At 35.1% G+C, this 72,089-nt stretch overlaps 2 protein-coding genes and 1 long non-coding RNA gene across 6 annotated transcripts; all 3 read right to left on the bottom strand.

Annotated features, from left to right (window-relative positions):
* Nucleotides 1-5,358: 5,358 nt before the first annotated feature.
* Nucleotides 5,359-8,024, bottom strand: LOC148867197 (uncharacterized). Its single transcript, XR_016110352.1, has 2 exons — nt 7,569-8,024; nt 5,359-5,882 (listed from the first exon to the last, which is right to left on the bottom strand). It is a non-coding gene; the product is annotated as an uncharacterized LOC148867197 (long non-coding RNA).
* Nucleotides 8,025-9,087: 1,063 nt separating this feature from the next.
* Nucleotides 9,088-11,593, bottom strand: LOC148867198 (putative WRKY transcription factor 65). Of its 2 annotated transcripts, none has more exons than XM_088975586.1 (3): nt 10,930-11,593; nt 10,620-10,766; nt 9,088-10,010 (listed from the first exon to the last, which is right to left on the bottom strand). In XM_088975586.1, the coding sequence occupies exons 1-3, from the start codon at nt 11,064-11,066 to the stop codon at nt 9,401-9,403; spliced, it is 894 nt and encodes a 297-aa protein (XP_088831712.1). In that variant the 5' UTR covers nt 11,067-11,593; the 3' UTR covers nt 9,088-9,400. The 2 variants fall into 2 exon arrangements, with proteins under 2 accessions (XP_088831712.1, XP_088831713.1); XM_088975587.1 differs by having other exon boundaries at nt 10,620-10,763; nt 10,930-11,300.
* A 10,980-nt stretch (nt 11,594-22,573) lies between these two features.
* LOC148867199 (uncharacterized) lies at nt 22,574-25,798 on the bottom strand. Of its 3 annotated transcripts, none has more exons than XR_016108956.1 (3): nt 25,584-25,798; nt 25,326-25,442; nt 22,574-22,825 (listed from the first exon to the last, which is right to left on the bottom strand). XR_016108956.1 is itself a non-coding variant. In XM_088974414.1 (3 exons), the coding sequence occupies exons 1-3, from the start codon at nt 25,659-25,661 to the stop codon at nt 24,485-24,487; spliced, it is 465 nt and encodes a 154-aa protein (XP_088830540.1). In that variant the 5' UTR covers nt 25,662-25,735; the 3' UTR covers nt 24,332-24,484. The 3 variants fall into 3 exon arrangements, 2 of the variants coding, with proteins under 2 accessions (XP_088830540.1, XP_088830539.1); XM_088974414.1 differs by lacking the exon at nt 22,574-22,825 and adding an exon at nt 24,332-24,754 and having other exon boundaries at nt 25,584-25,735; XM_088974413.1 differs by lacking the exon at nt 22,574-22,825 and adding an exon at nt 24,332-24,895 and having other exon boundaries at nt 25,584-25,734.
* Between the last annotated feature and the right edge of the window lie 46,291 nt (nt 25,799-72,089).

Raw genomic sequence — 72,089 nt, forward strand, 5'->3', positions numbered from 1 at the left:
ACCAAAATTTAAGAAGAAGAAGAAGGGATAAGTAGATTGTATTGCGTCTCAGAAATCTAAAATTACAGTTAACTCCTAATCTATTAATAGCCCCTCTATAAACTGGATCCTGCCATGAATTTTATCTCAGTCTACGGTTAAGATTCATTCCACCTATAAATTTTTAGGGATAAACTGAACAGTTAAAATCCCGAAAAAGAAAATCTATGCTGACGGAAGGTAGGGACCACCTGAATGAATGAAGATGCCAATGGATGAGACAAAGACAAAGGAGTGATGGGTGGCTGGTGGACCAATGGTGATGTCAGTTCATTTAGTGATTTGAGAGGGGCCACTGTGTTAGGGTGAGCCCACCTCCATCTTTTTCAAAATTGTCAGCTGAACGTCAACGTGGCTGCTACGGGATAAGCACGTGTAAATCGTGGGTTGCAGAAGCACATAATTTCTGGGGCCCTCTTGAGTCTTGGCTAATCATGTAGTGGAGGATTGGGACCCTTGCGTCGATTGATGCCAAGCCACTGATTGGTAGTTAGGAGTGGATTTGAGCTAAATTGAGTTGAATATTTTGTTATTTCAGTTTGATTTGATAAAAAAAAAAATTAAATAATATTTAAGTTAGAAAATTAAGCTTACAATTGACTTAACGCAAAAGCTTATATATTCAAGTTCATGAATCGAATTTTATTAGACTCAAGCTTAGCACAATTAGCAAATGAACATATATCAAGCTTAAACAGAACTGAATAACTCGTGAAAAACTCGATTCATGTGCAATCCTATTGTTTGATAACGTTGAAATATCTTGCCTTCTAGCTTTTAAGTGCTGCTTGAGAGAGGGATTCTACTTTGAGTGGTCCACTTCAGAGTAAGCCACCTGAGAAAGCTTTACTGGAAAGTCAATTATACAGCTCATCTAAACCTACGTTTGGGCTTTTGGATTTTTACCAAATGTGGTTTCGTGACGTTTCGGGTTTCTCATTTCATGTAACGCCATAAGCCGATACCCAAAAACCCTCCCAAATAGGCACTAATTTCAGTAGCTTCTTCTAAGTGCCGCTCAATCAAAGCTGAAGCCCAGAGAAATTACCTTTTCCTTCCTTTCCTTGTCTTTTCTTTCAAACCAAACATAACTTAGGATTTTCCAGAGAAATTACCTTTTCTTTCCTTTCCTTGCCTTTTCTTTCAAACCAAACATAGCCTAGGATTTTTTTTGTTCAAAGTTTAAATAAGGAGACGTATTTATAGTTTTTAATAACACTGAATTATTGTAACTAATTGAATATTTGGCAAATAAAATATATGGAAAAGCATGGTTTTTAAAAACGAACCGGTCAGGGGTCCGGTTACTGATTTGAACGGTCTGACCATTCGATCTGAACGGCCTGTCCGCTTTGACAAAAAAAAAATGAAAAACGGTCAAAACCATTTAAACAGTTAACTAGCCGGTTCAGCGGTTTGCTGACCAAAATCAATGATTTGGGGGGAAAAAACGGGTTTGGGGGAAAACAGAACCGATCAGGTGACCAGTTCCCGATTTTTCGGTCTAACCATCCAGTCCAATCCGATTTTGAAAACTATACGGAAAAGTAGAGACACACTCAATACAAATTTCTGATTTTCACTGCAGAAATATAAACATTCAAATTATCAAAAACCCCCACTCCAATGCCTACCTATACGGAAAACTATACGGAAAAGTAGAGAATGACGGTCCCTAAAATATATCCTCTCAAGTCTCAATTACTCAATTGTCCAAACAACTTGTGATCTTTAAAAGTTGTGCTATAAACAATGAAACAAATAAAGATTCTCCTTATCCTTAACCGTCACAACATGAATGTTTCGGTTTTCAATTTCATTTATTTTTAAAAATTCCATATGAGCAAAGTAGGAAGACAGAATGTGTTGATTTTGTTTAAGTATTTTTAAAACCATCAAAATGATGCTTATTCATCTAATAACAGATGCAACAAACAGGTCTAAATGGAGTACAGAGACTCTCAGATAATGGTGAGAGCTCTGAAAAATGTTGTATACATGAGTACGTGTTATAATTAGTTACATAACGTACAGACGTCTAACAGATAAATGGAACAAGTAGAGACATCTTATCCTTATGATCAGTTAGTATAGTTAACACAATTATGTGCCTTGGTCTTCACTATTCAAGAGGAGACACCATCAACTTGCCACGTAGAACCAATTGTAATATTATGTCAGCCAATTTATCTTCGCTAGAGATGAACTGAATGAGTACTCTTTTCCTTGCAATCTGCTCCATACAAATGAAAATCAATTTGTATGTGCTTGGCATGGGAATGGGGAATAGGGTTTGCAATGATATATGTGGCTCTCAAATCAATGACAATTCTGAGAGATTTCAATTAGACCTCTTCATAGGCTGAGTTTTTTCTCTTTATAAATAAAAAAAAAAAAAAAAAAATTATCAGGCCCGAACCTAAGCCTTAACTAATATAAAACCCAAAGCCTGATTAGACGAATATTGTATTTTTTATTATATATTCTATAGTCAAATCGGGTTCAGGCTCAGGCTGGACTAGTCTGTCAGGCAGGCTATTCGGTTCATGAACAGGTTTAATTTGGAAGTCATGAAGAAGAGACATAAGCCATACTCTTGAGGTGTGGCACAAGCAATGCTTCTATATTCAGATTCAGTGTCAGATCTAGAAACTATAGCTTGTTTCTTAGAGGACCATGATATAAGATTCTTTCCTAAGAAAATGCAAAAATCCCTATGAAAAATGTCAATCCATTGGGTAGCTAGTTTGATCGGCATTTGAATATGCATGAAGAGTTGGAGAAGAACATGAAATGAAGAAATTGCCATGGGAAATGGTTCCATTCAGATATCTATCTCAATATACCTTTAATAGATCATATTGACGGCAAATGCAATGTCAGGTCTAGACATGGTGAGATATTACGATACACCAACAATACATCTATACTCAATTACATTAGAAAGGGGTTCGCTGGACTGTAGTGTCAATTTGCAATTGAAGACATTGTGTATATCAATCTGATGCAAGGGCTAGTTGGAAGAGATAGCCATGTTGATGACAACTCGTATAGTGGTAGGATTAACCCTAGGGATAAATGTGTCAACATAATCTAACCAGGGGTGTTAACTGAAGCCATGAGCTACAAGCCAAGACTTAGGCCCCGTTTGATTCACAGGAATAGGGGTTTGGAATCGGAATCGGAATCATTCCGATTCCAATTGTTTGGTTGGGAGGAATCGGACTCCCATTCCCATTCCTGCTAGAATGTCATTCTCCCATTTGAGGGAATGGCCATTCCCTGCCCCTCCCTTGGGAATGAAATGGCCATTTCTGCTGATTTCAATTCGCATTCCCATTCATGTTTGAACCAAAAAGATTATGGGAATGGACCATTCCGATTCCGGAGGATTTCGATTCTGATTCCGATTCCGATTCTGACTGTAAACCAAACGGACCCTTATATCCTTAGAAAGTGCAATATGGATTTTTCTTGAGGTCAAAGAGCCATTTGTAATCAACAAGGTTCATAGAGGGAGAATAGTGAACAAGTTTCCATGTTCTATTTTTTAGTGAGGCATCAATTTCAACAATCATTGTTACCTTCTTTTCAGGATGTTTTAGGCCATGTTTGGTTCACTGCTCTAGGCCTCATTTTTTTTTTTTTAATTCTTGCTCATTTTGGGAAAGAATGGGCAAGAATGAATTATATTAGAGCGTTTGGTTGCAAACTTCTTGTCATTGGATTCATTCTTTTCAGAATGAAAAATCAGCCTATTATAGTATAAAAATTGAGGTAACCTGCAGCATGAAAAATAATCATGCCCCATTTTGCTCATTTCATTCTTTAAAAAAACTCTATGCCAGTGGTCATAAACGGCTGGCCTAAGTCTACAAAACCACCACCATGAATGTCCATTGGCAGATTGTCATGGAAACTTATGCTAGTGGGCCCACCAGTAAACATCTATGCCAATAATTTTGGAGACCTAGGCCCATTTCAGAATTTCATATTGGATTCTTGGGTAAGAATGAGAAAGAATGAGAGTTGAACCAACATGGCCTAATCAAAGGATGCTTGGTGGCTGAATTTAGGATTGAAAACTCCACTTAGTCCCTTATTGCATGTTTGCATAGGATGAGTTTGGATGGATTGGGTCCCGTCCTATCCAAAATCAATTTGGACGGACCAACAGGGCATATTGGATCAGATCAATCCAGTCCAAAATATTTATTAGATTGGATTGGACTTGGTCCGTCCATAATAAAATTTTATATTGGATTGGATTAGATTAAGCCAATATTTGGTACATAGATATAGGATAAGAATATAGGTGCCGATGAATTAGGTTTGGGTTGAAACTAATCTATATCAAAACGAATTTGAACAGATTGGATGGTCCAGACATTGAATTGGACTGGTCCAAAGTGGTCCAAAATATTTAATGGATTGGATTGGACCTGGTCCATTTATAATGGACTCGCATTGGACTTGATCGGATTAGACCAAATCTAGTCTAATTGACACCCCTATATACAACATTCAATGGCAAATATATGTCATGGAATCATGTGGGCCCCACATCAATAACTCAATATGAAAAAATGACAAAAATACTTGACAAGCTTTTGCAGTTTATTACATTAAAAAAATAAAAAAAAATGAAAAGAAACAATGTATAACATCAAAATAAATAACATGAAAAATATAAAATGTCCATTAGTGTTAGTAAAATCAGGAGTGTTGATCTCCAAATGAGCTATACAATGGGAGGTGGTCCAAAGTATACTATAGGATGATATAGGTGATGTTGAAGATGTAGTTGCAAAGGGAAATATTTTGTTCATTGAATGTGACATGGCAATATATGTTAAAAAGGTTACCACTGGTAGTTTGTGGGCGACAAGTGACTTTGCTAGTAGAGTTAAACTAGTTTCAACAATTTGCCAATGTTTTTGAACATAAACCATTCTGCTCAGAGGTGTGAAGACATGATGTGAGGTGTTGAATACGACATTTGATTGAGAATGGCTTGAATTCATAAATTCACCTCCGCCATCCGTTTGGAGCATGATTTTGAAAATCGGACCGGATTGGACCGTCAGACCGATTGACCCAGAAATCGGTCATGAATTCGGGTCTAATCTCAGACCAAAATCGTCTAATTGGGATTCAAACTAAATGGTCAGACCATTTGACCCGAGAACCAGTGGTCAGACCAAAACGGTTCCATTTTCGATTTGGTTTTCAAAACCATGGTTTGGAGGCATTTAATTTTGTAGTAAGAAGCTTTTCAACATAAGGTTTGCATCTAATGAAAACTTGCAAGGAATCAGATTTAAGTATTGGAGGATAAATCCATTGAAAGCGGTTGAAAGCATCAACAAATACTAAAATATTTAAAACCATGTGATGAAGCTATAGGTGATGGACCCCATACATCACAATTAATCAATTCTAATGGTGATTCATAGAATGTAGTACTAGGAAGTTTATGTGCCTTGCCTAATGGGTATGAAGAACAAAATGACATTCTTTCTCTCTAATATAGGATAACTGAAGATTGTGAGCATTAGGCTCAGTTTGGAAGGAGTATATAATTTGTATTATTTTATATATATTCGTATTCTTTCCAAACTGAACCTTAACAACATGTCTAGCTATATTGTAGCTAGGGGCTGGATGATGCCCCAAGCGATCATGCCACCTGGCTATCAATAGACACTTTCACACCAACCAGGGGCAATGGTTGAGTCGTTGAGAAGCATGTGAAGCTTTATTACCATCCACCTATACAAGATAACTTGTAAAGGCCAATCTCAAGAACTGTCCTGAAGGAGAACCATCATCTTGTGTACATCCTTCACCATAAATTTGTAAAAAAACAATTATTATATATCCTTAGAAAATTTTGCAAAGTAATATTAAGAACATGCAACACATCCCCTAGCTGCTGGAATAAAATGAAAATAATATAATTTGGAACATCCAGTGTGAACAATAGGAAGACCATTACCATCACCAATAGTATGCCCAATATAATCCGAACCCAAATGCAAATTCTCAAAGATCAACTTTAATATGGTGACTGGCGCCGGAATCTGGATATCAATTCTTGAGAATGTTTGATGTTCTTAGTTTTTCAGGTTTTCCCTTTCTTTTATAGAACGGAAGAAGCTACACAAGACGGGGTGTTGAAATGATTCAAACAAAGCTTTTGTATGCTCTGTACAAATCTCATGATTCAAGAGCAAATTGAATTATAGTTACCAGCCATATTCAGGGCCCAATTTGCCCAGAACAAATTGAATTAACTCAACATTTGATATATGTTCACCTATTGCCACCAGGTGATCGGCTTGCTCACTGTGTAGCAGGGGGATTGAGAACTCTAAAAAGATGTTATATAATATAAATATGTCTAGAGAGAGAGATAAATGCTACAGTTACAGACTATCTTATCCTTTTCGGTTAGTACAGTTAATACAGTTATGTGCCTTGGTTTCACTATCCTCAACATTTCAAACCGTAAACTTAAGAAGGGTTACAACCAAACCAAGAACGTATTGGAAGCGTTTTTTATTGGGACTAAGGGTGTCAATGGACCAGTTTTGGATTGGACTCCGTCTAGTCCATAATCAATTTAGACGGATTTATGGATTAACAAGACATTGTCTTGGACCAATCCGATCCAAAATATTTATTAGATTGGTTTTTTTTTTGAAACCATTATTACGCATTATATTTCTGTCAATCAAGAAATTGATACAAAAAAATGCCGATAAAGCCAATCAGAAAACACAGAAAACAATTTCTCAAGAGAACAAAATATACAAATGGATGAAGGAGAACATAAGGAAATTCTGCAACCATTTAAAGGTGAATAAAAATCACCAATAGAAGTAGAGATGCACATCTCCAATCCACCACAAATGGCGAATGAATTTGACGGTAGAGAGCTCTAAAAGACTGCCTTCGCCGAAGAATTGCAAACGGAATTCACCATGAATAGCATCTGTTAAAGAACCGTGAAATGACTCAATCATAGACGGCAATCGTGAAACTACATCCATCAGTAACGATCGTCTAATAAAGAGTTGAAGGGAAGAACCCCATGTCAAAATGCAAATGGGAGAAAATAGGGGGGAAAGGAGAACCTAGATGGGAGAAACCAGAGAACAAAGCCTCAAGAAAAACTCAAGAGAAAGCCTCTCTCGAAGCAGAGAGAGAGAGAGAGAGAGAGAGAGAGAAGGGGAAATGAGAACCTAAATGGGTGGCTCTCTTCGAGACTCCCTAAAGGGAGCCACCCCAAAGAAAACCCTAAGGATCACCTTCTTTTGAAAATCTTGTGGAAAGATAAAGAATATTAGATTGGATTGGACTTGGTCTATCCATAACAAATTTATATTGAATTGGGTTGGATTAAACCAATATCTGCTTTATTGATATAAAATAATAATATATGTATCAATGCATTAGATTTGGGTTGACACCAATCTAAATCAAAATAAAATTAAATAGATTGAAATCATTTATAATGTACTTACATTAGACCGGATGGATTGGGCTAAATCCAATCCAATTAACACCCCTAATTGGGACGTTTCATAGAAGCACATTTTCAATGAAATGGGGAGTGATTTGATTTGATTTGATGAGGGGTGCACTCACGTGCGGTGTCGTTTCTCATAATCTCATTCATATTGTCGGCTTGGCGTGAGGTGCATGAAGACAACACAAAGTCAAAAGTGTGACATCTTTGAGTTCATATTCCTTTCTGCGGAATGCGGAATGCGGAATGCTAACCGTCACATCTATCCATATATATTAAAGTGGGAAGGTGTTGGTTTATGGCCTATTATATTGGCTATTGGGCTACCTTCACTTCATTCTTCACATTTCAACTCAATTCATATCGGCGTATTCTAATTTCTAAGTCATGATTCCGCAAAATCAACAACACAATACCATTGCATCTAATTGATGGTTTTAAGAAAAAGTCCTGATCCGATGTGTAAGGGTGGGTGTTCACGGTTTGGTTCGTTGTAATTTAGAATTGATTTTAGATAAATTCAGTAAAATACAGTTTAATAACCAGTGGTTTTAGGTTTTTAACACGGTTTGGACTATTTTATTGGGTTTAATCTAATTAGAAAGTTAACGGGAATAGGGCTCTGAAATCGTTGAATCGTTGTAGTTGGTAATTTAATTTGGTTAGAATGAGAGTGTTTAGGAATAGGGTTTTGGAATTGGAATTGGAATTGGTTATTCCAATTCTAACTGTTTTGTTGGATGAATTTGGAATTCCATTTCTGTTTTTGCTAGAATGACATTCCTCCCTTTGAGGGAATAGCCATACCTTGCCTCTTTCTTTGGGAATGAAATCTTATTTCTGCTGATTTTAATTTTCATTTTCATTCTCATTTGTATTTGAAACAAACATAAGGAATGGACTATTCGGATTCCAATTCTGATTCCAACTGCAAACCAAACGAACCCTTGTTATATATTATATATATGTTATATCAGCTTACGGTTTATGTATTTATGATTTAATCTGATTTCTAAATTAAACTGCAAATTACGATATGATTTGGTACAGTTTGAACCATATAACAAACATCCCTTGTGGCAAGTGACAAAACGTTTTCTGAAAACATAAAACTAAGTATATATTTGGCATGACGCTAAAGATGCAAGTTGGAAGCCTTTATTTTGTTTGAAATCATTACTGACAAGTAAGACGTTTCTTGGAGCAACAACTTTTTATGTTTACTACCAATGCTTTAAGAAATGTTTTTTTGCACTTTTAACTATTATCCATTGCCACATCACTGCCCAATTTGGTTTGGAACACCATTTTCTATGAAAAAATTAATTCCAAACACATAGTTGTTTCCTGAAATACCGTTGTTTCCTACATGAAAAAACGGTTCCAAACAGATGCACCACGCCACCACATGCTCTTCATAGTTGCACCTTCTTCAGTGTTGGACTTGCATATGCACCTCTTCTGAGTTCTGATCTGTCAATCCGGACGTGATTCATTAAAGATGCGTAGAAGAGTTGTATCAGATAACATCTCAAAGCAGAAACCCAAATTAAAGTGGAAGGGGAGCCGTTGGGAACGGACGACTCTGATATTAATTACAAGGAGATCAAGACAGGTCCCGGAGCATCCCCGCCATTAAATATTCCCCCTCCTTTTTTTTATTTTGATTTCACTATTTTACACCAAAATCGAGGCAAGAAAAAATAAAGAAAACGGAAAAATTCTGTATCTTGTGGCGCACGATACGCACTCCGTTGATTATAATATTATCATATGGATTCTGGGGAGGCTACGCAATCGCAAGTGGTGATGGCGCAGGGCCTCATCTCATCCCGTGCTCCCGCACATCGGACTGCAACGCCGGCTCTCCTCATCTTGCTCAAAAATCCCTCGACGAAAAACCAACGAACACTCCGGCAACTCGCCGAGATCGGCAAACAGAGACTCGTCTTCTTCTCTCATCTGGAATATCATCGCCACGTCAGCGCTCCCGCTGCTGCTCCCCGGATAAGTCGTGCTCTCGAGTACGGCGGGTGAGGTGGATGGCACGTCGGAGAACCAGCTAAAGTCGTCGCTGGTGATCATTGATTCCTCTCCCAGATCACCGAACTTACTATCATCCGGTTCTATAGCTGGTCGATCTGAGAAGACAACCGGTTCTTCTGGCGGGAATTTTGGGGAAATATCATTTTCGGTGGTAGTGGAGGGGGGACTGCTGCTACCGTTGGCGGGGGAAACAACGGCGGGTGGAGTGGCGGAGGTGGTGGTGGCGGTGGTGTTAGAATGAGAAGCGGTAGAATTAGAATTTCTGGAGGCCGGCCAAGGGTGGTTGTGTTCACACGCATACGTTATGACAAGCATTGTGGGGTCCACGTGGCTCCTCTCCACTTGTTTTCTCGCCGGACAACCCTTTGAACTACTGCATCGATAATATCCCCTGCGAAGGAGGTTTAAACAAACGAAAACGACAATTAATGAGTTAATCCAATCTTAACTTAATCACGAACTAAACCCCTGGCCCATTTTAGCGTGACCAGGTTCGTGCTAACATGTACCGTTCGTGAATTACGTCATCCCATTCCCAGCCCAGCTGCTTCTCTTGCTCAGTGACTCGGTCCTTCTCTTCTGTCACAGTCTCACGGCGGCGAAACTAAACAGCCCCGAGAGTCTGTCACTGAGACAGAGGACAATAATCCGTGGGCTCAGTTTAGGACACGACCCTTAAAAATACTGCGCATGTTAGTTATTAGGCCCACGGTTTCCTTATAATGCACCGAAATTCTGGCCTCTGGGTCGACTGGTTCGACTCGAGTACCGTGCATCAGTGATCACCATTTGTAACGGTTTTTTGTGCATTTTCTGTTAACATGTGCAGTGTTCTACAAAATTGTGATGTTACTGAAAATCATGCGGCTCTGATGAACTCGTCGAGAACCAATCAGATCCGACTGAAGAAAGAACAAGAATTCTGAAGGTTGAAGGCTGAAAGGCTGAGCTCATGTTAGAGATGAAGCAGCTGATCAGAATCAGATTATAGCTAGCTTACCTGGGATAGGGAGAACCTTTGATGGGCTTTTGTCCGTACTTCCTCCAGGCCCACGAATCGGAAGGCGGAGCTCCCTCCCCCTTGAGCCGAGAACCATCGACGTCCCCGATCGGCACGGACACCACCCTCTTCTGTACAGAGCGCCTACTGAAGCAAGTAAAAGAAAGAAGCAACCAGACAAAGTGGTCTCTCTTCAATTAATCACATAAAATTCAGAGCAACAAGCACAGAGACTGTTGGAGCTAACCGGAATCCTACACAATTCCGGCGAAAGAAGACACCATTTTATTAATTCCGAACCTAAACTAACCTTCTCTTCGGGGACGACGTAGAAGTAACCTTTCCTTCGCTGATCACGCCGGAGAAGGGTGATTCTCCTCCACTTTTTGGCGTAATTCGTACACCCACTTGCTCGCCAACAAAAGGGTTGCTGAATCTACCCTCCATGATCACAGCTGAATAATGCAACTAATGATCTCCCGAGCCGGTGTCAGTTGATACAAAGTTATAAACTCCTTGAAGATCGATGCCTACTGCAATAATTCATCCATGGTGAAGGGTCGTCGGGGGAAGGAGATAATCAGAGTGGCCGGAGAGAGAGAGAAGAGAGGGGATTTGGTGGGAAGAAGAAATTGGGAGAGGGTGGTGGAATGAGGGTTAGGCTTTAACATGAGCCGTCATGTTGACAGATGGGCAGTTGTATAGTTTATAGAGGACGTGCAGGCAAATACGAAATAATCTGGATTAAATATATCGCAAGTGAAAGCGACCACAAATTTGATTTTGATCAAGGAAGCTGATAAAGAAATATAAAATAATGTGGGAATGGGATCACATGGTCTCTCCCTCCATGAAAGGGGAGTTTGAGTTCTTTGAAAATTTCTCATTTCTTTTTTTCTTGATGATCTCATCACCTTTTGGCTTCTTCTCCTCCTGGTTTTCATACTTGGTGGCAGCTTCCTACTTGGAAATACAAAACACCCTCTTAGTACACCTTGCAATTATGTAGTATCTTCAATTGATTTTTTAAACAGTTGTTAACTTTTTTTATCTCTGAATTCTAATTTGGTTTCTTAATTCTTAAGACATGGATTGTTGATCATTTCCATCTCTTGCTTGGTTTTGGGTGGATAATGGAAGTTAGAAAATGGGTTCCTTGGCATTAATAATATGGAGTGTATTCAAATTTTAAATTGGTTTCTTCAACTTGTAATTTTATATTTAGGCAGAGTAGTTTAGATTATAGACTGTGCTTTTGTAGTTGGTAAATCTATCTTCTATTCTAGGTTCAAACAACTGAAACAGTGCCTGATAATGGCACATGGCATATGCAGATAGTTTAGTTGGATTTGCAGTAATCATCTCAAAAACCAGGAATTAATAGGAATTGGGCCGAGCCAGGCTCATCAAGCAAGCCACAATTTAAATAATTCCTTTTGTTGTGATGTTTATACTATTGGCCTTCTTGATAACCTCTTGTTGTTAATTGAGAAGAGTTGGAACTATCATTAATTGGTTGTAGTGTATTTCTTTCATAATAATTAATTAATTCTAAGTTATTATATTTCCAGAAATTGTCAATGCATGGTATGTAAGTTATTAGAACATATTAATAGTATCTTTTTCTATTAATATATATGGCTATGCAACATAAAAAGATAAATGCAGATCAATTATTATTTATTTATTCCAACTTTCCAAGAACAACAATTTAAAACTATGAAAAGTTTGCCATTTTTCTTCACTTAAAAGGGGTTCATTTTAAGGAAAAACCAAGCACTAAAACCTAAATGATCAACCAAAAGCCACTACAAGAGGAAGGAAGAGGGAAAATTAAAGGCAATGGAAATATGTGATTTTTAATTAAGGGTTTTCTTCTCTTGTTCACATGCTTGAGCAGTGTTTTAGAAACCGGATAAATACAACCAAGCTCACATGGTGAGGCCAAGATTGGATTGGTCAAACATATTTGCATTACAATTGTAATATGGTTGCAATTAAAAGTTTGTAAAATATGACAATATAAACAAAAAAAATGCAGCAATGAAATAGAATTTAATATGGATTGGATAGAAACTCCTACTGTGCAGTGTGCACTCATCAAAAGGAACTATTGTATAGTTAAATATTATGGTTAGTTGTGGAAATTAATTCTCTATTTATTGCAGATCAAGCTCAGTTGGTGTACTTGGGTTTGATTTCAAGCCCTCTATTTTTACTATAAAATTTCCATGCTAAGAATTTAATTAATAGGACGGTTGGTTCATGTCCTATCAAAAGTTACAATTCTCTTAAAATTAATGGTTCAGAATGGACCCATCAAACATTCAACAAAAACCTGGTTCAAACCGGTCCAACCCATGGTTTATACTAGTAGTAAAAGACATTTTAACTAAGATACACCCACACCCATTTGCTTCATTTGAACTGTAGCAAACCCAATTGTCCGGGTTCAATTTGAAAGGTGAAGCTGGCCAACCCAAGACCAAACCAATCTATTCACTAATCAGGTTGGCCCTTGTGGTCCAGGAAAAGATAAGGGAGGAGGCAGTGGGTCAAGGATTGCTGCCACCAATTTCAGTATATCCACTAAGCTGCAGATAATCTATGTACGACCAATTTAGTCGAGTTTTTAGACCATTGGGAGTCCTTATATAATTACTACAGGTACAAGTCTATCCTTTCTATCTTACAGACTTGGAAGTTTATTATTTGTAGGGGTAGTGCCTTGTAGGGGACCTCCTTCACCCTTGGAAAAGCAAGGAAAAGTTCTACAGTAGAACTTTATCAATAGATAAACACGCTTTGTACTTTGATAATTCATAAATAATACAAAGGGATTTACGTCAGGTTCTTCATCAGATGAAGCTAAATTTTAGTTCAAAAAATTCTTCTTCTTCTAGATTGGGGCACGGAGGATTTTTTTTTTCGTAGAGGGCGCAGAGGATTGACACTTCCCATTGACAAGCCTTATTTCGCCGCGTAGAATAGTAGATCTACCTGCTCAGAACCAGAGACAGAGAGAGAGAGCCTTGGTGCTTAGATTGGTTGGTTGGTTGGTAGACTGAAAAGCAGACTCAGTAGGAGCCTTCTCAAGCTTTGAATCTAAATCAGGAACAGGCTGATGAATATAGGAGATTCGTGGTTAATTATTATAAGAAAAGAAATTCTGAGTCTGGTGGTTTCTCTTTTAAAGGACAAAGAGAGTGAACAAAAGGTTATATTCTTATTGAATTTCGAATAATTGATGAGTGCAGTTGGACAATTTATAATTTCTTAATTTATCATCTGTCAATGTTGATATGGATAAAAGAAATAGTAAAAATGGAAGGACCGTTTCCTGCTCCGGATTCTCCGTGAAGAGATGAGTGTTATTGGCCCATTTGTAAGTTGTAACATCAAAATATCGAAATATCTATTCCTACTTACTCCTAACAACTCTTATGATGTACTGTGGCCATCTGAAAATGATCTGTTTTACACAACTCTCTCTCCCTTCTCAACACTTTCTTAATTTGTTTATTGCCTCTATCCTCCTCAATTCTTGACTTGTCTCACTCTACAGCTTCTTTAATACATCTCTCTCAAGAGGATAGGTCACCTTCCTGCATTGAAGAGACAAAATACTACTATTTCTTCTTCTTCTTCTTTTTTTTTTTTTTTTTTTATTTATCACTTGGGGTGGGGATCATTCAATAAATATTTGAAAATTTAAACTAATATAATTGTAGAGTTCTTTGAAATTTAAATTTTAGGTAGGAGATACCCCATTAAAGAGATAACTTACCAGAAGGGAACAGAATGGTTTTAATTAATTTGTGAATTATCTCACAGTTATAATCCCAATGAATGGAAACTTCTGCACTCTCTCCTCCTGGTAGCAACTCATCTCTTGCAACTTGGAACTCCATCCACACCTAAGACAATGAAAAAAATTCCTATCTTCTGGGGGCATTAAATTCACAATACAAGACGGAAACAGGGTGTAAGGATATAGATTGGGCTTATAAATTTATCAAACTAGTATCTATAGTTATTATATGAATCTCCAAATACACACTTGAATTCTAAATAAGGAAGCACCTCCCCAAGTAAAAGTGAAAGGTCCCTCACTCCCACTATTTTTCTTTTTTTCTTTTTTTTTTTATTGAATTTCTCTACATATCCTTCTGTTTATCTCTGACCTTTAAACCAAAATCCTTATAAACAGTTGCTTGATCTTGAGGTGAGGTAAAGGCCAAGCTGGAAACCTATTTCGTATGAGGAACAAATGGGAAGATGAAGAGAACCACTGATGGATTTTGAAATGAGAGAACATAAAGTAGAGGAAATAAATGAACCATGATTATGTTTTATCATAAAATTAAAAACTAGTTAATGATGAATGTGGAAAACTTCTGTTAGTCACCTCACACAATTACCGACATGTGGACGCTATTGACAATACAGCTCCCAAGTCAGCAAGACAGCTTGACAAGTCAACACGTGTTAACCAACATCAGGTGTGTGGCCGAGCTGGGGCAAGCTCGGCCCGCCAACAACACAAGCTCGTCTAAACCGTTCCATACACCGCGCCTTCACGAGACCCATGAGCGACTTGTAACAGCCGCACGAATCTAGCAACTGAGTTCCAGCACACTTCAAATTGCAGAAACAGCTCCGCAAAAGACTCAGAGACATTGCCTGATGGCACCTAAACCTCAGATAGCTATAAAAAGACTCCAAAACCACCCTAAAAGGTATGCGCACTAAAGTTCTTGAACTCTCTCACATATTCTCACAGAAACCCCTATTATGACTTAAGCATCGGAGTGCTCTCTTGGGTAAAAACTACCCAGACACTCTAACCTTTCTTTCTTCACAGCTCTTTCCAGCTCGGACAGCTTAGCACTGCCAAATCAAATCCTGGTTCGAGCCCAGTCATTGGACACGAGGGATTGAGCAAATCGCGCATCACCACTAGGTATCTTAGAGGTATTAAAAAACTCAAGATAAATTTAAGATAAGACCAAAAAAGTGAGGAAGAAATTTAGATAAATTCCCCAAAAGGTTCATGGAGATGTTTGGCATTGATGCCTGCGTCACGTAGGTATCACATCAGAGAAAGTGGTGCTTCAAACAACGACCTCTTCTTTGGTATTGTTTTCCAAAAAAGAAATTGATGCTCCATGCAACGCCTTGGAAATCAGGAAAGTGTGGTATGGAAAAATGCCAAATTCAATGTTTTTTGAGAAAACAATGAAGCCAATGGTGCAACGATGTGGTATCATCTTTGACGTTGGAAACTATAGATCAATTGCTCCAGATTCAATGTTTTCTGAGAAAACAAAAACGCATTACTGCCAGTGGTGCAATGATGTGGCATCATCTTGGATGTTGGATAATATAGATCAATGTTGAAAATGTTGCTGCTAGCACTGGTACCAAATAAAACCAATGCTATTTTCTCAAAAAATGCCTATGTAACAATACCGGTTCCAAACAAAAGAAATATTACAATTTTACATGCCCAGTACCATTTTTATGAGATAACAGTGCGATATTCCCAACACCAATGTCAAACACCATTTTTATGAGTCAAAAAGCTAAGGGGAGGAGTGGTGTCGGGGTGGGGGTTCTCTACAACCACAACCTCTTCTAGGGCTAGTTTCTACTTGGTTTGCAAGAATGGGAGATTTGGAATTAAAATGGGAATGGCCCACTTGATGAATTTCAGCAATTTGGTGGAATAGCATTCTCTCATTTGAGGCCTCATTTGGTTTACAGGAGTTAATAGGGGTACCAAATCGAAATGATCTGATTTCAACTATTTGGTTGGGTGGAATTGAAATTTTCATTTCCATTCATAGTGAAATAGTATTCACCCATTTGAGGGGAATGACCTATCCTCCCCTTCCCCTAAAAATGAAACCCTATTTCAACCAATTCCTATTCTCATTCCTATTTCTGTCTGAACCAAAAGATTTCGATTCCTATATCGATCGACGGCAAATCAAACCGACCCTCATCCTCCCTTTCCCCCAATTTACCCATTTAATTCTGATTGGTTGTTTAATAATTCTGATTAATTGTTGAAAGGTAGTTTTAAAATGACAAAGTACACATGGACATTATATCAATTTTGTTTATATCTAGGGCAGCCTTTGTCCCTTCATGTCAGCCTTCTCTAATAAATTTATTGAAGGACGTCCTATGAGATGTCGCTTGTCTGACATCAGATTGGTATTTACTTAACGCCAGACCGCACCTTGTAATGGCATTGTGTTCAATCTGATACTAATCTATTGGCTAAATGCACCCTAATAAGGGGGCCCACCTATGATCACGGCCCCTTGTTACATTTTAAATGAATCATCACCATCATTATCTCCCATTTGTAAAATATCAATTTCACTTTAACTATTAATACCACTAAAATCACATACACCAATGTGCCCCAAACAGTTCTTATATAAGAAAATCGAAAATTTTGTCATTTTCCACATTTTGATATTACACAGGTGAAATATGATAGTTGCTTGACATATGGGCTGTAAGCTTGCATGCCCAATAAGAAATCAAATAAATTCAATCTAACAGGATTTAGTTGTAAAATAAATCCTAAATTTTTAAAATTTTGATATAATACATTCCTAAACCAGTTGTATCAGGTATATCGTATCGCATCTTTAGTTTATTGATATACTTATTTTAAAACATTTTTAAGAAACATTTTTAAATAATTAAAGAATATTAAAATATCCCCCAGCCCCAATGAAATTTTGAAAAAAGAAACTAAAAAAAGAAGTGCAAGGTTATTATATATCGATATACCCCTTCCAACGTATCAGGGGCCATAGAATCCCCTCCAATGGCACACCCATATTTATATTTACACTGAACATATTTGTATTTACACTCTTCGCAAATGAAGTCTTCATCACAAATAAATTAGGTAAAAAAAAGGATAAAATGAAATATCGGTCTTTGTATTTAATTTTGAGTTAATATTAAATAGATAGTACAAAGTTTGCACCGATATGAGCTTGTCTTACACTGCCGCTCCAAGCCGGCCTTAATAAAGGCATTAGATTGGCAGCTGATACTAAAACTTTTGCTAAACCCTCATGAATATTAATGATGATTAAATAGATATTACAACAAATTAAAAGTAAGGTGCATGAAACTTGCCATTTTTCATAGATATCTATTGTTTTTACCTATCAAATTTGTTTGTTATTATATATTTACATTAAAAAATGAATAAAAGCATAGACAAAGAAAAAAAAAAGAAACAAGAAATTGCTTAGAAGTTTTAATTATTTGATTGGGAAGGTTGGTGACAAATTAACAATAGGGTGGCGAATGGGGCCTCATACCTCGTAAAGAATACGTCAACGAAAGAAAAACAGGCATTTCGTCATCTGAATGGGGTCCCATTTATATTTAAAGCTTTAAAGGGTTAGAGATGGTGAAGATGACTGAGTCACCTTAATCTTGTAGACTTTTTCTCTCTCTTCATTACATCCAGATCCAGTGTCTAGCTATATAGAAGGTGATTGAGAGTAGACCCCACTTGATGATTATCTATTCCCTTTGTTTTTCTGTTGTTTGACAAGTAGAAGGGGAGTTTTCTCCATTGTTTTGTCCATACCTCAGGCCCGCGTTACTGTGTGTGTTTTGAAAATTTGGACGTGCCAGTAGGTTTCTTCGACGTTTACGATGGTTCGGCCGGCGTAAAGGGTGGGCTGTGGGCAAGGATTTTGTTTTTCTTGGAAGGATTACAGACATCGTCATCAATTTAAACACTCCGAAAATTTTTTCTCAAGACTCCGGATCTACTGCCCATGAGAATTCTGTCCACCTCTATCTACAACACATTACTCCCTCAAATTGAGAGTATATCTTTTGCATAATACTATGTAGAATTTGTATGGACAGGAGATCCAAACTCAAAATAAAACCCAAATTTCTTATTTATTTTTTCTACCCACACTCTATCAATTGCAGCCACACATCTCACAATTCAATATGGCGATGTGTGGCTGCAATTAATAGTGGGCAGGAAATCCGATTTATCATGAATGAATAAATTGGTAAAATATATATATTTTGTCTAGTTAGGGTGCAATCTGGGTCCAGTGTTTGTTAAATTTTCTAATGGGCTTGGTCCGAACCCGAGTCCAACATCCTCTAATTCTTGTAAATGAAAAACCCATTTGCACTCCTAAATAGGGGATGGGAAAATATTTATAAATATTAATGGGTCCTTCTCAACCCACTAAACTAATTAAACCAAGCTTAATACTGATGAATGGGGTTTGGAAGGGCCTGTTTCAGATTGAACCTCACCTAAAACCTGATTAAGGCCCCAACCCTAACATAACATTGTTGGATTGCGGCGGGTTTACCGCTTAACCCGACCCGTTAACATCCCACTTCATAGAGACGTTATCCAACGTTTGTCAGCTCTATATATGGGGTCTTTAATTATAAGAAAAGTGGACATCTTTGACATCTTTTCCATTAAGGCTATGTTTGGTTTGAGAGAAAATATAGGGAAAGGAAATGCAAGATAGAGAAACCTTTACAACCCTTGTATTGATTTCTTTGTCTTTCCCTTTCTTTTTCTACCTTTTCTTTCAAACCAAACATAGCCTAAATGGTGACTTTCAGTCTGAACAAGGGAAGGTATTTTGGCACTTGGTTTTGGTTGCATGTAAATAAAAAAAAAAAAAAAAAAAGCTTTATTAACACATATAAGGACTATCATTAAAATGAATCATTTATTTTTTATTTTTTTCCCTTTATCTTTTTCGCTTAATTTGAAAAGCAGGAATAGTCGAGAAACATATGGGTATTGCTAGATAAAAATGAAGAGAAATAACCTATATTTCCAAAACCACAACTATGTCAAAAATAGAAGGAAGTATCATTTTCCTCAACACTTTACGTGTAACCAACCAAACACGCTACTACAAGTCAGAGATGAAATTGAACTTTATCCATGCAGACCTGACCATCGCTCTCCCTATTCCTACGCACAGTAGTGGATTTTTTTACTTTCCAGATTTGTGTCGTTTTAGAGCTATAGGCATCTTGTTTCTACAGTGTGTGAAATATTTTTTCTAACTTGTTCCATCTACTAATTAAGTTTCTAAGAAACTTTCTATCTAGACTTAAATAGGAAAATGCATTTTTTTAACGTATATCCGTAATATAATATAAAGTCTAGCATATGGTACACTTAATAAGTTAAAATGATAGCAAAGGAATTTCCTGAGAAGTACCTTCTGGTTGGTCCTTAATTACTATGTACAAATTCCACTTTAATATTTATTTTTCTTAAAGGTGACGTTACGAAAGAATTAGAATAGTTGAAGAATAAGCATATTTTTCTCATTCAAAATGGACTACACGAAGAAAATAATAAATATACAAAAATATAAAAAGGGGAAGGCTTTTCTACTTCTTAATTACTTAAAAAAAGTTCAGTTCCATAATTTCATCACTTTCTAACTGTATCTTTGATTTAGAATATCATAACCTTAATTACATAATTTATCAATGAGTCATAAGTTTCAAAAATACACATTTTGGGAGGGGGAAACGAGGCCAGCTAAAATGTATTTTGTTAAGGGTTATCTGATACCTAACATCGAAAGCAAAAGTGAGGATCCATTGGGTTGGAAGTTAGAATCAGAATTAGAAATGAAATCAAAATGATTTGTTTCGATAGTTTGTTTGGTTCACATAAAAATGGGAGTGAGAATTGGGATCGGTAGGAATGGGATTTCATTCCCAAGGGAGGGGGAAGGAAAAACCATTCTCTCAAATGGAAGAATATCATTCCACTAGTAATAGGAATGGAATTTCAATTCCACCCAACCGAATAATTGAAATCAAAATGGCCCATTCAGATTCTAATTCCAAACCCCTATTCCCACAAACTAATCGAACCCAAAGTTTTTCTGGGAATATTGTAAATATTCTTCTTTTAAAAGTTTACTTGTAGCAATCAATCTCCAAGTACTAATAGCTACCAATAAATCTCCAACTACTAATAAGTCTCCTTCCACATAATTATGAAAGAGACTGCTATATTTGGTATATTTCAGGCATTTCCCTCTTAATCTCATTCTCATAGTTTCTCAAATTTTCTTTTCATCCTTCTTCTTCTTTTCCAACAGCATTGGAACATTCATCCATCGTCATATATAACGATATAAATTTCAACATTTTCCAAATAACTGATGAAGATGCCGACTACTTACTGCTTAGGTCTCTGATGACTGGGGTTTGGGGTAGGTTGCAACTTGCAAGTTGGGTCGTAGTGTTGAAAATTTTACATTATATCGGCTCCGGACTTTTGGGTCGGGCCCATTCAAATCCAATCTGGGACTCTGCTAGTTTGGGCCTTTGGGGCCAGGTGGGCTACCCTAGCTATTGTGTGTAGCCAATTTGCCTACCCAAATGATTTATATCCCATATTCTGAGCTCTAAATTTTGAAGGGTCAACGGCCAACCCAAGATTTGAATAAATGGAATTAATGATCATGTGCTCTAAGCATGTGCCACAAGGGGATTCTCCACGTTACAATTGGCAAGTTGATTGCTTTGAATAGGTTTTTTGTTTATTATTTTTTTTTCTGGACCACTAAAGTGGGATAGGTTAAATGAAATAATTGGGTCTCAGGGTACCATGCGTCTCAACTCAAAGCTTATCTAATTAATGTCCCTATGGTCAAATACAAGTAGGTTCAGAATTAACAAAGTTTGGTCGCACAAGTCAGCCACGGCCAGCCTAACTTTTGTGGGGCAAGCCGCAAGGGTTTGCTTTTCACCAGTTTCCACGATTAATAAACAAACAACTCGATATCTCTGGCTGGCTTCTTCTATTTGTTAATGATTGAGTCCTATAGTCTGAGAAAATGTGGGTCTGCTATCAATATCGTCAACTGGCCTGGGTGGCAAGAAGCAGCTGGGCCTAGGCTAACCTAAGGGACAGGCTGGGTTGAGACTTTCTCTTAAACCAATGCATGCAACTTATTGCCACCTGGCAAAAAAAAGTTTTTCTTATCATCCATCTTGTGCTTTCTTAATCTTAACCCAAAGCATCAAACCATCATCACTTGGGAAAGGTTAACGTGGGTTGTAGATTGTATTTGTGGGGCCCATAAAGAAGTGGTTAGTTTCTACGAGCTCATCCTCCATTCCTAGTCCAGGTAACTTCCCAAAGATATCTAATCCTCCGTGAATCCTAGAGCTGCAGCACAGTTGAGGGCTTGGGGAGACATGCAGCAGCTCTATGTATTTTGCTTTCCAGTCTTTTGGGCATTTTCTTTTAATGTTTTAAATAATAAAGCCTTTTCTTTTGATGGATAATAAAAATAATTAAGAGGGTGTTCGGTTCCGTCTATGTTTATTTAGCAAATATTTATTGATGGTGCCACATCGGTGCTATTTTAGTATTTTTTCTCTTATACTTCTTCATATATCCAAAATGTAAAAAGTAAACTTTTGTTTATGTGCATATCATCCGTTTCTAGAAGTTATTTTTTGAAACTTTCACAAACCACCAGGCACTTATTCACTGTTATGCTGAAGTGGCGCATATTTGTGATAAACGGTTGTAATTATTGTATTTTTCAGTTTTACCAGCAAATAAAATACAAACGTTTATTCAATAAATATAAATGGAACCAAACATATATCAAAGCTATATGTTGAACAATTATCTTCAAATCTCTACTCACTTGCGGAATATGTAAATACTCAATAGTTTTATTTTCTACGTTAGAAGAGTTATTTGCACTGGTGTAAATGCATCCGAGTGAAGATAAGAGGAATGGTCCCCAGACTCCCCACTTCTATATGAAAAAAAATGAAGATAAGAGGAGAGTTTTTTGGTTGGGGAGTTTGATAGGGAGGGAAATGATGTGGGTCTCATTTTATATTGAGAAAATTGAGGTATAGGGAAGGTGGTGTAAATTTTGTATCAGCCTTTTGGGATGCAAATTTTACACTGCTATAAGTGTAACTGTGACAAAAATACGAATTTTGCCTCAAATAGGTGTGCAAGTCATAGTTATAAAAAAAAAAAAGGCATCAAATTTATCTTGATTGTGGTGGAATGGCCAAGAAACATCTATGTCGCCGTGACAGTCTTTGCTTTCTTCCTAGTTCCTACTATCATGTATCCATTACATTCCAAACTCGGTTGTGCTCTGCAAATACAAATGTAAGTCATATCTGATCCAAATTTGGAAAGAATATACAAATATAAATACATACAAAATATAAAGTTTTACACTCTATATTAAATTGCAATTTGTAAAGCACGATAGGTACAATCGAATTCCGGTTCCGTAAGATTTTATTGAATCCAATCGGATCACTCCCTTACCGAATTCGATTCGATTCATTTGCACCCCTAGGCTAATTCCACAGATTTGGCTGATTTAGGGTGAAGAAACTAATCATCAATTCAGCATCAACCTAATAATCTATTTTATCCGCTGCTTCTTGGCAAATATGTCCACAAATGTCTGAATAGATTTTTACATATGAAGTCCATATCTATACCCAATCCAAGCCCATCTTTAAGTAAGTCAGGCTGGGCCATGTACACTCGATGATGCTCTCTTGTTGTTAGGGGTGTTCATAGGTTGGGTTCGGTCAGTTTGAGTCATTTTTTTCAATTGATTCGACCTAATCGATTTACTTATTGACTAAACCGAAACCAACTGACCCTGAAGCAAAACCGACCCAAACATGAAGGGTCAGTTTATCGGTTTAGTCATTTTTATATATATTTTAAACTAAAGTATATATATCTAAATATCTATTTATATTTAAGTTTATTCATTTTTAGTTGTTATGCAAAACCAAAATATATATTTAAATCGATTAGCTTTTTATGCAAAACTGAAATTTTTGCCAATATATATTTAAATTTATATAAAACTGAATTAAAAATTGTACTATTGTATTATATTTGTATTGATTTAACGTTTTTAGTTTTTATCATAAATAACCAATTTTTTTTTTCAAAGTTCAAACAAGACACAATTAAGATATATCAATATTTAACATATAGGGTAGGGACTAATTAATAACTACTTAAAAATATAGGATCGGTTTGATTCGTTTCGGTTTGGGTTTTGGATTGGGTCGGGCCAATTTGATCGGTTTGACATTTAATGTAAACAGTGAGCACCCCTATTTCTTGTCACAACTATAAATTTATTAAATGATCATTGTTAATAAAAAATAAAAGAAATTCGGATGACGTTGGTGATGTGGATGTACCAAGATCCATGTTCAATCGGGTTGAGATTTAGATCGGAAATGAATCTAACTACTGAATGCCTTTTTTTGGTTACTTGAATCAACTAACATAACATTAGCCATTAGGATACTTGAACCGTTTTTATGTGAAATTTACATGCTCATACTAAAGTAATTGTACTGTTGCATTATTGGATCTTTAATCGGATTTAACCGAACCGGGTGGATCATAGGATACTTGAACCTTTTTTATGTCAAATTTACATGTTCATACCATAGTAAGTAATCATACCGTTGCATCATTGGATCTTTAAAGGGATTTAACCGAACCGGGTGGATCAAGATAATCCAATTAATTATTTAAGTACCCAATATTTGAGATCCACATCATGCTCCGATGACTCCATCAATTCATAGGGCAACCAGCTACCAGACATGCCACGTGTCAAATTGGGCTTTCTTTTACATTTTTAGATTGAAAATCGAAACTTTCTACAGCTAATATCACTGAGAAACTTGTACACATGGAATCTATAACGAGAGCACAATGTTGGATAACTAAAGTTAAAACCGCAATTCTTGTTTTGGATAACTACTTACACGAAACCCGTATACCCGAACCCCTCCGCACGTTGTTTTCCAATTGCTTTCAAAACAGCTTGAGTCACTTGACGAGCATCCAGTGTTTGTTGTTGAGCTTCTACGATGGTTTCCATAGAGAAGCAATGGTTGGATGAGACCCTAGCGTGGAGAACGTTAAGACGAGTCTCCTCAAAGGCCTCCAGGATCGAAACCAGCAAATCCGGCCCCTTTTCGCAGGTCACATTGACTAGAAACCCATTCTCAATCCTCTCCACTTTCACTTCCTGTTGATTCATTGATACGGAGAGAAAGTCACAGTTTGCTAACTTATCGCAATCCGATTTAAGCTCGAAACTTTGCAAGAACGAGAATTCATGATCTTGTTTTCTGGTTTTTTCTTTCCTACAGCTTACACTCCATTGCTCCTGTACAAGTAAACTGAGAAATCTATTTGAATTCAAGAACTAATGGATTTTTACTAACCACTGGATTAAGCGTTCAGGACTGAAACCCAATAATTCTTTCTCTCTCTCTACGTCCATTGAGGTGTCTTGGTTTGAGTGTTTCAAGTTGGGTTGAAGGGAGTAGGATTCCTAGTCATAGCAGATGGTGTGTTTGATTCATTTTCGTACTAGAAAAACTTCCTTGCAAACTTTTCATTTCTCAGAACTCGAAGGATCCCGGTGATCGATTCCCTGTTGCACTCAACACTCTACAGGACTACAGGTACCGAGGCAGTGTAGGATTAATTTTGGGGACTGTAGGCATCATTTGTTTTTTTAGTTTTCATATTTCAGAGTGCAACCTCGTAAATGAAAACTTGTAATAAACTGGAGAAAGAGAGAGAGAGATGACCGTGGGAATTCGAATCTGCTTCAGTAGGTCTCCATATGCTTGGTGGATTGCCTCCAATTTGAGCTTCAAATGGTTGATGTAGTTAAAAGCGTCGATGATAATGGAGTTCTTCCTCATCTGCAGAGAGCAACATCAACATGATGAACAAATTACAGCAGAATGTCTAGCTAAAACGAGCTTCTTATGGCCATCCTACTACATAGCATCATAAACCCATCAAAGAAACAAGAGAAACGAAGAATATTTTGCATTCCTTACAGATTTGGAACTGGTGAGCGACCGGAGTATTTGAAGCTTCCGGCGTAGTGCCATTCTCTTTTGCTGCCTAGATACCATTCTCTCTGTCTCTGCTTCTCTCTCTCTCTCTCTCTCTCTCTCTCTGTCTCTCTCTCCACTGTGTATTTCGTTCTGATTCTTATGTGATTCAATGTCCCGGCTTTTATAGAGTTGGTAAAAAGTGTTGGTGTTTGGATCTTGATGATGGCAAGTTACTAAGATGCCCTTTTTCATGGCAAAGTATCAATGTAGCCCAGCTATCTCCCATGTCGTTTTCCATATAACAAGATAAGAGTCTATAAAAGACAAGCTCCGTATCGTTTTCCATGAAAACTCCATTAGATGCACCATTTTTCATGGTAAAAAATGGTGCTTATTCTCTCTTCAAATCAAAATCCATCAACTGGGTTAATTATTTGCTTACTTTTAACCATTGGATAAGCAAACTAATTCGACCTTTTTCTCCCTTATAGGTTAATATAATTTAATAGATCAGCTGGATTATTTGTTTGTTGTTTGTGTTTCATTTATATAGTTGTAAGATGATCCAGCAATTCCTGATTCTAGCAAAACCCATTTTGTTTGAATGGGCCAATTTATCAAGTTCAGGCCCAGACAATATGGTAGAGTGATGCAAGCATGACAAAGCAGTTACGTGGTATATCTCAAATACCAATAATTAAATTAAGGCTCTGATCATGTTCCTTTGGCTCACTGAAGATGGTAGTACATTCAAAAGAAAGTGGTGAGAGAGTACATACAGACATAAGCCTTACAATCAAAGAAAAAAAAATGAATCAGGGCTGGAACAGCATCTTTTGTATTGTCTGGTTCAAAAAAAATGCATTATCATTTTCTGAACCTTACCACTTTATTTTTTTAGAGCCATGAATATAATTGAACACCACTAGTTTGTCTGATGCAGTCTAGTGGCCTGTTGCTCGATAATTTGAATCGTATGGCCCGACCCACCAACACAAAGAAGCAACAAGAAGAATTATTGTTTCGTCCTTAGAGACAGCTCAGACCCACTTCTCTTATGTATTCTGGAATAGTTTCAAAGTTCCATCTGATTTTAATGGGGTTGAACCGGCCGCTATGCATGCAGTGTCGTCCGGCCCATGTAGACAACATCAATTTCAACAAAGTATCGAAGCTCTCAGACAATTCCCTACAAAACGTACATGGTGCTGTGAGAGGAAAGGATGCAGCTTTAATCAGAATTGGGAGTCTCGGCGCGGTTGGAGGTCTATAGTTGTAGCAGTATAGCATAGGTTGCTGCATGGGAGAGGGGACTCAGAGAGAGAGAGAAGAATAGAATCAGGTCATGTAGGCTGGGTCAAATCATCACGAGGCTCCCATTGGGTTTATTTTTGTCTCGAGCCCCAACTGGTCGAGGGTGTCACATGCTGTAACAAGAAATTTCTGAACTTGTTTCTGGTTTTGTTTTCCACTTTTAGATGACCTAATGATCCCCCTTCACGGCTTCACCTTACAAAAGTGACCCTCTTTTGTCTTTATGAAAAGCATTTAGTTAAAACTACAAACACCTCCCTGATAACAAAATCTCTTGGTAATCCCTCGTCTTTGTGGGTTTTCTTTCTTTCTTTTTTTTTTTTTTGATAAAGTTGTCTTTGTGGGTTCTGTAATCCCACTTAAAATCCCATTTTGATGTGTTAATTCTTCCCTTTTGGGGGGGTTTTGGGCTTTGTTGGGCCATGATGGGCTTAGGGAGAGAGAGAGAGAGAGAGGAAGCAATTCATGTATATTCCATAGGGTAGTTGAGCCAATTGATATAGAAGTAGATTCTTGTGGGTTCTTTTCTGTTTTTTTTCTTTGTTTTTTGATAAGTTGTCTTTGTGGGTTCTGTAATCCCACTTAAAATCCCATTTTGATGATGTGATCCCATGGTAATTCTTCTTTTCTTGGTGGGTTTTGGGCTTTGGGGCCTGGTTTGGCCATGATTGGCTTAGAGAGAGAACTGAGAAACAGAGAGAGAGAGAGAAATCCATGTATATTCATATGGGTAATTGAGCCAATTGACATTAGAAATGCCGTTGGATGTAAACAGTAGATTTGATTTCATTCTCCCAAGGAGGAAAACGCCAAGGAGATGAAACCGTACGCCTTCATGTCAAGACTCATGAGGGTGATTACATGACCTGTCCACTTCTTATTCTCCGACGCCTAGAGAATCAAACACCCAAACCAACAGAAGGAACGTTGGATTCCAGTAATCGCCCGCCGTACTCAATAGACCCTCTTGGATACTCACGGCTGTGTTTTCTGTTTTTGTGCGCTCTCTCTCTCTCTCTGCAATCTCATGTCCATGGCCATGGGGTAGTCTTTTTCCTTGTCAACCCGTGCTTTCAGTTTCAGATTTCAATCAACTCTTATCATCCTCATCTGTTACTTTGTCCCCTTCTCCTTGACATGTCTCTCTTTATGGAGTGGGGTGGGTCGAGCCCTTCTTTCCATTTTTTTGTCTACACATTCCGCCTATTTGATTCCTTCCCCTCTCGTCCAAGGTATCGGGATTCCACACTATCTATCTCATCATAACCATCCAACTCTGCCGTTTCTACCTCCCAAAACCACACTCGAAAAAAAATTCGTGTAGGGTCCAAAACTGGCATATAAGGGTGTCCTGATACCAAGAACTATAAGGCTGTTAAACCCTTGAAGGGAAAAAAACAAGTCTACTGTTCAGAACAGTTTAAAAGGAAGTCTACTGCTCAGAACAGTTTAGAACAGTTTGGTTGGCTGCGGAACTCCTCAATCAACAGTTTGGACTTTGGATATACTTGGCTCTAAATTTAATCTGTTTGACATTTGGATCTGAATCAAATCTTACAAGTTCGATTCAGATTGGACTTGGGTGAGTTTTGGATATTAAAAGGCGATTAACCAGTGTCACTGGTTCCAGATATTCGGATAGTGGCTGCCCTCAAACTCAAACCTGCATTCTCAAACTTTTGACAGCCCCAACAAAATGGCTTGTTGTATGTTATGTTATGAACAGAACAACTTGAAAATAACTTCTATAAAGATTGAAAATATGACCAAACAGCCAATAAACCAACTTTACTAATAGATGCATATTAATTCTATATGGTTATAAGCACGTATTTACATATTATTAAATTGGATCAGATTGGGATCGAGGGTGAGCCTTAGCATAACAATTGGGTTGCTCCATTGGGCGATTGGTGATTAGGGTTCAAATATTGGAAACAACCTCTATGTAAATGGGTATGGGTAGGTTTGAGTACATCTGTCCCTTCCCAAACACAGCATTTACAGGAGCCTTCTACACCAGAAGAGTTGGGATTTGGGAATTGATAAAAAGTAATCGGGTGAAAGTAATAGGAAATGACTCAAGTGCCCATAATTTAACGAAGAATAATATATGCAGCCATACTCCGTTCTGTCAACTTGCTCAGTCCTTCATCCCACATCAAGACTTCAGTTCTTACAATTTACACGACGGTGCTCACACCATTTACACAGCCTTTTATGTAGTGCTTTCAATTATTTCCATACTTGTATGCTTTTTGTTTATGGAAAGATATTTCCAATGCAAGACTGCAAGGGGCTGTGGGAAAGTTGCAACCAAGGTCTTGTGAGTACTGAAGAGGATTTTCCATGTTCCACCTTGATGAAGGAAGATTTGGCCTGACCTCATAGTTACATAACACGTGGCAAAGGCAACAGCTCGGCACAAAAGCACGCCTAAGGCGCGAGCACCAAGGGGAGAAACTAGCGGACCGAACTCCCCTACCAGTGGTCCAAACTCCCTACTAGGAGCCCGAACTCTCCCTTCGGCCCCAAGCCAGACAGTAACCCGAACTGGCCTGCATGTAACAGTTCGGGACACACCTCGCCGAACTGGCCTACCTTATAGCAGTTCGGGACACACCTCGCCGAACTGGCCTGCCTTATAGCAATTCGAGACACACCTCGCCGAATTGGCATGCCCTATAGCAATATAGGACATACCTCCGAACTCAAGACTTCGCCTCGCTCACCACTCCACCACATCGCCCCCAGGACGCCAAAACCAAACAAACCGTACCATGCTTGACACCGAGGAAGTCCGTACACAAGGGCGGCGCACCTGATTGACTTGGGATCTGACGCTTGACGGCCACACTCCAAACGGCCACCTGCCACTGTCTCCTGACACCGCCATCTCCAGTTACAGAGATGGCTCTGACAAAGAGCAGTGGTGGTTCTGTCCCAGCAGAAAGGACGACACCCGAACTGACAGAAGCAAGGATAATCATACCCGACCTGACAGGGGCTTCGGAGTGAGTGCGCGGAGTGGTTATAAACAGTCCCCTACCCCCAACAACAAGGTATGTGAACTTTGCGCCATATGGTCTTTACTTTGCCTTTGAGAGAATACTAACTTGAGCTTCGGAGCTATCTCACCGGGTTCCCCCCCCCCCCGGAGTTTCTTCATCTTCTCCATTTCAGGCTCCCCGTCGCTCCAGTCAAAGATGAAATCGTTGACAGGTAAGACCGATCGGATTACGCTCCATCACACCTCATATTGATGTTTATGTGAATGTTAAAATAATAGGAGATGTTCAGGTTTTCAATACTTAATTAAAAATGCCCCTTTCTCTTGCAAGTTGGAAGACTAGAAAGGTAGGGATAGGATAAAAAAAAGAACAATGGATATCACATTAAACACAGTATAATGGAGAAAGAGGAATCATATAACCAACCCCGTATAGTTGAAATAATGCTTAAAAGTTAAAATGCCCCTCGATCCGAAAGGGTTTTCTTCTCTTTCGTACATAAGAACTAATTTTTTTTCCCAATAAGAAGGCCCGGTGGTTAGTAAGGCTGGAATGGGATTTGATCCCAGCCCCAGGTGTTTCAACTCACAGAGTTTACTAGCAAAGCCAACCGACGACCCCAAACCAGGACTTAATTTGGACATGTCCCAACTTCCAAGAGGCTCGAATCTGGTAGAAAACCTTTGGGCCCCTAAGCATCTTGCCGCGTGGCAAGTTTCTGGATCGATTCTCAATGCTATTAGGTTCTGCAGTTATATATGCTGAAATATACCATGTATTAGATTTCCATTTATATCACTATAAATACCAAAATCACACGAGTATCAGTGGGACCAAGTAAATGCCTTCCAATGAGCTCATTCAGTAATTTCGTTTATTCTTTTCAGAAATGAAACAAGGAAAAAAATGGGTCCTGCAATTGTACGAGGCTACAATCAATGATGACTTCTGGCTTTCAGTGGCTTGTCTCATAGCTACCGCACTATCAGGTTCTAGCTTCTAAGCTTTTCTATCTCTAAGCCATTATCTTTAAATTTCATATATATAACTTCTCTACCGATCTCGGACGGGATCTGCTCCTCACACCTGTCTCTCACATGCACATCCTATTATCATTATAATATAGTGCATGTATTTTTAAGATAAAATTATTTATAATTTATTAATAGTTTTTGAACAGTTATAAATAGATAGTTTCTTAACTGTTATAAATGGATAATTTTTTAATAGTTATAAGCGGATAATTTCTTAACTATTATAAGTGGACAGTTATTAGAGTGAGAGTAAAGGACATATATGCCCTTTTTTATACCCATTGTATGTTGCTTAAATAAGAGGTAAGAATGTTTAATGAAAAATTCAGAAAATGAGGTTATTCATTCTTTTATTAGTAGTATAGATTATTCTTGGGAGATGTTTCCAATGCACAGCAGATATGCCTGTAAGGCGCCCATTTGCGAGGAGTAGATCCCAACACCCTCTCAGCCAACTGAATTACACAATGAAATTCAATCAATAATATGCATCAACATTATTAAGGGGGTTGTTTTATGACAATTGCAAAGATAACAAACAACAAGATCATGATTAATTAAAATTAGCATTTCAATGTGAATTCCTTGAGGGGAGATCTAAAAACCGAACTAATCATTCTGAGAACTCACAGCAGAGATTGTGAAGGCAATGCCAAAAACCTCAGATTCGAAGTACGTTGAAAGAAAACTTGGAGTGGAAAAACATTTGCATAGGAAGATTTGCATGTTATTCTTAGGTCCCATTCGCTTTTCGGTAAGTTATTTACCTGGGATAAGTGTAATTATCTCCGTAAGTTTTTCTTGGGAAACACTTACCCAAGTAAGTGTATTAGCCCATGTTCTTTTATTTTCCAAGTAAAAAAAGTAAATGATCATTTTAACCATAAAATTTATTATTAAGGCCCCGTTCGCTTTTCAATAAGTTACTTACCTTGGTAAATGCAGTTACCTGGGTAAGTTTTTCCTGTGAAACACTTACCCAAGTAAGTGCATGTACCCATGTTCTTTTATTTTTCACGTAAATAAGGCAATGACCATTTTAGTCATAAAATTTCATTATTAAAAATGGCATTTTTGTCTCATTCAAGTGTTGACAACTTTCTCCCTAGGTGAGAAAGTTATTTACCCACCTAGGAGATGGATACCCAAGAAAATAAACTTTCCCTAATCCCCACATAAATCTGAAAAAAGAACATGGGGTTCTTGGTCAATGGGAACCAAAATCCCATTGACCAACTTTCCCCGCTCTCACTATCAGAAAAAAGAACACCCCTTAAGAGGGTATTTTTATCTCATTCAAGTATTGGAAACTTTCCCCACCCACCTAGAAATACCTAGGAAAATAAAATTTCTCTGGTCCTCACATTAACCTGAAAAAAAAAAAAAAAAAAACATAGGATTCTTGACCAATGAAAACTAAAATCCCATTAACCAATTCACCCCCTCCCCCCCTCAAAATCCAAAAAAAGAATGCTCCCTCAGTTCATACCCATATAAGAGAAAATAGGGAAATCAATATAGAAGGAATGGTAATATGGTATATTAATGCTGCCCCTATCCATACAAATACAACTAGAAGACAACCAACAATGCTTCTAGTGTTTCCATGTCTGAAATGATATAATACCCTCAAAAAGTCTCTAAAAAATTTGCAGTTTAACAAAGTTGCATGAAGACATCGTGCATATTACTGAAATATATGCCGACAGATATCTGTACAAATCCTACCCCAACAATGCTAGAAAGAAAACTACTTTCACTGAGTAGTGTTGGACTTGTGTCCGGGTGAACGAGTTTTGATAGGTGACTGAGAATCTAGTTTATCATGAAGTAACGATGCTTGCTTGAAGATGCATTTACTCTCAGGTACATAAGGTTTGATCAAGTATTTATACAAATATCCATCTTTTCTTATTCATTTCATCTATTCCATGATTGGAATGTACATTACACCATGAATTAAATAAAAGGAGAGATTTTAAAAAATGGCAAATCTATTCACTTTATCAATATTCATTTGGGATTTGATAGCCGTTTCTATAGTTCCATATGTGAGAAAACTATTTGGGTCTGCGAGGGGGACCAAATCTAATAGGCACAACTAGGGGTGTCCATGAAAAACTAAAAAACATCGAAAAACTGAATTGAATCGAACCGAGAAAACCAAATTGGAAAATGTGGTTAACCAAATTGATTGGTTCGGTATTTTTGAAAAACTAAAGGATTGGTTTGGTTTTCGGTTAACCTACAAAAAACCAGTTATTAACCGAACCAACCAGTATATATATTTATATGTATATTTTATATATATTATATATAAATATACATATATTATATTTATAATAATCTTTTTATAAATATATTTTATATATTATATATTTTTATAATATATTATATATCATTTACTATTTATAATATAATATTATACATATATTTATGTAATATATATTATAAATATAAAAAACCAAAAAATCGAAGAATCGGTCAGAAACCAAAACCGATGGACCGGTTAACCGGTGGTACCGGTTCAGTTTACAAGAACTGCCCATGGTTCAGTTAACTGAACCGTGAATACCCCTAGGTACAACAAAATTAGCATGTTAAGTAAGCACTTGATAAATATTTTGGCAACTGTCAAAAGTGGGTATTAATTTTTTTAAGGGTAGGCTGGGGTTATTTTAAGGGACTGGTATCAAAGAAACATTAAATGCTCATTTAAGATGCTTACTTTGTTGTGCCTACTAAATCGGATCCACTTGGACGGGCCTGGACATTGTTTGGTAAAGCGAGTATATCTTTAAATTAAAAATTTAGATGAGAGAGAGAGAGAGAGGTGGGGTAAAGCAAGGTTTGGGTTCGGCCACGCCTGATGTGAGACCAAACTCAAAAATCTTAATGGGTAAATGGTTTAATGGTTTCACTGTTGAGAGTAAACTAACTGGATCACCGGTTCAACCATTTCAGGTCTGATGCTGTTATACAAAACATCCCACAATATATCCCAATCATGTATTTGGAATATCTCCCAATAATGACATGTAAGAAAGATGTTCTCAGTGCACACTAAAATGTGCATGTGGGGGCGTTTTTGGGGTGCATTCCGTGGGAGGGCAGATGTGAAATCGTCCCTGTGGGTTGATCAGCAATCCACCCACTTTCCATCAATACCCATTAATGCAACATAAATAGGTTCAACCCAAGCCAGCCCAACCCTAACTTTTTGACCGTTAAAATTTAAAAACTTCTTATTCACAGATTGTTTATCCACATGTTATGCAATGTGTCATTGAATGATTGATAGTATTTAAAGTGGAAACCATGTCAGCTGGCTCAGCGGCATGTAAACGTGATTTTACTGCATCTGAATCTGAATTGGAAGGATGTCGTGTCAAAATCTTTATGTATGGTTAGGGAATCAAACGGGGCGGATCCGGGAAGTGGGTTAGATTTTGAGAATCCAAAATCGGAAATGGGTTGGATTTTGAGAATTCAAACCCTCTCCATATATGAAAAAGCAAAACTCTCCTCTATCTTACCTTCCTCGCATTTAAGGGTAGGGCAAGTTGGATTTAAAATGTCTATATAATTTCTTATTAATTCGTATTATATAAGCAATAATTAAGTAAAATAATATTAACCAACAACAAAATTTCAAATTATTTGATTAAAATATGTTAAAAACACATAAAATATCAACTATTCTTCACATAAAATTTAAATTATTATTAAATTCAACATCTAATACATAAAGATTGTATGCTTTTCAACAAAATGTGAATCGGGTTTAGCCTAAATCGTACCTACCCGTACCTGTATGGATTGTAGAATCCTAAAACCCTTCCCTACCCCAAAACTCATCCTTTCAACTCAATGGGGCAGGTATCCACCGGATAGGATAGTATCAATTGACTCATTGATGGTGGGGCCAAAGGGTTCCTGAGCATAAACTTAATGGGCCCCACACTCTATTTAACCTAATTGAATCGATGATCCAACCTAACTCAATCCAACGGTGATACTTACATTCAATAATCAAAACAAAAAAACAAAGAAATCCAATTGTGATCCAACCCATTGGGTTTGGGTGGATGGATTATGACTGAGTAGGCTGGCTGGATGACATACTGTGTTGTGTTGCAGTCTGAGTCTGTGATCACTTTAAAACGTATACGAGTCTCTGTGAAAAATTAGATCATAATGTGGTATGGGCATAGGGCCCATTAGGTATGGGTCCAACGCTGCCCACCTCTTCTAGTCCCTCTTTTCTCTAGGCTTTAGGCAATATGTTGTGTGGACAGATTTCCCAACTCACTTTCTCTACCCGCACCTTAGCCATGGCACACTGCAGCTGCCACATACAAGATGGCGATGTGTAGCTTCAATTCAAGATGGGTAGAGTGTGGGTAGGGAGTAATGGGCCAGAACATGGTATTTTTATCGGTTGAGCAAACAAGTACAAGTTGAGCAATTTATCATGGGTAAACATGTCAATGCTCTATATGCTTAAGGTGTGGGTGCTACATAGATCCCATGTGTATGAATCATTGGCGTGTTTACATGCACAAAGCTATGTATAATACAATTTTAAAAATAATAAAAAAAATGGTCCAAAAATTATTGTCCCAATCAAATGGGTCAATGGTTTGACCATCTGGGTCAGTGGATCAACGACATATTCAACAGTTATTTTTTGTCAAAAAAATGGTTTGGGGTGGAACAGAATGGTTTGGGTCAGAAATGGTTCAAAAACGAAGCTATAATGAGTTATGTAACCAATTACAAGTGAACACATCACTACTCTTGACAATATGGGGCCTGAGATACATAGGCCAAGTTTGGGAGTGCTTATACAAATAAGCAGTAATTTTGGGCCAGGACCACACCAATAAACACTTATTGGTGTTTGGTAAGCACTTGTTTCCTTTTTGCCACATCATTTTTTTTTTTTGCTTCAGTTTTGCCACATCATTTTGAAAATACATGATGTATTAAAGTGTTTTTTCACCAAACGTTCATGAATTCTTATTAGAATAAACACTTATTTTTCAAATAAGTACTTCCAAATTAAGCCCTAAACCTCTGCGAGCAACAGATCCGGGCTCCAGCGTCTGCTTTGTGGATACGAGACTTATGCAAGCACAATGTGCTCAGATATATAGCGCAAGCATTTTTATATACCAAAGTTGTGTAAATGTCCCGAAATGATACGTATCGACCGAAAGTTGAGTGTAACTAGTCTTTATATCAAACCAGCAAGATCTTTTTTCTCGTAAAAAACTGTTATAATTAAAACCGAATAAACAAGAATTTAAACACAATACAAGAAAGAGAAAGAAACAAACAACACGAACACACAAAACCACACTAACTTGTATCACTACAACTAGAACAATTAAAATACTTAGATACACATTATCAGTTTCTAAGCAACACGACAATCAATTTGAAGGATCAACATTCATTATTTCCAAAATAGAAATTCGTGTTAAAATATGATTTATTGTATCACATAATCAAAAATTTTTGAGTTGATCAATACAAAATACAAATTGTTGATGTTACATAAAACATTAAATTTGGTGTTTCAATTGGAAACATCAATTGTGACAATTTATCAATTTCAGGAAGAAACTGCAATAATACCAAACACAACCTTAATTAACATCAATAAACTGACGGTCCGATTCCAAAAAAAAAAAAAAGATTTTCTAGATCCAATTTTAATTTAATTAGATAGGGCAGCGAGGGCTTTGACAGCATGGGAAAAGAAGCAGAATTAGAGCGACAGAAAAAGGAAACTGAAACAAAACAAAGTAGTCTGAAAGAGCCGATCCATGAAAGTATGGAGGAATGTGATCGATCGAACCAGAAGAGAGAGAGAGAGAGATTGGATGTAGGGGAAATAGCAGGGCAATTCTCCTTTGGCAAACTGAGGAGAGCTCCTTCTATCTCTCTCTCTCTCTGCCAAAGGAGGACTGCACTGTTATTCCTCTACACTGAGGTCAGGTAGTGCACATTGTAGACACTTCCTATTGCCTTCATCTTATACACAAATTAATAATTCGGAGATTGTAAATTAAGGGATATATGCCTGCGAGAAGTAGAGAGCAGCAGCATATGCTCTCAACAATTCCCCCCTCCCATGCACCCTTCTTTCTCTACCTTTTCTGATTGCAATCTCTCTTTTCCGATTCCACCTTTTACTTTCTCTCTCTGCTGCTTCTGGATTCTCTCTCTCTTTCTCTCTCGAGCGCTCATTGGATTATAAGTTTTCAAGCTTTTCGTTTTCTTCCAGAAGTCGAACAATAATTAAACCTTGTTAATTAAGTGATTTGGGCATTTAATTCGATGGGAAGTTTATTAGTTTGACTTTTGCTTATTCCCTATAATTAATCATCCATATCCCACCCATATCCATTTTTTTTTTCATTTCTTCTTACTTTTAATAAACAACACCATCTTTTAATTTTGTTCCCATTTGATTAATTAATTATGTACTAGTGATTTTGCTGAGCATCATTAGAAATATATTTCATGAGTTCTTATGGTTTTCAAATTAGAAATATTTCATTAAAGGTAGGACCTATAATTTAATTCCAGATTATTTGAGTAATTGAAATCACATAAAAATTAAAAATTCCAGGTTTCAAGATAATTTGGGAACCCAAGAAGTTTTTGAAAGTTTTAGCAAAATTAACCATGCTAGCAAACACACCCTCAAAATTGTTAAAGAATAAAAACCTATTCAGGACCTCACCTAACATATTAAGCTTTCAGGTTAAGATGGTATCAAAGCTTATTTGACCAAGTTATATATCCATTTAGTGTTTGAACCACATTGCCCCTATTATAATTATTTAAATTTAGGAATGAGTGAACCTGCGCCTTTTTAAATCTATTCAGTATGTCTAACAACTTAAGCTTTTAGGTTAAATGGTTCTTTAGAGTTTAGAAACTCAAAAAAATTACCGATTTTGAACTTGTGATATTTTAATTGCTTAAAAGATGAAGCAGGAAGGAAGATTGGGGGGTTTACCAATTACCACACACCTCAAGGTTTCTCCCTATCTAGATGCCCCCCAAACCCCCATTTTTATCTACAGAATAATAACTTTTTCACTTTCCATTAATTAATCAACAGCCCACTTGATTGAAGAAACTAGAGATTCACCAACTGTGTCTTGTTCCCCATGTGTGCTTTTGGTGTTGCAGCTCTCGCAGAAGACATTTTAAAATGAGCCCATATTGGGATTGAAATGCAAACCCGAGCTTCCGCATATATATATATATATATTTTTTTTTTAATTGGGGGTCCAGACTCCAGAGTCCAGAGTGCTTGAGCTTTGACATCCATTAATGAAATGATGGAGACCAGAGGCAGATGATATGGATAAGAATATGCAAAGCTTGATTGCACACTAGAGAACATGCTTCAGAATCTTCTTCCCATATCAAAAGGGTTCCATTCTTAGCTTATAGCTTTGTATTTTAATCTCTCCCTTAATTAAGTATATTTTGCCCCTATCTTCCTAAGTTTAATTAGTTTTTAATTAGTAGTCAACTAATGGGCAACTCACTTGATGCTCTATGGACATGAGTCCATGTGACCATGGTCGCAGCAAAATCTTGCAACCGCCCAATAAAGCATCGAAGCGTCATCACCACCTTTCACATTAGAACTTGCTGTACAACATATATGTGTCCAGAAACATAACTTTATTCTTCTATCACCATTACTGTCTAATGGGAATATGGACCAAAACATTCTTAGAAATAACTGGATTTCCTCTTTGAATGCTGAATCTGCACTATTGATAAACCATATTACCAATCTCCATTTACGAGTTAAAGCCAAAATGATCTTCAAATTAAGACGGTGCATTCAATCACATTTCACAAAAGATATGGAATCTTTGCACGTTGGCTTTTCTGGTAGAAAGGGGTTAATTCTCAGAAACACCATTTTAATTTCTAAGTGGCCGGTTGGGAGGGTTGGCTTCTGGCTCTGTAAGGTGGGCCCCATACATACAGAGCTACAGCCCATTTGGTACTGAGAACCCAAAAATGGGCTGTCAAGTCATTTGAGAGGCTCTCACTTCACTCTCTTTGGGCTTCATTCAAATTAAAGCACCTGATCGAACCAGCTTTTAGCTGAATTGAATCTTTCAGCTGCCTCGGTCTTTTTCCATGTGGCTTTTAGCTTTGCAAGGTGGATCCCAACGAGACAGAGGCTTTCCACTGAAGCTTCTTTAGCTCAGGCCCCTTCTTAAATCAAGAAGGTTTTATTCCAATGAATATACGTATGGATGAAAGGGCATATCCAATTCTCCGAAGCTTATAAGTTGGAAATATAAGAGTCATCAGCTCCAGCCAAGACCATCCAAGGGAAATTAAGGGTACAGCTGCATTACAGGGCTTTCCTCCTTTGGCAGTCGTCCGCTCCATCACCAACTCTTCTTTGCTTTGTAGCGTGTCCACTGCCAAAGGAGATATGCCCCGCAATTCTTCTCTATCACCATCATCCATTTACTCAGAAAAATCATTCAGGAATCGGAAGTTCATGGTGTTGCATTTATCAAGCATAGAATTGCCCTTCACTTCCTGATAGAAAGTCCTTTTATTTTTGTAGTTTAACCTTGGCTTCTGGAAGAACGTGGAGAGGACCTCAAATATATTTTATTCTTAAATCAGCACATACACTCATTACTAGGTAATTTTGCTTCTCTAGTAGTTTAATTTTACTTGCATGTGTTAGAGAATAAAAACTTATTCACGAACTTCACCTAATTGCTTAAGCTTTTATGTTGAATAGTTCTTTGACATGGTATTAGAGCCTATTTGACCAAGTGGTGCTCTGTGATCGATCATAGCTGCTTTCATTCTGCAACCTCACCTAACAACTTCAACTTTTAGGTTGAATGGTTTCTTGACATCTATCTCCTATTAATCAACTAGTGGGGACCTGTGCAATGCATGGGATTTGTTAAGGAAAGCTAAATAATAAAACACATAAGAGTATACAATTGTTTTATATTTCTAACTTTTTAAATAATGATTAATTATTTACATTTTATAATACTTTTAATAACCTTTTACAATACAAAACTAACAATAATTTATTTCAGTTGTGCTTGTTCATCGAACTGTTGAAACTAGCCAACTCGACCCGAATTGCTCAGTTTCTAATATTTTCAGTTGAAATAAGAATCAGTTTCACTGTGGCCATTTGTAAATTGACCAAAACCGAATGACCCAATTATATATAATTTTTTAATATAGGAAAGGAGAAATTCCCATATTTCTTAGTCTTAAATATTTTATATTATAAATTTATTTTTTAATAATGTTAATGCAATTTTCAAAATTTAAAATTAAGTTTTCAATGTAATCTTTTAAACCAATTGAGCAAAGTGAAAATCAACCCAAACCAATACAACCCGATTTAGTTGGTTTTCAGTAATGGTCAGTAGATTTCGAATAATCAACTCCCCAACCTAACCACGTCGATTTGGTTCACCAAATAGCTTACAACTAAACTAAACCAGGTTGTGTTAATACTCCTAATTTCATCCAAATTAATATCTTTATCTCTAATAAACAAAAGTAGTTTATCTCCAATAATTATTAAAATTTTATAGCGAAAATGCACAATAATTGAAAACAAACTAATAATGAAAATGAAATAAATAGCTAATAAAAATAAAATAATTACAATAATTACAAAAATACTAAAACTACTAATAAAATATATTAAGTAAGTCAATAAATATTGTAATCTCAAAAGTACAATAAATTCAATAAGTATAATAAATTAAATTTAAAAAGTTCAATAACAATAGTTTAATATCTAATAATTATTAAATTTTTTCTGCTAAATAACAAAACAAATATAGATTTGTACATAATTATTGAAGATATATTTATAAAAAACTATAAATAATTGCTGAAAATACAATAAAATTTATTTTTAGTATATTAAATATATAATAAATATAGATTAAGATTTTAAAATCATTATTAATGAATATTATTTTTTTCAAAATTTATTTTTCTAGAATTATAAATTGATATAAGTGAAATTGGTTATTTAAATATTATTTAGTTATTTAAATAATATCCTTATTTAAATTTCATTATTTTAATTATTAATATCATTTAATAATCTACAAAATTAGAATTTAATCTATTATTACAGAATTTCATTATTAATTTTATAAAAATTTTAAATTATTATTAATTTTAATATTAGGGTCAGGGTTAGGGTCAGGGTGGGGCAGGAACTTCATTCCTCATACTCGACTGCATCAAGTCAGGGAAGTAAGGTAGCCCATGGGGATGGAGAAAATTTCCATCCCTATTCTAGACTAGGAAACATGCATGGTTTTCTGATGTAAATATGGCAACCATGGTGTCTCTCATAAATCAATATGGATCTAGTCATAATATGTTTTTGTTTAATGATGATCATAAAAAAGTAGATAACAAAATTCCATTTACACATGAATAGGGGTGGCCACAAGTCGAGCTCTTCATGAGCTACTCGAGCTCAACTCATGAAAAGCTTAGCTCGGCTCGTGAGCTGAGCTCTAATAGCAACATGCAGACACACATATAATAAAAATAAAATAATAGAAAATAATATATATAATAAAAATATTATAGATTAATATTTTTATTTGTATATATAATAATAAATAATTATTATAATTCTTAATTTTTTAAATGTCAAATAAAAAATATTATATATATATATATATATATTTTTTTTTTTTCTTTTTATAAAACATTTTTCTCAAGTCGAGCTCGAGCCGAGCTGAGCTTGAGCTTACGAGCTTTTGACTCGAGTCGAGCTCGAACTCAAGGTTCTAGCTCGAATTGAGCTCGAGCTCGAGCCTTGTACTACCTTGGCGAGTCGAGCTCAAATAACTAACTATTCGGCTAGACTTGGTTCAAATCTACCCCTACACATGAACCATGCAATTAACACTTATCCATTATGGCTCAAAAAATGAATCATGAAGAGAATATCCCCTTTGCACTATGTAGTTCAAAAAAATGTCATTATTTCTGAAGAAAGATTGGTATGGTTACCTTTCTAGAACCATGAACCATTGAACAGAACACCATATAAATCTGTTTATATATTCTTTGTTGATATATATTGCTTTTTTTTATGTTTTCTTGATTTCTATAACAATACAGATCGAATGGCCAAATTGAGAAAATATAAGAGTTGGATGGAAGCAAAACAATACCCAAACCTTGGATTGCCAATTTTGGATGACACCAAGGCAATGATGATGCTGGAGCCGGGAGTGTCAATGGGTTTGGGTTATGGTTGGGTCCATATACATCCACAATTGGACATTTCGAGCTTTTTGAGTCAAATTTGAGCTCGAATTTGAGTTTAATAGTATTTTAGTTGAACAGAGCCAAGACATATACAAGTTAGACTTGGCTCGACTTGATTACACCCCCACCATATACCCACTTTGGAGTGAGGTTAGTTTCTACGAAAAATACATTATTTGAATTCATAAAAAATATACTACTTTCAATTTGTGAAGGGGTGCTTGGATAAAATTCTCAACATGAATAGTCACTCACTCAAAATGTCCAAAGAATTTGCAAATTACATGGGTTACATATAAAAAACACATAACAAAAAGCTGTGAGGATATTGTGTAATCTATATCTAAAATCTCTCTCTCTCTCTCTCCCCCCCTCTAAAAGCATTTCCATTGAGACATCCCCTTACTAAAAACATTCCTAAAATCTTTATCCCTTCTCTCCTAAAATCTCTCCACACTTCTAATTTATTGCTCTTAAAACTCTCGTTTCCCCACTCTTATTCTTTCTCCCTTTCTAAACCAACTTTCCAATTATTTAAGAAACATTTCTATCTCCTAATTCCTAAAAACTCTTCTCATTCCTAAAATATTGCTCATAATTAAGAATTATAAAATTTATTAATTCATAATTAAGAGTTATTAACTATAATTATAAATTTATTAATATTTTTTATATATTAATTATAAAATTCAAAAACAATTATTAACCATTTTCATAAATAGTTAAAAATACCATAAAATATTATTGTTTTTAGTAATTAATATTATTATTAATAAATAATAACTATAAATTATTTAACTTTTTTTTTGTTATTTGAGCTTTATTTATTTAAATCTATTACATATTATATATATAATTTATATATATAATTTTGTTAGAATATTTAAATAATTCTTAATTTTTTTAATCCAAACTTTTTTTAGATACATATAGATAAAATGTAGGGGAGAGGATAAATAGGAATTAGAGATGATTTAGAAGATAAATTGGAATTAGAGATGATTCTGGAGAAAGTGGGGGAGGTAGTGTAGGATAAATTTTAGGAAAAGAGATTATTTAGGTTTTTGGAAAAGTGCATCTCATTGGTTGTTTCAAAAATGCCAAGGAATAAAAAAACAAAAAATTCAAAAAAAGGAGAAAATTTCAAAAATGGATATCATATATATATATATATATATATATATGTGTGTGTGTGTGTGTGTGTGTGTGTGTGTTTCTTTTGTTAAATATACTTCAATATAATTTAATTGTTTGGTAAATCATATTCAAACACTTAAAAACGTTTTTTTATGGGCACCAATTGAAATTTTCAAAGAGCATTCTTACCCACAATACATTGCAAAATTGATTTCTTTCTCATTTATTGTTAGGTTTATTTATGCATTTATTTTTAATGTGGAATTACAATCTAAGATTATTATGCGCTGAATGATTCTTATTTCATTATTACAGGAACTACTTACAATCATAAATGGATATCTTACATTCCAATGGACTTGTTACAAGCAAAATGGGTAATGTCTTTGAAAAAATAAAGGTATTTTTGGTGTTTGATTCATTACATATATAATTCTCATTTGTATTGAAATTGAGAAAGCATAAAGAAACCAACTTCATTGTTAAAGAATTAGTTCATCCTCTACGGCTGTAATCTTTGATAAAGAATAGTGATATTTTGCATGGAGTCATCTTTGAACATAAGAACAACTCACTTGAGCCACATTAAGGGGTCTTCAAATCGTTTCATCTGAACAACTCACTGGTTCTTGACTAGAAATGGTGACGGGGCAGGGATCATATTCCTCATCCCCGACCCCAATTTTGAAATAAATTCTTCATCCTCAACCCTGATTTTGAAATAAATTTCTGTCCCTGACCCCAAACTTCATCAAGGATAAATGTTGTCCTCCATCTCTGATCTCCGATGGAGATGGGTTCTTCGTAGGGACCCAAACCCCCAAAATATTTTAATTAATTTTTTTCAAAAAATAAATATACTTAAAATAAAATATAAATAAGAATTTAAATACACTTTGATATATGTATATATATAAATAATATAAACAATATCATATGCATATAAATATTTGAAATAATATATATTTAATACGAATAATATTTAATATATATAATTAGGGTCAGGGTTAGGGTCAGGGTGGGGCAGGAACTTCATTCCTCATACTCGACTGCATCAAGTCAGGGAAGTAAGGTAGCCCATGGGGATGGAGAAAATTTCCATCCCTATTCTAGACTAGGAAACATGCATGGTTTTCTGATGTAAATATGGCAACCATGGTGTCTCTCATAAATCAATATGGATCTAGTCATAATATGTTTTTGTTTAATGATGATCATAAAAAAGTAGATAACAAAATTCCATTTACACATGAATAGGGGTGGCCACAAGTCGAGCTCTTCATGAGCTACTCGAGCTCAACTCATGAAAAGCTTAGCTCGGCTCGTGAGCTGAGCTCTAATAGCAACATGCAGACACACATATAATAAAAATAAAATAATAGAAAATAATATATATAATAAAAATATTATAGATTAATATTTTTATTTGTATATATAATAATAAATAATTATTATAATTCTTAATTTTTTAAATGTCAAATAAAAAATATTATATATATATATATATATATATTTTTTTTTTCTTTTTATAAAACATTTTTCTCAAGTCGAGCTCGAGCCGAGCTGAGCTTGAGCTTACGAGCTTTTGACTCGAGTCGAGCTCGAACTCAAGGTTCTAGCTCGAATTGAGCTCGAGCTCGAGCCTTGTACTACCTTGGCGAGTCGAGCTCAAATAACTAACTATTCGGCTAGACTTGGTTCAAATCTACCCCTACACATGAACCATGCAATTAACACTTATCCATTATGGCTCAAAAAATGAATCATGAAGAGAATATCCCCTTTGCACTATGTAGTTCAAAAAAATGTCATTATTTCTGAAGAAAGATTGGTATGGTTACCTTTCTAGAACCATGAACCATTGAACAGAACACCATATAAATCTGTTTATATATTCTTTGTTGATATATATTGCTTTTTTTTATGTTTTCTTGATTTCTATAACAATACAGATCGAATGGCCAAATTGAGAAAATATAAGAGTTGGATGGAAGCAAAACAATACCCAAACCTTGGATTGCCAATTTTGGATGACACCAAGGCAATGATGATGCTGGAGCCGGGAGTGTCAATGGGTTTGGGTTATGGTTGGGTCCATATACATCCACAATTGGACATTTCGAGCTTTTTGAGTCAAATTTGAGCTCGAATTTGAGTTTAATAGTATTTTAGTTGAACAGAGCCAAGACATATACAAGTTAGACTTGGCTCGACTTGATTACACCCCCACCATATACCCACTTTGGAGTGAGGTTAGTTTCTACGAAAAATACATTATTTGAATTCATAAAAAATATACTACTTTCAATTTGTGAAGGGGTGCTTGGATAAAATTCTCAACATGAATAGTCACTCACTCAAAATGTCCAAAGAATTTGCAAATTACATGGGTTACATATAAAAAACACATAACAAAAAGCTGTGAGGATATTGTGTAATCTATATCTAAAATCTCTCTCTCTCTCTCTCCCCCCCTCTAAAAGCATTTCCATTGAGACATCCCCTTACTAAAAACATTCCTAAAATCTTTATCCCTTCTCTCCTAAAATCTCTCCACACTTCTAATTTATTGCTCTTAAAACTCTCGTTTCCCCACTCTTATTCTTTCTCCCTTTCTAAACCAACTTTCCAATTATTTAAGAAACATTTCTATCTCCTAATTCCTAAAAACTCTTCTCATTCCTAAAATATTGCTCATAATTAAGAATTATAAAATTTATTAATTCATAATTAAGAGTTATTAACTATAATTATAAATTTATTAATATTTTTTATATATTAATTATAAAATTCAAAAACAATTATTAACCATTTTCATAAATAGTTAAAAATACCATAAAATATTATTGTTTTTAGTAATTAATATTATTATTAATAAATAATAACTATAAATTATTTAACTTTTTTTTTGTTATTTGAGCTTTATTTATTTAAATCTATTACATATTATATATATAATTTATATATATAATTTTGTTAGAATATTTAAATAATTCTTAATTTTTTTAATCCAAACTTTTTTTAGATACATATAGATAAAATGTAGGGGAGAGGATAAATAGGAATTAGAGATGATTTAGAAGATAAATTGGAATTAGAGATGATTCTGGAGAAAGTGGGGGAGGTAGTGTAGGATAAATTTTAGGAAAAGAGATTATTTAGGTTTTTGGAAAAGTGCATCTCATTGGTTGTTTCAAAAATGCCAAGGAATAAAAAAACAAAAAATTCAAAAAAAGGAGAAAATTTCAAAAATGGATATCATATATATATATATATATATGTGTGTGTGTGTGTGTGTGTGTGTGTGTGTGTGTTTCTTTTGTTAAATATACTTCAATATAATTTAATTGTTTGGTAAATCATATTCAAACACTTAAAAACGTTTTTTTATGGGCACCAATTGAAATTTTCAAAGAGCATTCTTACCCACAATACATTGCAAAATTGATTTCTTTCTCATTTATTGTTAGGTTTATTTATGCATTTATTTTTAATGTGGAATTACAATCTAAGATTATTATGCGCTGAATGATTCTTATTTCATTATTACAGGAACTACTTACAATCATAAATGGATATCTTACATTCCAATGGACTTGTTACAAGCAAAATGGGTAATGTCTTTGAAAAAATAAAGGTATTTTTGGTGTTTGATTCATTACATATATAATTCTCATTTGTATTGAAATTGAGAAAGCATAAAGAAACCAACTTCATTGTTAAAGAATTAGTTCATCCTCTACGGCTGTAATCTTTGATAAAGAATAGTGATATTTTGCATGGAGTCATCTTTGAACATAAGAACAACTCACTTGAGCCACATTAAGGGGTCTTCAAATCGTTTCATCTGAACAACTCACTGGTTCTTGACTAGAAATGGTGACGGGGCAGGGATTATATTCCTCATCCCCGACCCCAATTTTGAAATAAATTCTTCATCCTCAACCCTGATTTTGAAATAAATTTCTGTCCCTGACCCCAAACTTCATCAAGGATAAAAGTTGTCCTCCATCTCTGATCTCCGATGGAGATGGGTTCTTCGTAGGGACCCAAACCCCCAAAATATTTTAATTAATTTTTTTCAAAAAATAAATATACTTAAAATAAAATATAAATAAGAATTTAAATACACTTTGATATATGTATATATATAAATAATATAAACAATATCATATGCATATAAATATTTGAAATAATATATATTTAATACGAATAATATTTAATATATATAATTAGGGTCAGGGTTAGGGTCAGGGTGGGGCAGGAACTTCATTCCTCATACTCGACTGCATCAAGTCAGGGAAGTAAGGTAGCCCATGGGGATGGAGAAAATTTCCATCCCTATTCTAGACTAGGAAACATGCATGGTTTTCTGATGTAAATATGGCAACCATGGTGTCTCTCATAAATCAATATGGATCTAGTCATAATATGTTTTTGTTTAATGATGATCATAAAAAAGTAGATAACAAAATTCCATTTACACATGAATAGGGGTGGCCACAAGTCGAGCTCTTCATGAGCTACTCGAGCTCAACTCATGAAAAGCTTAGCTCGGCTCGTGAGCTGAGCTCTAATAGCAACATGCAGACACACATATAATAAAAATAAAATAATAGAAAATAATATATATAATAAAAATATTATAGATTAATATTTTTATTTGTATATATAATAATAAATAATTATTATAATTCTTAATTTTTTAAATGTCAAATAAAAAATATTATATATATATATATATATATATTTTTTTTTTCTTCTTATAAAACATTTTTCTCAAGTCGAGCTCGAGCCGAGCTGAGCTTGAGCTTACGAGCTTTTGACTCGAGTCGAGCTCGAACTCAAGGTTCTAGCTCGAATTGAGCTCGAGCTCGAGCCTTGTACTACCTTGGCGAGTCGAGCTCAAATAACTAACTATTCGGCTAGACTTGGTTCAAATCTACCCCTACACATGAACCATGCAATTAACACTTATCCATTATGGCTCAAAAAATGAATCATGAAGAGAATATCCCCTTTGCACTATGTAGTTCAAAAAAATGTCATTATTTCTGAAGAAAGATTGGTATGGTTACCTTTCTAGAACCATGAACCATTGAACAGAACACCATATAAATCTGTTTATATATTCTTTGTTGATATATATTGCTTTTTTTTATGTTTTCTTGATTTCTATAACAATACAGATCGAATGGCCAAATTGAGAAAATATAAGAGTTGGATGGAAGCAAAACAATACCCAAACCTTGGATTGCCAATTTTGGATGACACCAAGGCAATGATGATGCTGGAGCCGGGAGTGTCAATGGGTTTGGGTTATGGTTGGGTCCATATACATCCACAATTGGACATTTCGAGCTTTTTGAGTCAAATTTGAGCTCGAATTTGAGTTTAATAGTATTTTAGTTGAACAGAGCCAAGACATATACAAGTTAGACTTGGCTCGACTTGATTACACCCCCACCATATACCCACTTTGGAGTGAGGTTAGTTTCTACGAAAAATACATTATTTGAATTCATAAAAAATATACTACTTTCAATTTGTGAAGGGGTGCTTGGATAAAATTCTCAACATGAATAGTCACTCACTCAAAATGTCCAAAGAATTTGCAAATTACATGGGTTACATATAAAAAACACATAACAAAAAGCTGTGAGGATATTGTGTAATCTATATCTAAAATCTCTCTCTCTCTCTCTCCCCCCCTCTAAAAGCATTTCCATTGAGACATCCCCTTACTAAAAACATTCCTAAAATCTTTATCCCTTCTCTCCTAAAATCTCTCCACACTTCTAATTTATTGCTCTTAAAACTCTCGTTTCCCCACTCTTATTCTTTCTCCCTTTCTAAACCAACTTTCCAATTATTTAAGAAACATTTCTATCTCCTAATTCCTAAAAACTCTTCTCATTCCTAAAATATTGCTCATAATTAAGAATTATAAAATTTATTAATTCATAATTAAGAGTTATTAACTATAATTATAAATTTATTAATATTTTTTATATATTAATTATAAAATTCAAAAACAATTATTAACCATTTTCATAAATAGTTAAAAATACCATAAAATATTATTGTTTTTAGTAATTAATATTATTATTAATAAATAATAACTATAAATTATTTAACTTTTTTTTTGTTATTTGAGCTTTATTTATTTAAATCTATTACATATTATATATATAATTTATATATATAATTTTGTTAGAATATTTAAATAATTCTTAATTTTTTTAATCCAAACTTTTTTTAGATACATATAGATAAAATGTAGGGGAGAGGATAAATAGGAATTAGAGATGATTTAGAAGATAAATTGGAATTAGAGATGATTCTGGAGAAAGTGGGGGAGGTAGTGTAGGATAAATTTTAGGAAAAGAGATTATTTAGGTTTTTGGAAAAGTGCATCTCATTGGTTGTTTCAAAAATGCCAAGGAATAAAAAAACAAAAAATTCAAAAAAAGGAGAAAATTTCAAAAATGGATATCATATATATATATATATATATATATGTGTGTGTGTGTGTGTGTGTGTGTGTGTGTGTTTCTTTTGTTAAATATACTTCAATATAATTTAATTGTTTGGTAAATCATATTCAAACACTTAAAAACGTTTTTTTATGGGCACCAATTGAAATTTTCAAAGAGCATTCTTACCCACAATACATTGCAAAATTGATTTCTTTCTCATTTATTGTTAGGTTTATTTATGCATTTATTTTTAATGTGGAATTACAATCTAAGATTATTATGCGCTGAATGATTCTTATTTCATTATTACAGGAACTACTTACAATCATAAATGGATATCTTACATTCCAATGGACTTGTTACAAGCAAAATGGGTAATGTCTTTGAAAAAATAAAGGTATTTTTGGTGTTTGATTCATTACATATATAATTCTCATTTGTATTGAAATTGAGAAAGCATAAAGAAACCAACTTCATTGTTAAAGAATTAGTTCATCCTCTACGGCTGTAATCTTTGATAAAGAATAGTGATATTTTGCATGGAGTCATCTTTGAACATAAGAACAACTCACTTGAGCCACATTAAGGGGTCTTCAAATCGTTTCATCTGAACAACTCACTGGTTCTTGACTAGAAATGGTGACGGGGCAGGGATTATATTCCTCATCCCCGACCCCAATTTTGAAATAAATTCTTCATCCTCAACCCTGATTTTGAAATAAATTTCTGTCCCTGACCCCAAACTTCATCAAGGATAAAAGTTGTCCTCCATCTCTGATCTCCGATGGAGATGGGTTCTTCGTAGGGACCCAAACCCCCAAAATATTTTAATTAATTTTTTTCAAAAAATAAATATACTTAAAATAAAATATAAATAAGAATTTAAATACACTTTGATATATGTATATATATAAATAATATAAACAATATCATATGCATATAAATATTTGAAATAATATATATTTAATACGAATAATATTTAATATATATAATTAGGGTCAGGGTTAGGGTCAGGGTGGGGCAGGAACTTCATTCCTCATACTCGACTGCATCAAGTCAGGGAAGTAAGGTAGCCCATGGGGATGGAGAAAATTTCCATCCCTATTCTAGACTAGGAAACATGCATGGTTTTCTGATGTAAATATGGCAACCATGGTGTCTCTCATAAATCAATATGGATCTAGTCATAATATGTTTTTGTTTAATGATGATCATAAAAAAGTAGATAACAAAATTCCATTTACACATGAATAGGGGTGGCCACAAGTCGAGCTCTTCATGAGCTACTCGAGCTCAACTCATGAAAAGCTTAGCTCGGCTCGTGAGCTGAGCTCTAATAGCAACATGCAGACACACATATAATAAAAATAAAATAATAGAAAATAATATATATAATAAAAATATTATAGATTAATATTTTTATTTGTATATATAATAATAAATAATTATTATAATTCTTAATTTTTTAAATGTCAAATAAAAAATATTATATATATATATATATATATATTTTTTTTTTCTTCTTATAAAACATTTTTCTCAAGTCGAGCTCGAGCCGAGCTGAGCTTGAGCTTACGAGCTTTTGACTCGAGTCGAGCTCGAACTCAAGGTTCTAGCTCGAATTGAGCTCGAGCTCGAGCCTTGTACTACCTTGGCGAGTCGAGCTCAAATAACTAACTATTCGGCTAGACTTGGTTCAAATCTACCCCTACACATGAACCATGCAATTAACACTTATCCATTATGGCTCAAAAAATGAATCATGAAGAGAATATCCCCTTTGCACTATGTAGTTCAAAAAAATGTCATTATTTCTGAAGAAAGATTGGTATGGTTACCTTTCTAGAACCATGAACCATTGAACAGAACACCATATAAATCTGTTTATATATTCTTTGTTGATATATATTGCTTTTTTTTATGTTTTCTTGATTTCTATAACAATACAGATCGAATGGCCAAATTGAGAAAATATAAGAGTTGGATGGAAGCAAAACAATACCCAAACCTTGGATTGCCAATTTTGGATGACACCAAGGCAATGATGATGCTGGAGCCGGGAGTGTCAATGGGTTTGGGTTATGGTTGGGTCCATATACATCCACAATTGGACATTTCGAGCTTTTTGAGTCAAATTTGAGCTCGAATTTGAGTTTAATAGTATTTTAGTTGAACAGAGCCAAGACATATACAAGTTAGACTTGGCTCGACTTGATTACACCCCCACCATATACCCACTTTGGAGTGAGGTTAGTTTCTACGAAAAATACATTATTTGAATTCATAAAAAATATACTACTTTCAATTTGTGAAGGGGTGCTTGGATAAAATTCTCAACATGAATAGTCACTCACTCAAAATGTCCAAAGAATTTGCAAATTACATGGGTTACATATAAAAAACACATAACAAAAAGCTGTGAGGATATTGTGTAATCTATATCTAAAATCTCTCTCTCTCTCTCTCCCCCCCTCTAAAAGCATTTCCATTGAGACATCCCCTTACTAAAAACATTCCTAAAATCTTTATCCCTTCTCTCCTAAAATCTCTCCACACTTCTAATTTATTGCTCTTAAAACTCTCGTTTCCCCACTCTTATTCTTTCTCCCTTTCTAAACCAACTTTCCAATTATTTAAGAAACATTTCTATCTCCTAATTCCTAAAAACTCTTCTCATTCCTAAAATATTGCTCATAATTAAGAATTATAAAATTTATTAATTCATAATTAAGAGTTATTAACTATAATTATAAATTTATTAATATTTTTTATATATTAATTATAAAATTCAAAAACAATTATTAACCATTTTCATAAATAGTTAAAAATACCATAAAATATTATTGTTTTTAGTAATTAATATTATTATTAATAAATAATAACTATAAATTATTTAACTTTTTTTTTGTTATTTGAGCTTTATTTATTTAAATCTATTACATATTATATATATAATTTATATATATAATTTTGTTAGAATATTTAAATAATTCTTAATTTTTTTAATCCAAACTTTTTTTAGATACATATAGATAAAATGTAGGGGAGAGGATAAATAGGAATTAGAGATGATTTAGAAGATAAATTGGAATTAGAGATGATTCTGGAGAAAGTGGGGGAGGTAGTGTAGGATAAATTTTAGGAAAAGAGATTATTTAGGTTTTTGGAAAAGTGCATCTCATTGGTTGTTTCAAAAATGCCAAGGAATAAAAAAACAAAAAATTCAAAAAAAGGAGAAAATTTCAAAAATGGATATCATATATATATATATATATATATGTGTGTGTGTGTGTGTGTGTGTGTGTGTGTGTTTCTTTTGTTAAATATACTTCAATATAATTTAATTGTTTGGTAAATCATATTCAAACACTTAAAAACGTTTTTTTATGGGCACCAATTGAAATTTTCAAAGAGCATTCTTACCCACAATACATTGCAAAATTGATTTCTTTCTCATTTATTGTTAGGTTTATTTATGCATTTATTTTTAATGTGGAATTACAATCTAAGATTATTATGCGCTGAATGATTCTTATTTCATTATTACAGGAACTACTTACAATCATAAATGGATATCTTACATTCCAATGGACTTGTTACAAGCAAAATGGGTAATGTCTTTGAAAAAATAAAGGTATTTTTGGTGTTTGATTCATTACATATATAATTCTCATTTGTATTGAAATTGAGAAAGCATAAAGAAACCAACTTCATTGTTAAAGAATTAGTTCATCCTCTACGGCTGTAATCTTTGATAAAGAATAGTGATATTTTGCATGGAGTCATCTTTGAACATAAGAACAACTCACTTGAGCCACATTAAGGGGTCTTCAAATCGTTTCATCTGAACAACTCACTGGTTCTTGACTAGAAATGGTGACGGGGCAGGGATTATATTCCTCATCCCCGACCCCAATTTTGAAATAAATTCTTCATCCTCAACCCTGATTTTGAAATAAATTTCTGTCCCTGACCCCAAACTTCATCAAGGATAAAAGTTGTCCTCCATCTCTGATCTCCGATGGAGATGGGTTCTTCGTAGGGACCCAAACCCCCAAAATATTTTAATTAATTTTTTTCAAAAAATAAATATACTTAAAATAAAATATAAATAAGAATTTAAATACACTTTGATATATGTATATATATAAATAATATAAACAATATCATATGCATATAAATATTTGAAATAATATATATTTAATACGAATAATATTTAATATATATAATTAGGGTCAGGGTTAGGGTCAGGGTGGGGCAGGAACTTCATTCCTCATACTCGACTGCATCAAGTCAGGGAAGTAAGGTAGCCCATGGGGATGGAGAAAATTTCCATCCCTATTCTAGACTAGGAAACATGCATGGTTTTCTGATGTAAATATGGCAACCATGGTGTCTCTCATAAATCAATATGGATCTAGTCATAATATGTTTTTGTTTAATGATGATCATAAAAAAGTAGATAACAAAATTCCATTTACACATGAATAGGGGTGGCCACAAGTCGAGCTCTTCATGAGCTACTCGAGCTCAACTCATGAAAAGCTTAGCTCGGCTCGTGAGCTGAGCTCTAATAGCAACATGCAGACACACATATAATAAAAATAAAATAATAGAAAATAATATATATAATAAAAATATTATAGATTAATATTTTTATTTGTATATATAATAATAAATAATTATTATAATTCTTAATTTTTTAAATGTCAAATAAAAAATATTATATATATATATATATATTTTTTTTTTTCTTTTTATAAAACATTTTTCTCAAGTCGAGCTCGAGCCGAGCTGAGCTTGAGCTTACGAGCTTTTGACTCGAGTCGAGCTCGAACTCAAGGTTCTAGCTCGAATTGAGCTCGAGCTCGAGCCTTGTACTACCTTGGCGAGTCGAGCTCAAATAACTAACTATTCGGCTAGACTTGGTTCAAATCTACCCCTACACATGAACCATGCAATTAACACTTATCCATTATGGCTCAAAAAATGAATCATGAAGAGAATATCCCCTTTGCACTATGTAGTTCAAAAAAATGTCATTATTTCTGAAGAAAGATTGGTATGGTTACCTTTCTAGAACCATGAACCATTGAACAGAACACCATATAAATCTGTTTATATATTCTTTGTTGATATATATTGCTTTTTTTTATGTTTTCTTGATTTCTATAACAATACAGATCGAATGGCCAAATTGAGAAAATATAAGAGTTGGATGGAAGCAAAACAATACCCAAACCTTGGATTGCCAATTTTGGATGACACCAAGGCAATGATGATGCTGGAGCCGGGAGTGTCAATGGGTTTGGGTTATGGTTGGGTCCATATACATCCACAATTGGACATTTCGAGCTTTTTGAGTCAAATTTGAGCTCGAATTTGAGTTTAATAGTATTTTAGTTGAACAGAGCCAAGACATATACAAGTTAGACTTGGCTCGACTTGATTACACCCCCACCATATACCCACTTTGGAGTGAGGTTAGTTTCTACGAAAAATACATTATTTGAATTCATAAAAAATATACTACTTTCAATTTGTGAAGGGGTGCTTGGATAAAATTCTCAACATGAATAGTCACTCACTCAAAATGTCCAAAGAATTTGCAAATTACATGGGTTACATATAAAAAACACATAACAAAAAGCTGTGAGGATATTGTGTAATCTATATCTAAAATCTCTCTCTCTCTCTCTCCCCCCCTCTAAAAGCATTTCCATTGAGACATCCCCTTACTAAAAACATTCCTAAAATCTTTATCCCTTCTCTCCTAAAATCTCTCCACACTTCTAATTTATTGCTCTTAAAACTCTCGTTTCCCCACTCTTATTCTTTCTCCCTTTCTAAACCAACTTTCCAATTATTTAAGAAACATTTCTATCTCCTAATTCCTAAAAACTCTTCTCATTCCTAAAATATTGCTCATAATTAAGAATTATAAAATTTATTAATTCATAATTAAGAGTTATTAACTATAATTATAAATTTATTAATATTTTTTATATATTAATTATAAAATTCAAAAACAATTATTAACCATTTTCATAAATAGTTAAAAATACCATAAAATATTATTGTTTTTAGTAATTAATATTATTATTAATAAATAATAACTATAAATTAAAATTAGTGCTATTAATTACTAGCGGGGACCCATGTGATGCATAGGTTTTGTCAGAAGAATTTGAGGATGAGGCTAGGGATGTAGCTTGGGTTTGGTGGGCCTAACCCAGCTCAACCAAAGCTTTTGCAAAAGTTGGGCTTGAGTTTTCGAGCTTCAAGTTGGGTTTAGGCCAAAAAAATTGAAGGTTGACTGGGTTGAGGCCTCGGGTAGTTTGAGCTCAACTTGACCTAATTTGAGCTTGTGCCAACATTTTATGATATTCATATCTACATACTATCAATATGTTCTACCTGGAAATTGGGCTATAAAGTCTCAATACGCCCAAGCCCCAGTCCAACCCAAGATGTTAGGTTAAGATCGGGTTGGGCCTGAGTTGGTAAACTCAGGCTTAAACTTGGGTTGGTAAACTTGGACCTAGGTTAGTAAATTATCAATAATTATTTTCATTCTATTTTTGTTATATATTAGTAAATTATCAGTAATTATTGAAATTACTAATAATTTCTCTTACCAACCTAGCTCTAACCCGAGCTTTAACCCAACATCTTGGATTGGGCTTGGTATTGGACGTATTGAACTTTGTAGCCCAATTTCTAGGTAGAATATAATGATAATATATAGATATGTATATCAAAAAATGTTGGATGGTCTCAAATTTGTCGAATTGGACTAGGGATACCCGAGGCCTCAACCCAAACCCAACATGATTTTAAGTTAGGCTTCAGATTTTTAGCCTAAGCTCAACTTGAAATTCAAAAACTCAAGCACAACCTATACAAAATCTTTGGTTAGTTGGGTAGGGCTCGGGTTAGACCTACTCGAGCTACACCCCTAACTCCTTTTACCTTAAGTTCTTTTAACAAAGCCTCTGCATTTTAACGAGTCCCCACTAGTTAATTATAAGTAGTAGTTAAGCTCAACATGTGTAATTAGCCCTGGCAAAAAGTTGACCCAACCTCACCCAATCCAAAAAAACATGGTTATGGTGTCATATCTAGCTATCCGAATTTGAAAATGACATGATCGAATCCAACTGAAAAAAAATGGGTTGAGATTGTTGGGTAATGGGTTAACCCATGGACCTGATTGTCAATTCTAATGGGCACTATTTATGTATTGTTGGAATTTTTCACACTTTATTCTTTACTATCTAGTCTTTAGTCTTTATTATTTACATTTTGAATTTTTGAATTTTAAAATTTTCTTTTATTTTCTATCTGGAATTTAAAGGTTAATTCCTTTAATTTTAACACTTTACATGCATTTTTCTTTATTATTTGAAATTCTAGTTGTTTTTAGAGTTGACCCAAATTGACCCATGGGTCAATACCCTAACCTGAACATTTAGGGTTAGGGTCTAACAATTACAAACCCAACTCAACCCACCCAACCCAATCTATGACGGGGGCATCATAACCTTAAGGGATATACTTATAAAACATTCACTAAGTTTATTTAATTCAAAGTTTTTATACAAAAATACTAAAATAATGGGAGACATTTCCCAGGTTAAATGGCTAAACAAGGGAAAGGGTGGAATCAATTTTTCAAAGACAACGACCGATGGAATCAAGTCGAATATAGGTAGATCCAAATTTGATTAATTTAAATTTAATAGATACAAACTTATGAAAATTTAATAAAAATGCAACATTTAAACCATATTTACTAATAAATACGATATGGATTTTAAGTATATATAAGCATATATATTTAAATTGAACAGAATTGAATATTATCATAGTGGATAGGGGTGAATCCATATTTGATGTTATACTTTGATTGAATTCGAATAACATTTAATGGGATCAAATTCGAATTTGAATTCAAACAAATAGATAGTGTTTGCAACCTTATAGTTCATTGTAGTTATTCTCATCAAGATTTAAAGTATCAATACGATACTCCCAATACGGAGTATATTGTATTTGTATCCATGTCCATGGAAATAGGATATACCATGACTATGTAAGTTTACCACAAGTCATAGTATTGGTACAATATGCCTCTATATCGGGTCAAATCACATTGTATCAATGGATACGATTCAATACACATCGATACGTAAGCAAATCGGTGCCTAGTACGTTTAGTGAAATTTTATACTAATCATTTTTTTATTATTTTTGAACTTTAACAAAAATTAAAAACTATAATTATAAAAACTAAAATAAAATCATAATTATATATTTAAAATTTATTTTTTCCCAAAAATTTAAGAAAAACTAAAAATTATAAAAGTAATTTATTTATTTACCTTGAATAAATTGTATATTTTATTTTATATATAAATTATATGTTAAAAATGAATACATAATTATTATTTGGAAAATAGAGTTGTTAATTATATAAAATACTAAGTAAATAAAGTTTTATAACAAAATAAATGAAAAATAAAAATTATAATTATATAAAATGAAATAAACAATTTGCTACAATAGCTAAAATCACTCCTACATGTTTGACAAACGACCCTTTTTCCCTTCCTCTCAACCTCCTTTATTTTAAATAATTACCAAGTTGGGATAGTTAATTTAGTTCCCTTCTTTTTCCTACCCCCAATAACAGTACCAATACTAAGGGTGGGAATTCTGGCAATTTTAGTAGCATCCATATCAATGCTAATGCTATCATGTTGCAATTGAATATCGTCGGCATTGAACATGCTAGGGAATTGGTTTCGGGAGGAGCTGGCTATTTTTGCAATTCTAAAAACAAAAATTAATTTAATTGCATCCACCTGGATTGTCAGCTCATAATCTCAACTTGATCTCAACGGTTGAAGGCTCCAAGCATACTTGAGCTATTGAGAAAGCCTTCTTCTTGTTAAAACTTGAAAGAAAGTCAAGACTTAAGAAAGATTGGAGAGTAAAAAAGTCTAAGCTAGATAGTGGGTCAAAAGGGGGAATTTTGAGCTATAATTTGGTGGGTAGGCATGGATTATGATGAAGAGTCAAGCGGATAGTTCTGATATAAGAAAGATATGGTCGATCTTGGCAATCGTATAGGGCCATTAAAATGTGATGTTGGTGTTTTTGTGGTTAGTTGCCATAGATTCATGTTGGGATTCACTTATTGATTGTTTTCCTAGTGATGAGTGTGTTGGATTTGATTTTAAGGAGTTAGAATTTGAATATCGCATAGATCAGGGCTGTTAGAAAGGAAGTTGGCATGATGAACGATGGATCTTTGTAGTTTACTCATAAAAATTGATGTGTAACTAAGTTGTAGTTTTCCAAATCTGAGAATGATGTCTGATGAAAGATTTTATTTGTCCTATGTATTATGAAAATTGATGTGTATTTCGGGTTTTAGAAAGTCTCAAGTTGATATGGTTGTGTTTCCAAGTTTTTTGAGATATAAGAGGAGGGTACAAAGAGGTAGGGTAAAGGGACCGAGCGACAATTAGGTGCTAATAACACAGTTATAAAATATATATGGAAGCCACAAGCATTGAATCCCTCACTATGGGCATCATGTATTTGTTACGGTTAATGTGCTAGAAAGTTAAATATTTTATATTTATTTTGTCTTTTCATGTAGTAGGTCAAAAGTAACTTTAATTGGGTCATTTTATACTTTTTATAAATCTGGGTTAGTTGAAAATGTGTACTTAAAGAAGCTTCTTACTTGGCTTTCTCAAGAAGCTATTCTTGTATGACTCTAATCAAGAGATAAACTAGAATACGTAAGAAGTAATTTCCACCCTTCTCTTGCTCTGTTTTGGTTTGTATTTTACTTCAATCTGCTGCATATAAGTTCTTTGTTTTCTCCATTGCATGCACCCACATTTAGCTAAAACTACAGCCAAAACCCAACAAGTGGTATCAGAGTTGCAAGGTTCATTGGAACAAGTTCGGATGCAAGAAAAGTTGAAGAAAATTTGATTGTGAAGAGCAAACCATGGCCAACACTAATGAGTTGGTCTATATCTATCCATTTTTTTAATTCTGGGTTGACAATCATTCCCGTACTGTCTGGACTTGGAATAACTTTAGGCGGGGGCCTCTTCTTCCCTTCCACAAACTCCAAGAGATGGTGGTGTCATAGAATAGGAAGGAACTGGGCATGCCATAACAGATAATTATCACTTCTGAATTTGATAGGTAGATAGTGAATGACATTTTGGATTGAAGGGAGCGAGCTGCTTATTATCGAGCTACTGTTGGAGGCTGCAGGGCTACTACCATGAGTTCCTGTTTCTATCCATATGGCTTTGATACCAAGTTGAAACAACAAATAAAAAGAGAAAATAATAATAATAAACTGAAATAGTAAGAGAGACAATGAAAATAATTCGACTAACCTTGCTAGTTAAGGCCGAGTGCCACTCTATTTATAATGATAGTGATTGAGTTACATTAGGATTTACAAGAGATAAGATCAAGGAGGATGTACATTATCTAGGTTAGATGAGGGTTATCTAGGATAGGTTCTATCTTGAATGTAGATCAGAATTATCCTAGCTAATCCTAGATATGGTAGTTATTTGGAAGAGTCCAGAAGATTTGGTCTCTTGAGAGTGATGGGCCTAGAGTCTTTAGTGTCCATAGACCTCGTGAATGGGCCATGCATAAGCCCATGGAACTCTATGTTAACACGGCAAAACCCACATGGACATGGGATGGGACTGGGTGCGAGCACGATGATTAATGCCATCTCCAAATGAATTAAGGTTGATAATTAAGGATGTATGGTCTTCACTAAACACGATTGGTACCATTTCACACTTGCAAAATCAACATCATAAATGTCTGAAGTTATGGTAGTTGGGTTGCATTGCTGATTCATTGCTTGGGTGTTCATATGGTGTGTCTCTCTGTAATGTTCATTTCTGCATTTGTACATCAACTCATAAATTCAATATAAGATCATTCCGGTTTTCATTTGGTTGCTGACTTGCTGCGGAGACTAAAGAAGACAATGCGTGATTAATTGTTGATCGTTGGCAAAAGAGCCTTCAAATCTTTCCGGGTCACAGGTTGACTTAAGGGAATCCGCTTATTAAGAAAATCTCCTTCATTCCTAGGAAAATGTTCTCAAAATGCAGGCTGCGATGTACTTTGGGGTTGGTGTGAAGTGCTGCCTGTGAGGAACAAATCTGGTTTCTGAGTTAGGTTGGATGAGCCTAGTGCATGAACACAGAACACAGAAGGATGAATCCATGCGAACGGAAAATCCCAAAATCCTTCGAATAAATTTCCCAATAAAAATATAAATATACAGAAGGATGTCCAACTACTCTTTACAGTGTTTGTACTTGATTCCACTTTAATGAGCAGCGGAAAAATAAATTTTGGGTTGTATAAGCAATTGTCTTATCAGAGACGGGACGTTGGATCAACCCCCATCCTTCCTGATGTCATAGTTATCACTCTTAACTCTTCTAATTTCATGATGATTGAATAGGATTTTTTTTATAAAATATTCAATTACAGGAATCGATCAGAAAGCACAGTGATGTTCATTGTTTTGTCGCCACCATGGAGAACATCAGTGACCAAATGCGCATTAGTGGTTTTGGAACCTCAGTCGTGGGCACAGGATCTGACGCTTACTTCAGCCTTGCCCAATGCTATGGGGACCTCACTGTATATTGTGCTACGCTGAGGCTCGTAACATCCTTCCCTAGTGTTTTCCCTATAATGGGGGGCCACATTTTCTTGGACAGTTGTTTCATGCAGGAGGATACACTAATAGAAGGATGGCTTGTAATTGTGGAAGGTTGGGAGTTTACACAGAGGAGTAAGGTTGGGAGTTTATCTTAAAGGGCATTTTGGTCTTTTTATATGTCGCTTAATGGTTGGTTAATGTCCAGTATTAAATTGTCACAAAATAAAAGTTAAGATACTAGATTATCACGTTTTAAAGTTCAAATATTAAATTCACACTTCTCCTAAAATACAAAGTACCTATCAGGAATTTTCCCTTTATTTATTGATGATTTGCTTCTATTTAATCGTTGTACACACCAAAAAGCTACTACCACCCTACATCTTTTGGCTAAATTTTGTAACTCATCGGGCCAGGAATTACTTTTTCTAAATCAGCTATTTTTTTTTAGTTCTAATACTCACCGACTAGAGTAAACTCAAATTGCCGCTCATTTTGCCATGAGTATTATGAACTGTACAGACAGTGGGATTATTTGGTTGACAGACTAAAGGCTAAACTGTAGACAGTGGGATTATTTGCAAGCCCTACCTTATAATGTTATTACATAATTTACATTTATCTCCTACCCAAAAATATATGTACTGATCTCAATAATATTTGCAGGATTTTGGTAATCTAATTCAGAAACACTCAGTCTCGCTTGGATTTCATGATGCATCAATTGTTAATGAAGCTCTGATACTCAAGCTTGGTTTCAACCCCATCAGTTGTTTGGGTGAAGGTGCTAATGGCAGAATACATTAGAAATAAAAATTCTGTTCTATATCATTTTCTTCCGGGATCATACATTTCGCAAGGCCTTTTTAAAGATGAGAGTTGTCTTGTGCCAAATTCGGTTCTATATCATTTTCTTCCGGGATCATACTGGCCGAATGGAGTTATTTCCTCCACTATGGCTCCAACATAGAACCACAAAATTAAAGTTGTATAGTTTATTAACCCCTCCTCTATGACTTGGCCAAGTGACTAAATTGCAGTTTATTTTAGCTCACTTACACTCAGTCTATTAATTCTGATGAGGGCAGATTTGCCCCTCCGTTGACCTGCCAACATGTAACATCTGTATTCGTCGCTTGACACCTCAGTGGTATGCGGATAGAAATGTTTCTTGTCAAGTTAAGGAGACGTGCCCCAAAATCAATCCAAGACACTTCATGCACAATTCGGGCAACTCGGCAGAGCAGCTAGCAGCACCTCGTCCAGGGCCAACCTATGGTACCTCATTGTTACTGGTCTAAGGGACATTGGCATGAAGAGTGACATCCCTTGAAGACTTGTTGACCTATGGTACTTGTCAATACTGGTCCAAGGGACCTCAGCGTGAGGAGTGACCTTTCTCAAAGACTTGCCGACCTAATTGAGGTCTAGGTGGCGACTTGCGAAACGTGCTCATTAACTTCTCTGCAGGCATCCCACCATTCCTGAGTCCTCCGGAAGGTAGCTCCCATATCGAATGTTTTGGAAGAAGGCACAAAAGCCTAGTCTGCATGCAAAACTATCTCCGAGGACTTTGGACTGGTCAGCCACGTATTCTCGGAGATCTCGGACACAGTGCGTAGGGCTCATGCCAAATAATGCCTATACAAAGATCTCATTTCCAACTTCACGAGGTACGCACAATTCAGCTCTCTCAATACTCTAGTCAAACTACTTTCGACTCTCTCAAAAACCTCAAATTCACAAACTTAAATATCTGAATGTCCACATTGGATAAAGCACACCAAACACTCTAATATTGTCTCTTTGTAGGTCAACCCAGTGAACCCTCCAGCTCGGCATCTGAGCTGCCCTCCAACATCGAGCTGCTAGATCTCACATCCTCAAATTCCATTCGGCTACCTTTACAAAGCTAACATAATGCAAGACAAATTAATTTGAAAGCTGACACCTAATGGGCACTATACTACAACATCAAGATACAAACTATTGACTTCTACGCAACCTACTTCTTCAACATGGCGTCAATTCTGTTGTTTCAAAAGTGTCAGTCATAAATTACTTATATTTAGTTGGCGACTGATTCAAAATGCTTTACCCACCAGAAGTAAAGTCAACAGAATTCTTCGTTTCTCTAGTGACATATGTCCTTTTTGTGAGTACTACTGTGGTTTGGTTCTTCCATCACCTTTAGACCTATTCATATCCAGAAACAATTAATCATTTATTTTTGCTCTGTGGTTAGTATTTCACTGTCCTTTGGCACATTTGGCTTGCACGGAATGCCCTCATTTTCAATCATCATCATCAATTTCCCAAGATCATCATAGAGAGGGCTCATGTGGATTGGCAGTTGTATTCTGATGTTATACACCATTCTTTATTGACTTCTGTTTCAATGTTTTTACTGCCATGCATTGAAAATATTTTTATACTTGCGTGCTTTATTTCATAGAGAGATATTCCCAATACAAGGTTGCAAAATGCTGTTAGAATGGTGTGGACATATATTTGCTCTGATAGAAGTCGATCTCTTCTTTATTAGCATCGAATGAGAACAGTTCAACGCCCCCAATTTGCAAATACAATGACACATTGAAGCCCACTACCAAGAGGTGATGTGAAAATCAACTTGGTGGCGCTACTGCTGCCACTTAATCTCTTGTTGGAGGATACCCTTACCCCTCCATGCATGGAGTATTTACGCTCTCCTTATGAATTGCAAGAGTTTCCTTCCCACCTTCAAGAATGCTCAGTTACCTTTACTCCCCCCGGTTCTGTAATCACAGACTTGCCAAACATGCATGCTTTATCTTGTTCTTCTCCTCTTACGTGCTCTGTAGCACCATCTTTCTTGATTCCTTTCTTGAAATTTGATTTAACTGAGTAAATGTTGAATGGATCATCCTTTGGGCTTTTTCAAAAAAGAATTTCAGTTTCACAGACCCATATGTTTATATAAGATAGTTTTTGGTTGAGATGTGGCGCGGTACTGAAACGAAACATGTTAAGAAAAGTTTCAAAGAAAAAATTAGAAGTCGAACTATCAGGAAGAAAAATACTTCATTGAATAATTAAGGAAAAATTCAATATAAAAAACTGTCTTATCCTTTTCCTAACTACTCTTTATATAGGCATATACCCTTGTGGCTCCTACAAGAAAGCTTGCTAATCTATGAAAACACTCCATAATAGAATCCTATTAAAACTCTTCAAAAAGAAAGTACTAATTGAACAAAAATTTGGAAATCATAACCAAATACTAATTTGGTAATTATGAACTAGAATAGAAGTTTTGTGCTAGTGCTAACTTGGTAGCTTCGAACTAAGATAGAAGTTTCATGCAGGCGCTAACTCGGTAATTGATTACTCAGTTGGATCAGTGACATCATCCAAGTTTCTTATGTGTTTTGGAGTGGTCCCAACTTACATAGAACTTATTGTTCTTCTCCTATATTGCATCATCCTCCCTGGGTTGGGGAGAATCCGTCCTCAAATTCAAATCATCATCTGACTGATCGTCAACATATGGTACCAAGTGTTTGATATTGAAAACATCATGGGTACATATATGGCTGGGTAACTTTAGTCTGTAAGCATTCTCATTGATGACTTCAACTATCTCGTATAGTCCAATATTCCTTGGTGCTATCTTTCCACGTTGCCTAACCGGTAGGCATCCCTCTGTTAAAATGGCCCAAATATATATAATCTTCCGCATCAAATACTACTTTCCTCCTATATGTATTAAGATGGGTCTTCGAAAACTAACTTTGTAAATGTTTACTCAGTTGGTCCGAATCCCGTACTGCGTCATCCTCCCCAGGTGGAGAGAATCCAACTTCGGATTCATGTTACCATTTAAGAGGCTGCCAACATATGCTGTTGCACTTCCATATGCTTCTTTGTTTCTAACCCTTTGATAGATAATTGGTGAAATTTATATGTGTTTCTTACTGTATCCAAGTTTTTCCATATTTTACGTTTGTATCCTTGTGTTTCCAAAGCATAATTGTAAATGTATCCATATCCAAATTGTCTGGTACAATACTCGATATTGATACTTTAGTCCTTGGTTCAATATTAACTAAACAAATGAATGTTCTTCAAAGTTCATTATCAACCAAAACATTCAACAATAACCAACATTACATAAAACACTATATAAAAGAGCAAAACAAGATAGCATAAATCAAAAAATAAATAAAAATAAGTGACATAAGAGAATAAATAAATAAGTTTGTAATTCAAAGAACCAAAAATCCAAAAAAAAAAAAAACTCAAAAGTTATTCGTCAATAGGTCATGGAGTCTTGTCCTTAACTGTTAAACCTTAAGGGTATTAAATGGGTAAACAAATAAACATGAAGGTTGAAGTAAACTTTAAAAAAAAAAGTTCTCTTAATGTATTATATATTATAAATATTATATATATAGTCGGGTTTATAATTTGGTATCGAAACTGAGGGAGTAAAAGCTTTGACGGAAGCTTGCTTCTAGACTCAACGATTCGGGACCGCTTGAAAGCGGCTACGGCCCCAAGAGGGCCAGTTCGCATACTATTCTAGTATGGAAGTTGATGAATTTAATCTTGGCTAAAAATGTAGCAAAGAGAGCAGACCGAGAACTTTGTGAAAGAAGCACTCAGATCAAAGAGTGTGGTTCACAGCGGTGTTGGCAAAAAAATAGTTATAGAGAATGGGGTTCGTCGTCCTTTCCACTCCTGGAAGAGGGCGAGTTAGATGCTTTAGATTCAATATCAGTGGGCAGAAAATGAAGGAGGAAAATATAGTATAAGGATATAGTGGACGGAGACTTTTCCGGCCGGCACTAGGAAGGCCAGAGGTTGGGGTGCTCGGGTCTACAAAATCCCGAGCTGAGAAAGACCTTTAGGTGGCGAAATCAGTGGGGTTTCATTTTTGGGCCGGGGCGAGGAAATTTTGCTAGAGAGGTACTTTAGAGGTTTGAGGTAGAAGCAGACGAAGCACAAGCAAAGGGTAGGGTTGATACTTGATAGTGATGAAGAAGATTTTTATGCAGATCAATGCTTCTTTGGTTGAAGCTGACAAGGCTTTTAAGTTTGGAGGAAAACTTCGAAGGCTTGTTGACCACTGCATAGTGGTGCCTCAGTCAAAGCGGACTTAAGGGGTAAGAAGGGGGTGAGGAGAAGGGGGAAGAGGGAGAGGAGACCGAAGCAGCCCCCCACAACATCCCACCATGTATTGAGAGCATCTTTCAATGATGACATTGGTATTATCATCAGGATGAAATGTTTTCAATACACGATGGAGATGTGCTGTAAGACGTTGTGGGGGACTGATTTGAAGTCGAGGGAGAGGGGGAAAGGGTAAGACTTTACGTTAACTTGCTGGTTTGGGTGTTGGGTGAAAGAAGGGCTTGTGTTGATGTAGCTTTCTTTTGTGCCATGAGTTTTCTGGTTTTATGTTTCGGTATCAGTCGTTTGGTTGGGCTGTTTTTTTGTCTTTTAAGAGTTGACGGTTCTATTAGTCCCGGGCGGTACATTCTTATCTTTCTTTTTTTTTTTTTTTTATAAAACTTCTTCTTTTGATTTTTCCAAAAAAACAAAAAATAAAATAGTGGTTTGTAGCTTAACGCTTGGAGATTTTAATACATGAAGTTTTTTAAGATAATATTGAGAAATTTGTTATATTGGCTTTTGTCTAATTTTTTTCCAAAGTATTGAATTGTTGTCACGTTGCTACTAAAATGTAGGACTGAACTAGATATTGGAGATACCACAGAGTTCCACACTCCAACTCTATTAATAATTGTTGTTACCTTTTGTATCTTAGATATTGGATGGAAGACAAACTTTCTTTGGAATTCTTTAATCATAGTATGATATCATGGACGGCAGTCCCTTATTCTTTTATATTTTATGTAAGTCGTAATTCTCTGTCTATGCTGAGCCATATCATGTTGTTTTATATTTTTTGTAACTAAGGTGGCTTTTGATAATTCTGAAATCCAAAATTTGAAAAGTTAAAAATATATTAAAAGTATCTAAAATCTGATAAGAAGCATAAATATTTTTCTATTTTTTAGAGGCTCTGAATAGATAAACTTGTTTGTATTAGACCAAACCTTTAACATCTAAAATTCCTTAATTTTACTATTTTACCCCTAGAATAGACTATTTGGTAATTTTGACTTCAACTTGTACTATTTCATATAAAATAATTTATCAAATTCAAAATAATATTTAATGATTAATAAAAATAATAACTAATAATAAACAAAAATTTAATAATTAATAAAAATAACTAATAATCAATAAAAACAACTAATAATTAATAAAAATTAATAACAATAATTAATAATTAAAAAATAACTAATAATTAAAATATCTTCCATCATGTATGTTAAATTCAGGAGAGTTGTTCCCAATATGTGGCTGTAGTCCCATTGCCATATATACAAGTAGGCCTCTTGCTTGAAAAAAAAAAGGAGTTGAATAGATTTTAATTGGCAATAAGAATATATGATTAATATGGCTTGTGATTAAGGGAATACAAATTAAAAATTTTAGTAAATTTCAAGTGAATTCTAGAAAAGTTTTTACAAACTTTCTCAACTCATGTTTGTATTTGATAAGTTTCAAATCAATTCCAGAAAAGCTTTTATAACATTTCTCAACCTTATTTCATAAGCAAATAAATTCTATAATTGGGTGTTTTAAGAAATAATTTCTATATTTCATAAGCAAATAATTGGGTATTTTAAGACAAATATGTGTGTGTTTCATTGTCGTCATAGTCGCATAAATTGTGACCATTTTTTGCATAAGAAGAAGAAGAAGAAGAAGAAGCTTTGAGGTACGGGAAGAGAAATATGCTTTGAGGCCCATCTTTGCCTCGAAAAAGAAGAAGAAGAAGAAGAAGAAGAAGAAGAAGAATATACCTTTGATGCTTGTTCATCAATGGTTAGCATTTGGTGTGTGGGTGCTATTTCAACCCTAAAAATTTGAAGAATACTATGAGAGCGAAGAAGCTAGATCAAAAGAAAAGGACGGACAGCCATGAATATACCTAGAGAAGTCGTCTTGAGAACGCAAGCGGCGATGGTGTTGATGGGAACACAGGCGACGATAGAATGCAGAAATGTGATAGAGTTTTAGGTTTGGGGTTAAATAGGGGCAAGTCGCGGCATTTTAAAATTTGTTAAGGGGTGTTTTTGACCTTATGGTATGCTGGAAACGCGTTAAGAGATGAGCCACACGCTTATGATTTTAGATCCTAAAAATCAATCTAAATCTGTTTTTAAATGCAATACCAAACGAATCTGGTGTTTGATAAGTAGATATTTCATATGCCAGACCTCTAAAAAGAGTTATCAAATGCCCCCTTAAGGTTTTGATCAATACAATTTGCCTCTTGGCATCTTTAAAACAAAAGTGGAACAACTCTGTCATTCCATGTATGATTATGAACAATTATGCATATATAATTCCTTGGTTTCATTTCTTTCTCTTTTTCTACGTTCTTTTCTCTTCTTCCATTTCTTCTACAACAAAATGATTTTGTGTGGCAGAAATAATTATTTTCTTTGTCTCCACCTCTTGAATTGAAAGCCAGAATTTTTTTTCTCCTCAATTAATTATTACTCTGAAAATTCATGTGCATTGGAGTAATCACATCAACTATTCTTTTAGGCTTTGATCCATGGATTGAATAGGCATTACTACTCAATAGCCATAGGAAGAATGAAGTTGTGGAGAAAATGTTAGTCAACTTATAGAAGAAGTAGACTAATGGACTGACATTACAACAGTTTGATACCCATGCCAAAAGGAGTATGGATCACCTAACGATGAAATATGTACCAACACCCTACCAACATCATCTGACAATGCACATCTCATGCATGACAGGTCCCACTTTTATGGTGGGTCCCAGTTTCATAGTGAGATGTGTGATCTCAAATGAAATTGGTAGGATGTTGAAACATGTTTTGCTGGTAGGAGATCTCAACTCTGCCAAAACTAATGAGCAAACTATTAAGGCTATGTTTGGTTTGAAGGAAAAGGTAGGGAAAGAAAGGGAAAGACAGAAAAACCAAGGTTTATAAATATAATTCATCTTCTCTCTTGGCCTTGAAGTCATCCACTACATTTCATTTACGATCAACATCCTTGTTCTAATAGTTCTAGAAGGGAGGAAATACGTTGTTTCTGAATTTGAATGCCTTATCTACCATTTTTTTGAGTGTCCAAGATGCGGTAGCCGGTAAAAATAGAATGTTTTTGGTGTTGCCCTTCTGTTGTGTTCCAGAAGACCCTCAAAGCACAGCATCCTCAAAATAATCACTAACCCTCCCCTCAACCACCAAAAACCTCTGTTCAGAATAAACAAATGCCTCTGACTGAGAGAAAATCGACTACTCCATCAAGATCAAGAATAGTTTCTGATGATTAAAACACTATAAGCTCTGATATATACCGTTGTTGCTAGTCCACCTGTGGTTATTGAGAGAGTGCCAAAGCCCAATACTGAGAATTTTCAACAGAAGGTAGCAGTTGAGTTTGGTAGACTTGTAACCAGTGATTTGAAAGTGGTTTATCTGGCAAGTAGGGATTTTCGGTGAAGATGAGTGTTCAAAAGAATGTGTTTGTGGAAAATAGCAACTTCTTTGTTGAGAAGTTGTCCCAACAAGAGTATCCTTTGACCTGCCTGGAACTTGGTGACTGAAGATGTGGAAACTGTGGGGTTGATGTACTACAAAGAAATGAAACTGAGGTTAATCAGGCATAGTGTTTCACAAGTACTCCGTATTCTCAAGGTATTCTACAAAAAACCTTTCAGTGAATCCTCTTTCTATATTTACATAAAAATTTGGGGTTTCGTCCTATTATCTTTCTTTCCATGACCGACGTTCATTTAATCTTTTTTCTGTTTTTTTTGAGTTGAAGTTAAATACCATAATTTTGGAAAAGTTAATATCGATTGACTTGTTACTACCACTATTCACATGTGAAAGTTTAAGTGCTTCTATTCTGTTAAAATAAGTGCATTGAATCTTTTAATAGAAACAAATGCTAAAAAAAGTCCTTGAAGGGCATCTACTTGTAGTAGTATGCTCCTATGAACACCTATTTATATTAGGACATTTTATCATTCTTATTACTGAATCCGTTTGTGTAGCAACAATCAGCAAAAGGGATAAAAGAAAAAAAAAAAAAAAAGAATAGTTCTATGTGGTACATCTAACTGATATTCATCTCTAAAGCTGATAGATTAGGACTTTGCAAGAGAAATTCATCATTTCATGTGATATATCTTCTGGAAGTTAATGTATGAGGCAGTTATTGGTATTATCTTTTTCCCTCTTTGCCTTCATTTCTAAGCATACTACATCTCAACAGAACTGGTGTACTTATATACATCTATTAAATTTGAAATACTTTTATAACTATATGGTAAAAGTGTATTAGATGACTAGAAGATGTGAAGCTATGAAGCTGTGCGCTGGCTGATACTGCTTTATTTTTCCAATTGTTTTCCATGAAGATTAGCAAACACTGTAGAAAAGGAATCCTAAAAGGGGGACTAGTAAAGACCTTTATTCAAGGTCAGCTTGATTCAATTTAATTAGTTAATTGATAAAAGAAACCTTATAAAACTATTACTAAATTACTAAAAAATCCAGAGGAAATCTTTCTTGAAAAAAGGACAAGTATACAATCCATTTGATTCTGGAGTTGTTGGGCATATTTTAAGTCTACCGAAATTATTTTAAGCTTTACTAGCTGGCAATTAAGTCTTAAATAATCAGATTGCATTACTTATAATCCATTTCACGGATTTTTAACTATCTTATCCCATCCAATCATATGGATTTTTTGGTTTTGATGGATGTATTAATTTGGTAGAACCCATTAAACAGTAGCCCCTCATCAGAAATAGTCCTAGTTTTGTTCACTCTATTAGCTGTTATATCCACTGACATATTTGTGTCCTTTGTGATAGAGATGAAATTAATTAATAGGAAATAGCCCTGGGCTGATTATGATTATTCAATGAGTTAAGCTTTCTTTATGCTTTCTGTCCTCCCAAGATTTAGCACAACCATTGGATGTTCCAGTAGGTGCATCATGTGAGTGTGTGTAGTAGTCGTGAGAGAGAGAGAGAGAGAGAGAGGGCAATCCAGTTTATAATTAATCACTGGTGTCTTATATTTCCTGTATTATATTTTATTCATTGTTGGTTAACTTTGATGCAACTGAGCCCAACCAGCTGAAGTTATTGGTCCAACAGGATTAGGTCATCAACCCCACTAACCAGGACCACTATGGTGCAGGTCTTACAAATTTGTTTAACCTGCCTCACTTAATTACATCAGTTACGTCCTTCTCAATTTTAATGCTATTGGCCCCAACCTGCTGCTGGCTATGTGTAGTATATCAATAAAATTCTGGGCCCA

Source organism: Nelumbo lutea, chromosome 3 (genome assembly GCF_056320005.1).
Source record: "Nelumbo lutea isolate HS-2025 chromosome 3, American lotus-T2T, whole genome shotgun sequence".
In the NCBI taxonomy this organism is placed as follows: Eukaryota; Viridiplantae; Streptophyta; class Magnoliopsida; order Proteales; family Nelumbonaceae; genus Nelumbo; species Nelumbo lutea.

What these genes read in the sequence shown, in the direction of transcription:
- LOC148867198 (XM_088975586.1), bottom strand. Translation starts at nt 11,066, where the DNA reads ATGGAGGGTAGATTCAGCAACCCTTTTGTTGGCGAGCAAGTGGGTGTA. An exon ending in ACGTCGTCCCCGAAGAGAAG is followed by an intron (nt 10,767 to 10,929) that starts GTTAGTTTAGGT and finishes TACTTGCTTCAG; the next exon opens with TAGGCGCTCTGTACAGAAGA. An exon ending in AAAGGTTCTCCCTATCCCAG is followed by an intron (nt 10,011 to 10,619) that starts GTAAGCTAGCTA and finishes CCTCCTTCGCAG; the next exon opens with GGGATATTATCGATGCAGTA.
- LOC148867199 (XM_088974413.1), bottom strand. Translation starts at nt 25,661, where the DNA reads ATGGTATCTAGGCAGCAAAAGAGAATGGCACTACGCCGGAAGCTTCAA. An exon ending in CGCTCACCAGTTCCAAATCT is followed by an intron (nt 25,443 to 25,583) that starts GTAAGGAATGCA and finishes TGCTCTCTGCAG; the next exon opens with ATGAGGAAGAACTCCATTAT. An exon ending in AGCAGATTCGAATTCCCACG is followed by an intron (nt 24,896 to 25,325) that starts GTCATCTCTCTC and finishes TTACTTGTACAG; the next exon opens with GAGCAATGGAGTGTAAGCTG.